General features: G+C 45.9%; 5 protein-coding genes and 1 long non-coding RNA gene across 10 annotated transcripts; 3 read left to right on the top strand and 3 right to left on the bottom strand.

The window, feature by feature from the left end:
* The first annotated feature begins 7490 nt into the window (after positions 1–7490).
* Positions 7491–13286, top strand: LOC144135416 (sulfotransferase ssu-1-like). 2 transcript variants are annotated; one of them, XM_077668079.1, is made up of 2 exons: positions 7491–7610; positions 11963–13286. In XM_077668079.1, exons 1-2 carry the CDS (start codon positions 7496–7498, stop codon positions 12919–12921), a joined length of 1074 nt encoding a protein of 357 aa, XP_077524205.1. In that variant the 5' UTR covers positions 7491–7495; the 3' UTR covers positions 12922–13286. The 2 variants fall into 2 exon arrangements, with proteins under 2 accessions (XP_077524205.1, XP_077524206.1); XM_077668080.1 differs by lacking the exon at positions 7491–7610 and adding an exon at positions 7926–7985.
* A 4368-nt stretch (positions 13287–17654) lies between these two features.
* Positions 17655–20630, bottom strand: LOC144135417 (sulfotransferase 1E1-like). 2 transcript variants are annotated; one of them, XM_077668081.1, is made up of 3 exons: positions 20476–20627; positions 19442–19907; positions 17655–18476 (listed from the first exon to the last, which is right to left on the bottom strand). In XM_077668081.1, the coding sequence occupies exons 2-3, from the start codon at positions 19892–19894 to the stop codon at positions 18000–18002; spliced, it is 930 nt and encodes a 309-aa protein (XP_077524207.1). In that variant the 5' UTR covers positions 19895–19907; positions 20476–20627; the 3' UTR covers positions 17655–17999. The 2 variants fall into 2 exon arrangements, with proteins under 2 accessions (XP_077524207.1, XP_077524208.1); XM_077668082.1 differs by having other exon boundaries at positions 17656–18476; positions 19442–19914; positions 20476–20630.
* Positions 20631–24580: 3950 nt separating this feature from the next.
* LOC144135418 (uncharacterized) lies at positions 24581–25160 on the top strand. The gene is made up of 3 exons (XR_013315494.1): positions 24581–24758; positions 24859–24962; positions 25107–25160. It is a non-coding gene; the product is annotated as an uncharacterized LOC144135418 (long non-coding RNA).
* Positions 25161–33993: 8833 nt separating this feature from the next.
* LOC144133164 (sulfotransferase ssu-1-like) lies at positions 33994–42869 on the bottom strand. 2 transcript variants are annotated; one of them, XM_077666047.1, is made up of 4 exons: positions 42522–42869; positions 42018–42094; positions 39360–39842; positions 33994–38005 (listed from the first exon to the last, which is right to left on the bottom strand). In XM_077666047.1, the coding sequence occupies exons 3-4, from the start codon at positions 39807–39809 to the stop codon at positions 37517–37519; spliced, it is 939 nt and encodes a 312-aa protein (XP_077522173.1). In that variant the 5' UTR covers positions 39810–39842; positions 42018–42094; positions 42522–42869; the 3' UTR covers positions 33994–37516. The 2 variants fall into 2 exon arrangements, with proteins under 2 accessions (XP_077522173.1, XP_077522172.1); XM_077666046.1 differs by lacking the exon at positions 42522–42869 and adding an exon at positions 42201–42441.
* Positions 42870–50525: 7656 nt separating this feature from the next.
* On the bottom strand, positions 50526–66865 carry LOC144133165 (sulfotransferase ssu-1-like). Of its 2 annotated transcripts, none has more exons than XM_077666049.1 (2): positions 66740–66865; positions 50526–51713 (listed from the first exon to the last, which is right to left on the bottom strand). In XM_077666049.1, exon 2 carries the CDS (start codon positions 51708–51710, stop codon positions 50760–50762), a length of 951 nt encoding a protein of 316 aa, XP_077522175.1. In that variant the 5' UTR covers positions 51711–51713; positions 66740–66865; the 3' UTR covers positions 50526–50759. The 2 variants fall into 2 exon arrangements, with proteins under 2 accessions (XP_077522175.1, XP_077522174.1); XM_077666048.1 differs by lacking the exon at positions 66740–66865 and adding an exon at positions 56396–56660.
* Positions 60103–63920, top strand: LOC144135419 (sulfotransferase 2A1-like). The gene is made up of 2 exons (XM_077668083.1): positions 60103–60226; positions 62841–63920. The coding sequence occupies exon 2, from the start codon at positions 62848–62850 to the stop codon at positions 63790–63792; it is 945 nt and encodes a 314-aa protein (XP_077524209.1). The 5' UTR covers positions 60103–60226; positions 62841–62847; the 3' UTR covers positions 63793–63920.
* Positions 66866–69979: the final 3114 nt, after the last annotated feature.

Consider the following 69979-nt stretch of genomic DNA (forward strand, 5'->3'; position numbering starts at 1 on the left):
GTTCCGACAGGCTTCTTCAAGTCGGTAATGATGTGTTTTTAGGATGCGCCAGATGAGAAGAGGTATCGAACCGAGCTCCTAGTTCTGACAGGCCTCTTCCAGTCGGTAATGATGTGTGTTTAGGATGCGCCAGTTGAGAGGAGGTATCCAATCCAGCTCAAAGTTGGAACAGGCCCATTCGAGTCGGTAATGATGTGTTTTTAGGATGCGTCAGGTGAGAAGAGCTATCCAACCCAGCTCATATTTCCGAAAGGCCCCTTCGAGTCGGCAATGATGTCTTTGTAGGATGCGCCAGGTGAAGGAGGTATCCAACCCAGCTCATAGTTCCGACAGGCCTCTTTAAGTCGGTAATGATGTATTTTTAGGATGCGCCAGGTGAGAGGAAGTATCGAACTGAGCTCCTACTTCCGACGGGCCTCTTCAAGTCGGTAATGATTTGTTTTTAGGATGCACCAGGCTAGAGGAAGTATCTAACCCAGCTCCTATTTCCGACAGGCCTCTGCAAGTCGGTAATGATGTGTTTTTAGAATGCGCCAGGTGAGAGGTGGTATTCGACTGTCACCACTTCGCGCACTTTTGCGTGCGCTCCCAGACACAATTAGAGCGTGTGGGGGGAGCGGTCTCGGTCACAAAGGAGATGGCCTCGACTCAGCGTGGCAAGCTCAGCCGGAGACCAGCTACCCAGTGACATGTGGGTTGGTCGTTTGGTACCCAGCTTTCGCCGGTCGCAAGCCAGAGAATGGGTCTGACTCAAAGGTTCACTAAACAGAACAAAGTTAATACAGCAAGAGACGATACAGAGATATCACTATCACTCATACGAGCACATACAAAGAGATTTACAAATACAAGGCAACTCGTGCAAAGTAACAATGGAGAGAGATTACAATTGAACAAAATACCTGCCCATAAAGTGCACTAACACATAGAGAGACAAATAAACAAAACACAATTTGTTCATCGGGCACTGCGACAGTCCGACGACCTGATGAGCTCGACGGGGCCGTCCCGCAGGTTGGCGCACGTTACCTCACTGGTCCTGGCTGGGCGAGTGGTGTTTCCCGGGAGTGGAACGGGCGCGCTTCTCGGAAGCTTAAAGGGCGGCTCGGGCTAACAGACAGTGGTTGAAGCCCCTCATTTATGGGCGCAGTCCGCGTCTGTTTGTTGCCGGCTGCAGCCGGCATCAAATTCTGAATTGAAATGTTTCCATACTGCCAGCCACAACATTGTATTTGTAAACCATTTGAGAAGAAGCTGTTCGTCTGCCCTCTGGAGACCCTTACAGGGTCTATTATGTAGCGGCGTCTTTGAACGTAATTAGAGATTTGGCTGGCTCGGAGTACACTTCCAGAGCAAGTGTGAGTGCCCTAGGAGAGAGCGCGCCGGCCGCTCGACCGGCTCTTTGCCCTGGAGTTCCTGGTGGCCGAGTGCCCAGATGAAGTATCAGTTTGGAGGGTCGATGGACCGGCAGCAATTTTATAGGATGCCCCAGTTGAGAGGAGGTATCAAACCCAGCTCATAGTTCCGAAAGGCCCCTTCGAGTCGGTTATGATGTGTTTTCAGGATGCCCCTGGTGAGAGGAGGTATCAAACCAAGCTCATAGTTCCGAAAGGCCTCTTCGAATCGGCAATGATGCGTTTTTAGGAATGCGCCAGGTGACAAGAGGTATGAAACCCAGCTCAAAGTTCTGACAGGCCCCTTCTAGTCGGTAATCATGTGTTTCTAGGATGTCCCCGGTGACTGGAGGTATACAACCCAGCTCAAAGTTCTGACAGGCACCTTCTAGTCGGTAATGGTGTGTTTCTAGGATGCCTCCGGTGAGAGGAGGTATCCAGCCCAGGTGATAGTTCTGACAGGCCTCTTCTAGTCGGTAATGGTGTGTTTCTAGGATGCCCCCGGTGAGAGGAGGTATCCAACCCAGGTCATAGTTCCGACAGGCCGCTTCTAGTCGGCAATGATGTGTTTCTAGGATGCCCCCGGTGAGGGAGGTGTCCAACCCAGGTCATAGTTCTGACAGGCCCCTTCTAGTCGGTGATGGTGTGCTTCTAGGATGCCCCCGATGAGAGGAGGTATCCAACCCAGGTCATAGTTCCGACAGGCCCCTTCGAGTCGCTAATGGTGTGTTTCTAGGATGCCTCCGGTGAGAGGAGGTATCCAGCCCAGGTGACAGTTCTGACAGGCCCCTTCTAGTCGGTAATGGTGTGTTTCTAGGATGCCCCCGGTGAGAGGAGGTATCCAACCCAGGTCATAGTTCCGACAGGCCGCTTCTAGTCGGTAATGATGTGTTTCTAGGATGCCCCCGGTGAGGGAGGTATCCAACCCAGGTCATAGTTCTGACAGGCCCCTTCTAGTCGGTAATGGTGTGTTTCTAGGATGCCCCCGGTGAGAGGAGGTATCCAACCCAGGTCATAGTTCCGACAGGCCCCTTCTAGTCGGTAATGATGTGTTTCTAGGATGCCGCCGGTGAGAGTAGGTATCACACCCAGGTCATAGTTCTGACAGGCCCCTTCTAGTCGTTAATAGTGTGTTTCTAGGATGCCCCAGGTGAGAGGAGGTATCCAACCCAGCTCATAGTTTCGACAGACCCCTTCGAATTGGTAATGATGTGTTTCACTTCAGGGAGAAAAAGGCGTGCGAAACGGTTAGAGCACGAGATTTGTTTCTGTTGTATCCCGTACCGTTGGGGAACTGCCCGGTCCGACTGCCCGGAGCAGCCGGAGCACCACCACGTCAAGCACCCGCCACGTACATACTTCGACCAACTCCCTTTTATTCCAGTTCAATGATGAATATATATACAGATGTGCGAGTCAGCTGACCAGATAGGGCGCATGCCTAGCGCCACCTAGTTTATACAAACATAACTACAGAATACAATACCACATTATTCCCCCTCAAAAGAGTTAACAACTAACACTGGAAAAACACAATAAACACTCAATGTCTTTCATAGTCTTTAAACCACACTGGTGGTCTTCTTTGTCTCGTCGAATGCCTCAGTCCTGGAACGTCCCTTTCAACTGGCGTCTGAACAGATGGCTGCTGGGGTGGGTCGTGGTTCTCCTGCTGTGGTTCGCCAAGTGGTTTTGCTGATTCAGGCGAACAACTTTTCGGAACTGTAGGTGATGGAACTGGTTGGGGGCAAGGTACCAGCAGACTCCGATTCCATGTGCGGCCATCATTGAGCTTGTAGGTATCTTGACCACATTGGTCCACAATGGTGAATGGACTCGAGTAGCTCAGAGCGCCCTTAGGCACGTGACCAGGCAACTTGACTCTCACCGGTTGACCTGTTGTTAATGGAGAGTACTTTGCAGCTCGTCGACGGTCAGTGTAAGCCTTACTTGCTTGTTGCCTTTGTGCTACTCTGCTGTGGATGGACTTCATCGCTGCCTGCGGATCTTGAAAAAACTCTTTACCTGGCGCTCCTACAAGATCAAGTTTTGTTCTGGGATGACGGCCGTGAAGAAGGACGGAAGGCTTCACTCCTGTGGTCGCATGCGGTGTGAAACGGTAGACTCCCAGGTATTCGGTGATAGCTTCCTTCAAAGGCCGATGTTCTTGTGCGCAGACTTGAACGTACTCTTTGAGTACTCGATTAAACCTCTCTACCTGCCCGTTAGCTTGCGGATGATAGACTGCCGAATACGTATGAGCGATGCCACGTTCTTTGAGGAAACTGTCAAACTCCAAGGCTGTAAACTGAGCACCATGATCACTCACAATCTCGTCTGGATATCCTTCCCTGCTGAAGATGCTTCGCAGAAAGGAGATGACTGTTGAAGTTGTAACCCTTGCTGAGAAACAAACCTCAGGCCACTTGCTGTAGTAATCGATGGCTGTAATGGCAAAACGGCAATCTGCCGGCACTTCGGAAAAAGGGCCCACAATATCGATGCCTAGCTTCTGCCATGGTGCAGATGGGAATGCAACTGGCTGCAGAGGTGGTGTCACGGGTTTTGCAGACTTGTCAACAGATTGGCATACCGCACAGGATGCAATGAATTGTTCTACTTGCTTGCACATAGCAGGCCACCAGTATTGCTCACGTAGTCGCTGCTTTGTCCTCGTTATTCCCGGATGAGACTCGTGGGCTGCGTCAAGAAGCCATGCTACGAGGGACGAAGGTACTACAAATTTGTCACCACGAAGCAGGAGGTCTCCAACGACTGAGAGCTCAGTTTGCACCCGGTAGAACGGAACTGCTTCGGCAGGCAACATCTTCACTGCGGGCCATGCCGATGTCACCCACTTTATAACCTGCTGCAGCAACGGGTCCTGCATCGTTTCAATGACAAACTCTTCATGAGTAATGCATGTTGAGACAACACAAACAGTCTCTTCTTCCTCTTCCTCCACACGACCTGGAAGGGGCATCCTTGAAAGAGCATCAGCAACAGTATTTTTGTCACCCTTGTGAAATTCAATCGTGAAGTTGTATGCCAACAGCCTGGCGTGCCACCTCGCAATCCGGAACGGTCGGCGACCTACTCCCTTTGTACTAAGGAGTGTGACCAGAGCCTGGTGATCGGTGCGTAATATGAATGAACGACCCCAAAGGTACACTCTCCAATATTCGCATGCCCACAAGCAAGCAAGGGCTTCCAATTCCCCTACAGAATACTTCTGTTCCTGTGAAGTAAGCCTGCGAGAAGCAAAAGCAATCGTCACCAGTTCATCATTCTTTGTCTGTTGCAACACTGCTCCCAAGCCAATGGATGAGGCATCCGTAGTGACAATAATGTCACCCGCAGGATCAAATAGCTGTAAACATCTTGTGGCCAGGGAACATTTCAGTTGCTCGAAACAAGCTTGTCTTGCAGGGTTCCATGTGAATGTGGCATTCTTACGTAGCAACTCTCGAAGAGGCTCGACAACCACCGCATAGTCAGGTATAAATTTGGCGTAGTAGCCTACCATGCCCAAGAATGAGCGCAGAGTACCGACATTTGTTGGGGCTGGCACAGCCTTGATGGCGTCAATGTTACTTTGTAAAGGGCGTATTCCCTTGTGACTGATCCTGTGACCAAGGAAGTCGACTTCTTGCACATTAAAAATGCATTTGTCATTCAACTTCAATCCAGCCTTTGCAATCAAGTGCAAAACTTGTTTCAAATTCTTGAAGTGCTCTTCACGTGTGCTTGCGTACACAATGACATCATCTATGTAGCACAAAGTGTTTTTTCAGTTCTGCAAAATAGTGGCCATCATTTTCTGAAACGCAGACGGTGCTGATGCAAGACCGAAACAGACGCGCTTGAATCTGTACAGTCCACTATCGGTTATGAAGGTAGTCAGTTCCCTGCTTTCAGGGCTTAGCAGAACTTGGTGATATGCAGCTGCTAAATCAATCTTTGAAAAGTAATTTGCGCCATGAAGTTTGTGCAATATTTCTTCCGTGTGCGGCAGTGGAAATTTGTCAACGACAATCGCTTTGTTTGGTTCGCGCAGATCGACACAAATTCTTATCTTGCCGTTTTTCTTTGCTACTACTACGATTGGAGACACCCATTCAGACGTGTCAATCTTTTTTATGACATCTTCTTGCTCAAGGCGCTGCAGCTCTTCGCGTACTCGGTCTCGCATTGAAAATGGCAAACGCCGCAACTTAGCAACAACAGGCGTGATTCCTTCTCTTATCTTGACCTTATGGACAAAATTTGTTGCAAGCCCTAACTTGCCATCAAACAAGTGCGGAAACTGGCAAAACAGTTCACGGTCAAGGCCTTCTGGCGCTTGCGTAATATGGGTGCATTGCAATGACGTACCGTTGATTTGCAGACGCAGCGTTTCGACAGCGTCGATGCCGAGAATGTCAGTACCGTCCTTGACGACGTAGAAGAGAATGTCGGCCTGCCGATCCTGGAAGATGACTGGCGCCGTGAAACACCCCTCGATGGTTATTCTGCGGCGAGAGAAATCGTAGAGTGACGCTGATGTTGGCTGCAAAGGGAAGCGTTTCAACCTTGAATACGTGGCGTTCGACAGAATGGAGACAGCAGAACCCGTGTCTGCGAGGAAACGTATAGGAACATCTTGTACGAAGACTTCTGTGTGTATCCCTCCTTTGCACTGCCGGTCGAGAAGCAACACGTTGAGATCGCCGGATGCACTGCAGGTGTCGACTTCTCGGACAGCAAGGGCCCTTTCGTCAGGCATGCCGCTTCTACAGACACGCTGAAAATGTCCTCGTTTGCCACATTTGCTGCAAGTTTTACCCCGCGCCTTGCATGTCTTGGAATCTGCAAGATGCCCTGAAGACCCGCAACGGAAACAGGACTTCGGCTGCTGCGAACGCGGTAACTGCGTTTCTGAGCGGCATGGCATCCGATGTTTTTCGACCTTTTGAACGCTCGCAGCCGATGACTGCAGCTCAAGTGAGTATTTCGTGGCTTCTTCGATACTGTTTGCAATAGCCAGTGCGCGTTCAAGAGTGAGCGAAGTGCCTTCAAGCAGTAAGCGTTCCCGAAGAACAGGGTTGCACGTTTTCGCTACAAGTTGGTCACGAATAAAATCGTCAGCCTGCTTACCGAAGTCGCAACTTAATGCCAGCTCACGCAACGCCGTGACGAACGCTGTTGCAGTCTCCCCGGGCAGTTGGGTGCGTTGTCCGAACCGATGCCGCTCCACGACGACGTTCGTTTTAGAAGTGAAGTAAGCGTCCAACATAGCCACCGCTGCATCGTACTCGTCGCTCGTACCGCTTCCTTCCTTTCCTTCTGTAGGCGGCGTCGACGATTTCTCCTCCGGCAACGCGTAGTACAAGCGTTGGCCTTCCACACCCAAACAGTGTAGCAGCAAAGCTTTACGGCGCGCAGGTGGGTGAGCGTCGCTCCCGGACGCCAGGAGATAGTTCTTGAAAAGGCGGTGCCACTGCGTCCAAGGAATGGCGGGCTTCCCGGGCGTCGGCAGGAACTCGGGCGGTTGATGCAGGCTCATTGCTTCCGCGTTCGGTTACTTCACCACTCGTCGCCAACTGTTGTATCCCGTACCGTTGGGGAACTGCCCGGTCCGACTGCCCGGAGCAGCCGGAGCACCACCACGTCAAGCACCCGCCACGTACATACTTCGACCAACTCCCTTTTATTCCAGTTCAATGATGAATATATATACAGATGTGCGAGTCAGCTGACCAGATAGGGCGCATGCCTAGCGCCACCTAGTTTATACAAACATAACTACAGAATACAATACCACAGTTTCCTCAAACCACTGTTCCAGCGCTGGAATCAGCGCATGAGCAGATCACGAGGTATTTTTTTTTAATATGGCGGGGGCTATCTCTGCAATCCAGAAAAAATGGTTGAATTTTGGCTCTGCTGAGCGTAGTTATGCGTGCGAAAGGCTTTGTTCGGCTCATAAAGACGAACGCATCTTTTGCGTTGTTTGGCATCGTTTATTAATTTTTTCATTCTTGACAGTTTAATCTTACACATGCGGCATCGCGTGCGCAATGTATGAAAGTATGTTCTGCATAAAACGCAGGTGCACTTTGATGCGCTCAACGAAAGGCTGGTTGTGTTCCATGCGACGCCCGAAGTGGAGCTCCGGCGGATGTGTGTTCCTTCGCCGTCGCCGCGTGGCGGAGAGGATGAAAGGAGGCATCGCAGGTGCACGGCCTACTCTATTCGTGATGTCACACACCTTCACCGAGGGTAGCGGGATAGCGTCTGCCGGCATCGCATGCGCACGGCATGAAATTGGGTTCTTAATGGGAGCAGTACTCCGGAAACGCAGTTTCCGTTGCGAAATTTTTAGTGGGTAAAGAACAAATGAGGAATTCTACTGAAAAACAACGTCCTGTTTTTATAGCAAGCACAGCCTACTTTAACACATGTCAGCTGTGCGCATGATGAAGAGGCGAACAGTTTTTTTTTGCATTTTATACGAAAAAAATGGAGTTTCCGGTGGCTATACTTGCAATATGCATGGCAAGCAGCGACATTTTGCATAGACTTATCTCGATTGCCGAACGCCACAATACGGTAAGGATGCACTGCTTTTCGTGTTTTGCATGTTAACTCTTCTTTCAATGTATATTAAATAATGCAGGACAGCACCTTAAACCAGTTAGTCGAAGGTGTATGCAAAGGTATATTTCTAATCCAGCCAAACACTATGCGGCAATGTGCGGGACGCACACGGGTCTGAGCAAGAGAATAAAGGGACAAGAAGGCGTCATAAGTCACATGCGGCTTATTGTGCTCACAGAACCGCCATATAAATATGACTGCTTCTCTTTTCTACTGACTCAAGTTTTTTTTTTCTTTTGAGGTAGCCAAACTGAACGACAACCTCCGGATACACAACTATACGGTCAAATTAAAGGAAAAAAAATATCGTTTTGCATTTTGCAGGCGAAATCATTCCCATCCCCACCCGTATTCAAACTAAAACTGGTCGGCAAAATTGAGATGGTGACGTCGGTGTCTCTGGCTTCAGTGGGAAAGCAGCATGGCAGCATCGTCAGCGCCATCAGCATGCTTTCCCCGTCTGCTCTGTTTTCTTTCTTCGGCAGCAGCTTTAAACAGTGACGTCTGTTATCGTCCGCTGATACAGAAAACGGCCGTGTCAAGCTTGCAAAAGGCGTGGTGATCTACGGCGCCTTTCTTTGAATCCGCAGGCGCTTCAAGCCTATTCGGTATGGTTGTAGGCTGATAACTGAGCATAACAGAAGTGGTTCTACGCTGGCCGCTGCTAGGAGCACGACTGATTGACATGGCTGGCTGAGTGCATCCTCATATTTTTAGGAAATATCAGAATGTAAGCTCAACAGTTCATCGCGGGAGCGTGTTTGTGGAAAAGTAATCGACTTTGATTCCTTGAGAAGGCGAACATGCAAAGAAATTTCGCATTCCCCCTTCGTCAAACACACTCGCACGTTTTATTAGTTTAAACGAAAACACTTGGCTTCACTGCAACAGTTACAAAACCTTTTAAAGCGCTATCCAACCCGTAGCTACACGCATGAGTAGGTCACGCTTAGAATTCTACCCCGTTTATCCTATCAGGCTGAATGGTGGCACAAGTGGCGGCAAAGCGCCGCTTGATGGACTTCGTGCTGGTGGGTTCCGCTTTATAAGCGCCATTTTTCATATAAACCCACAAATAAATTCACTGAGGCGAAAAGAGGCGATAACCACGGCCGCTCAGTGCGATTGGAGCGCCGCATTCACTTCCCCGAAAATTGCAGCCAAGGAAGTGAGCGTCAGGTGGCGAAGATTGGGCTGCTGCCACGTCATGAGGATGGCTTGTATCTCGCAGCACAAGAAGCAAATGGCCAGATGTAATGTCTTCCGCATATCCATGAAGTTTTGCTTCCCAATAGATCTACCATGTCAGTATTTCTTCAAAGAACTATCTTGAAACAGTCCTGTCATTTAAAATAGACTGTCTGACATGATTTGTGCTGACAGGTCCAGTGGGGGTTGGCACTGGGCCAGTAGCGGCCATTGTGCAACTTCACGGTTGAACTTCTGCAGAAGTGAGCCACCTTAGTCCGAATAGTTTCTTTCTCAAGTTCAGGTTCGCAGTGTTTTTGAATTAAGGTCCAGTTGCTGAAGAACAGGAGTCGCTCAAAATCCCTTTCTTGCATAGATGGTGCAGGATGATGTGTAAAACGTATAATCGATGCTTTATAAGAACTCGGCATAGTGATCTCTGAGTCGTGGCGGACGTCGCAATGGCACGAATGCTGACCACCGGCTTGAATGCCACGTTTAAAAGGGCACTGTTCACGACAGAGCCCTACTGTCTTTCCTTCACTGCCACGTAACAGGGAAAGCTACGCCAGTAGGCAGCTGCCTGAAATTTCGGTGCTAGCTTCTTCGCGTGTTTCGCTTGCCAAGGGCTTCCGTTGGCCAAATAACCCAAATTCAATACATTGAGCAGGAGTTTAGAGATAGATTTTTTCTTCGTTTGAAAAAATTGTTTACATTGTGCTCTCCGTGGCTACGAACTTCAATTCGCAATAGACGCTAAGCTTTGGCACAAAAAGGTAATATTTTAGTTTATAGGCTGATCAGAATTATTTTGAAAGCCACTATATCTCGCTGCTGGCTGTTTATTCATGAGAAGTCTAGCTGCATCAACCGCGTAACTTCTTGTTTTCTTATTGGCAGTGTAGGTCGCCTTTCTTTTTTATTTATGTAGTAATAAAAACCACAGTATACACTAATTATTTTTTGTTGTTACCTATGAGATACGTGGTCAGAAATTTTGTTAGCCTATTCTTCATTGCAATAGCGCCAAATGTCTATAACGTGCCACCACAGACGACCATATCAGTAATTCTCGAGCGCATGACTTGCACTGGCATTAGCGCGCGGAGCTCTGACCGCTGGGTGAAATAACATGCTTAGTTTGTGGCAGCATACGCTCCATCACCATGGTCTGCAGTCAGATCGTGAAGCATGAACCTTCCGGGGCTCCTAGCCACATGGTCGAGCATTCATTTTAAGGTATCTGGCGGGGGCACTTTTTTTAGCCGCTCCTTATACAACACCCCTCCAACGGACGCTAACATAAAAATCTTAACATAGGAATGGAGATAACTCGGTTAATTGCAAGAAATGAAATTCACGTATATTATCCACGCAGATGGCATTACGCTATAATAATGTGGGATCAACCCCCAAATTTAGTTCAATTCTTACTTTGAGAGGAGTCATTTTTCTCGGCAAGTCGAATAAGTCGTTCCCATTTGTTACAATGTTTGTTGCCCATAGTAGAGAACTATAGATAATGTGGGAAATAAACAGAGCATGGCATATATTTGTAGTTTGGCACTCACGAGGATCAAGGAGCGGCAGCGTGAAACTACACCTGTGAGATCATACAGCCTTATGTAGATATAGACTATATGAGCGTTTGATTTAAGGTGAGAGAAAATGTGTACACCGAGAATCTTAAGTTCTTTAACAGTTTGTAGGCGTTGGTCTTACATTATGTACATATGCCGCACACGAGCTACTTCATTCTTAGGATGAAAGGTAATAGCTTTGGATTAAATTACATTTACCTCGATCTGATTTAGTCTCACGCATGCTAAAGCTTAGTAAGGAAGTCATTGCAGTTTAGTACCTTGTGGCAGACATTATTTTGAGAAATAATTGGGGTGATATGGTTTGCACTGATGAATTCAATTTAGGTGTCAATACTGAAAATAACATTAATATAAGTGTTCAACAGTAGAGGACTCTAAATAATTTGTCCTGGTGCGCCACTTCTCACTGGTAAAATATATGACATCTAAACATACACTCTCTCCCTTTCTTTCAGTATTTTGTAGGTGTGCACAGTGAATTTTGTATCAAAATTCGAAATATTTTAGCGACAGTTTGGGACGACTATGACTAGCTTCTAGAAATTGCCTTCATTTCTGTAATAAATAAGGTATCAGATTCAAATGAACTTAATGTAAGCGATTCGTCGGTTTCTTCAAGTAGCCGCCGTTAATTGAGTATTGCAACTGAAATGAACTTGGAGGTGAACAAAATGATAACATCAGGCACCAACTCTTTACCCTTCTGAGCTCAACAGCATAACGAGTGTTTTCGTTTTGGCACAACTCACACCTTGGGCTGCATAAGAGGGCTTTCGTAAAGCTACCGACCTCCTCATTCGATGACACTCTACGAGCCGCCTGCGGTAGAGCAGGCTGTGTCACGTGCGGCGCCAGAGCTGAAACTTGCGGGGCGATGGAGCACTCGCTTACACTCTCAAGGTTAGGGTACACAAAGCACGAATGCACTTGAATGTCGAAGAGGCGACCGGCGCCGGCGTAACTGAGTTGGTAGATGAGGTTGCGTGACATGCAGAGGTCGTGGCCCGAACCTCCTACATGACGTGACGTGCTTTTCTTGCTTTTATTGATGATTCGCTTTTTTGTAAAGGTTGGTATGTTTAACACGTCAGCAGAACTGACATTTGTGGTTCTCACAGATGATACTCAACTTTGCAGGGCAGCAAGAGTGCAAAATGGACCTGCAGGCCTATAGAAATGTGGACGGAGTGTGGGTGAACAAGATATTCCACGAGGACATCTTGCGAAGCGCGATTTCCTACAAACCGCATCCAGGGGATATATTCGTCGCATCCTACCCCAAGTGTGGAACAACGTGGACGCAGTTCCTTGTACTGAGTATCCTAAACAGGGGCGAAACTCCCAAAACGCCCGTCGACTTCATGTTGGCTTCTCCGTTCCTGGAACTTATGGGGGCAGAGGCAGCAGAGAAGATGGTGAGGCCGGGGCCCATCAAGACGCATCTACCTTTTCACAAGGTGCCTTTCTCCAGTGAGGCTAAATACATCTATGCTACAAGAAATCCGTATGACGTGTGCGTTTCCTTCTACTATCACGTCGTAGGTTTCACACCGAAGAGTGTAGAGGACGCTTCCTTTGGACGGTTTCACGAACTTTTCATCTCGGGGAGGGTGAATTTCGGCGACTACTTCGACCACCTGTTGTCCTGGTACGAGCACCGAGATTTGCCGAACATTTTGTGCTTTACATTCGAAGATATGAAGAAGGATACCACCTCCTGGACGCTAAAAGTAGCTGACTTTCTTGGCGAACAGTACGGAATTGAACTTCGGAAGGATCCTGCATTACTGCACAAAGTTGTAAGCGCCTCCAGCAAGGAGAACGTGAATCAAGTATTCAGTGGGGAAAGGGCCTTTCTAAAAAATTTGTTGAGCCTCCCACCCGAAAAAGCCATTAAATCCTTGGAAGTGCAGCGCATGTTTGTGGCTGAAATGCCGGAGATGCACGAACACAAACAATTTGTCCGAAAAGGCGTGGTTGGTGATTGGAAGACTCATTTCACGCCCGTCCAGATCGATAAGACTAAAGCCTGGATCAATGAAAAGACCCGAGGATCGGACGTTATGCAGCTGTGGAAGAATGCTGATTTGCCTTAACACAACCAACTAATGAAACGCGAAAAGGAAGAGATAAAAATGCCTTCAGCAGGTTTCGTTTGGAAATATGTTGAACGACTTGAGAGCTAGAATATAGTTTAGCGTTGCTACTGTTTTCTTTTACGAGTCCACTAATACGTGTTAGTGCTGAAAGCAGATATCGGCACGATATCCGAAATGTGCAAAAACAACAACACAGGAAATTTCTTCACTCCTTTTTGTGGGAAAACAGAACGCCTCTTCAGGTGTGGCACCGAAGAATTCGCCAGCATTTGCAGCACTATTCTGTAGAATGAGCAAAAATGCACTTTGTAGAGAACTTAGTCTCGTGTTTCTTTCGGTCTAAATAAAAGATTTGGCGACTGTAGCCCTTTAAAAAACACGTGTCTGTTAGAGTAAAGTAGAGTTACTTTAGAGTAAAGCGCAGGCATTCCTTTATTTTGATGCAGGGAGTGTTCCTTAATACTGAGCGAGAAAGAAGGCAATATAATAAAGATAACGAAGCAACTTCGGAATTTAGCGCTTGCTAATGAATACGGATACGGAATCAATACATATTTGCACTAAGCGAAATCTTCTTTTTGCCCGAATAAAACAGGAATGCATGTTAGGACATGAAGCTTGCTCAGTATTTAAAACATTGCAAAGCCGGTATGGTACATGGGTTACCACAGTCTTTCGCACACTCAGAACACAGTGAAAAAGCTATTCTATGAAATGTTTTATAAAGACGTATGTGCAAACGTTCAGGGACATCAACTGGACTCGTGTAACATTGCTGTTAGCACAATTTCCATAAGCACAACATATGCAATGGTTTCTGCTCTGTCATGTTATGGTTTAGCATGACAGAAGGTGTACTTACGCACTTGTCTACAGCGTCTTCCGATATCTGAAACGTTGCTAACAGATGAGGAAATAAAGCTAATAAAGAAACGAAGAAAGGTAGGGATGTGGCGAAGCTTCAAGTAATGAGTTGCTTTAAATATGTATGCGCATGTATTGGGATAACGGAACCCCCTTTTCTGAAAAAAAAAAACAGTTGTCGGAGCGCGCTTGTCATATGCACCCCGTTTGTCCCATCCAAATCCTAGTGTATCGCGTCATTTCCACATAAAATGAACAACCAACTGGCCTCCATTGCTGCCTTGTTGGTTCACGTGTTCAGCTTTCCCGGGTTTTAGATTTGTTTGGTCCGTGACTATGAACTTTTCTTTGGCAATGAACACTAAACTGTGGTTAAAAAGCTAACGTTGGGTGTGCGTAGTTACGCCAAACGCGAATTAATAGCGCTAGCCTTTCCGTTTTTGCTTCGGTTCTGGTGTGCAGATTTTCTGCTCCCGGGTGGATGTTGTTCGGATAGCGATAGTAGGTTAATGACCATATATACGGAATTGGTCATGCTCAACTTTGCATTCATAGATCCTTGGGAGTCCTTGTACTACTTCTGGCGTAAAGGTGCAGCGCTTAGGCGATACGCCTCTGCCCTGATATGGCACGTGCTGCCATCGGTGGAACTTCTGAGACCCAGCTTGCTATTCACCAGCAAACTGCCGCGGTGAAATCAACTGCCACCGGCCACGGTGGGTTGGTTGCCCACAGCCAGGAGGGCGGGTGGCAGGTTGACCACAGCCTGTCGGGCAGGCGGGAAACCTGCCAGAAAAGCGGCCTCTGACAAACAAGCACACAATGGCTAAATGAACGAATGCCCACTATAAGTGCTAACGCGTTGAAAACCACCTCGCGCCTTGCACTTTATTCCTGAAAAGTGTTTCTACTTAAATCACCTTACAAAGAGAAATTTTACTCAGTGAAACGCCATGTACGCTTTCGGCGTAACTTCTTGTTCCCTTAATGGTAATATGGTTCTCGTTTGTTGTTTTTTATACGTCTTTATTTCTGCATAAAATAGGCCTAGCCTTGCGGCAGAAATGAGGGGCTTCATGGGGGTGGAGGTGGTGGAGGGGGAGGAGGGCCGGGCTCCACTTCTTCGAAGTGGGGTGGTCCTGTGGTCGGCTCTGCGAAGAAACGGCCAGGCCCGTCTTGTTCCTTGAAGTATAGGAGAAAAGCCCGCCAGAGCCGGAGTGCGTCCGATGATCCGATGTGTAATGGTGGATCGACCCATTCCTGCAAGGTGCCAGGTCGGTGCCCGCCCAGGGACTGAAGTGCTCGCTCCCGCACCACGTCAAAAGCAGGGAAGCGCCACAAAAGGTGTTCGGTCGTGTCTCTGGTCGGGCATGCCGGGCATTGAGGGGTCGGGTATGAGTGCGGGTTGATGAGGTTGAGCTTTGCTTGCGACAGAAGCTGGCTTCACCAGCTTCTGTCGTTTCTTGTTTATTTCTGTGATTATATAAATAACCACACTATAGACTAACGTTTCTTGCCCGTTTCTTATCAGATATTTGATCGTAAATGTTGTCCTTATCGCAAATTTTAGAGTACAAGAAATGGACTGGCATTAGCACCCAGGTGCGCTGTCCACTGGGTGCAATGGCATGCTCGTGTTGCAGCAGGGTGCCCTATATCACCACACTCGGCGAAGACACCACGCAGCATAGACTTTCCTGGGCGCTTATATCAGTCAAGGGCACACTTCTGAGCAGTCGTGTTATGTTTGAGGACGTGGGTACTGTTTTTTTGCTGCCCCCTGGCGTAAAACCTCAAAAAGAGACGTTGACATAGGAAGGTCGTAAAAGTGGTTATCAGCTGCAGTAAATGCCGCAGAAACTGCAAAGGGTCTTGTTGTAAGTGTAGCCCTAGTGAATTTTTTTTATGTTACGTTTACTTGCCCACAAGTGCTTGTTTGACTGCAACCCATGCCAAGACAGGGGCGTTAACCACGCCTAGTTACTAAGATAAGAGTTTTTTGTTCCGGTCCTAGTATTTTTTTCTTGCTCTTGTAAAGAAAAAAAAACGCTGGATAAAGGATTTTATTCGGTTTTAAAAAAGGAGGCGCCCTAAACTTAATAAATGTTGATGACGAAGACTAGAAGTTGATATCAAAAGCTGTGGGCGTGTTCATCCTATCTTCTACCTCGTTGAAAGAAGCAAGACAACTGATGGAATAATTCTCCATCACTATATTTTACGTCTTCAAAGCAATGTTGAAAAAAAAAGAAATGAACAGGAAGATAGCTGATGTCGAAAGGGTAAGAATTATATATTTCGCGTTTTCTTCTGACCTCTGACCTTAATGAGCATAAGAATTTAGTTGCTGCGAAGCAACCTATTGATCAGTTCGAGGCGCTGAGAGCTGTGTGGATTCGCAGTGCAATATTATTTGAATGGTTTGAACGCACGCATGAACGGTCATCAATTAGAGCAACCGGCTGTTGTCGCGCCGTGCTTATTAAATTAACCAAAATTGGGCCTCTGAGTGCTAGTTCATCTCTCATTCTTTCCGAAGGAAATATGGCAAGAAACATTCGGGGAAGACTTAAGAGACGATGGGGCTATGAAATCTAAGAAAATTGCCAAAAATTGCGAAAAGTTTTAAATATCCTTGCATTGCTTGTGTGCTCTCATTTTTATGCAGTTCCAAAATTCCATGGCTTAAATAGACCGGGCAGTACTCTAAACATATGTTTAATGAATCGTGGTGGCTGTCTATTGCAGGGAAACGCTCGAAGAATGGGCGGTTTTCTCCGTTAGTTTTCTGCATAGATCGGTAACTTGCGGAGCACGTTTCTTCACTGCTTTTTATTCTACTTCGATCCCTTTTGTTGCACTTCTAGGATCACAGTGCAGGTTAGGATACCCTTCGTTTTGAAATTTTAAAACTTTAAATTTCTTTGACGAAGTTTCTTTTCAATGACCAAGGCATAGCAGAAAAATTTAAACCAAGGTTTGCTTCGCGAAAAAATCCTCTAATATCTGGACTTGTGGTGCTCCACTAGCAACTAAAGGAATGCTGAACCAGCTTTCTGCCAGATTTCTTAACTGTGCAGTCAATCTGCAATTTGCAGGGAAAAAATGTGTACCAGGAGACAATTTTCTGGAAATGTAAAAGTAAGAATTTCTGAAAAAGTCGCAAAAATATTCTAATATTCTCAAACATTTCATCTAAATAACTCTAAAAATAATAAAAAAAGATTTTGCTGAAAGCCGCATTCTTCAAAAGCTCCGCCTTAAGAGTATGAAGCCTTAACGTTAGTGGGTTTCTTCAGCGGCCTGGGGTCCTCATTGCATAGCACTTCACAGGCATAGACACTGTTCGTTTTGAATATTAAAATTTCTTCTATTATTATTTGTGAGTTTTTAGTTTGAGGAGGGGTGGAGTTTCGAGTTCAGACCTATTAGAAATTGTGCAATGACGTTATCACTGTTGTAATGCGTGTTGTTTGTGGAGTGTTTTAGTCACCTATGTGAGGTCATGTAATACTGACGTCATGGCACTCTCGACCAGTCCGAATGTCCTTGTTTTCTGCTGAATGGCGCGCTTAACGCTGTCTTTTAAAAAAGGGGAAGCAGATGTGCTTCAGACACTGACTTCAACATTGGAAGCGAGATTCAATTATTTTGCCTTCTACCTCGAATTATCTAATCACCTAACATTTTACTTCACCTCTCGTTTATGGTTTAGGCAGCTTAATGTCCAAAAGAGATTCAGGCTATGCGGGACGCCGTAGTGGAGGGCTCCGGATGATTTCGACCACCTGGGGTTCTTCAACGTGCACTGACATCACACAGTGCACGGGCTTCTAGCATTTCGCCTCCATCCCAATGTCAGCGCCATGGCCACGATCGAACCCGCGTCTTTCGGGTCTGCAGCCGAGCATCATAACCCCTGAGCCATCACAGCAGCCCTTAGTTCACCTCTATGGAACACCATATCCTCATAGAAAGTATTAGGAAGCACAGATGCCTTTCGTGAAGCCGAATGGAAACCGTATGCAAAAGCGTATCTCCAACGCATTCTGGGGAAAACGACGTCAAAGGTACAGCGTTCTGCCGTATGACTGACCCCGCATTGGTCACAAGATACGATAATGAGTTAAACTTTTGAATGCTTACTTAGTGATTTATTGTGCTGCTTTTGTATGCTATTGTACTGGCCGAGGTGGTTCCTGAGGCGCTTATCACGGGAGGCCGCAGTTGGCCCAGAGGCTCATGACGTCGCTGCCTTTGGTCTTTTCAGCGATCCAAGCCTTGGTCTCCTTGATCAGCTGAGGTGTAAAATGGTTCTTCCAGTCACCGACAACTCCTTTTCGGACGAAGCCTGCCCCTTCGTGCATCTCGGGAATCTCTGGCGGGGCGCTCGCTGGCTGGGCGGTTGTTCCAATAGCCATTTGCTGGACGCTTTTCAGCCTTTCCAGACCGTTCCCTTTGACGATGCTTCGAATGCTCTCTAAACTGCAGGCGTCGAGAATCTTCCCTAATAGCTCATCATCTTTTCGTAAAGCCGCACCATGTTCTTCGCCAAGAAAATCGGCAATCTTAAGGACCTGCTCTTTGAAGTTGGCCTTGAGATCTTCGTAAGTGATGAGCAGAACGTTCGAGTCATTTCTCCACTGGTACCAAGGAAGCAGATGATCCAAGTAGTCACCGTACAGGAGCTGAAAATAAATATTGATAAAAGCAAAGTTATAAAGAAGAGCTAAAAAGTGCACTCATGTGGGCATAAGTAAAATACTGCGTTTACAAACACGATGTCGAAAATCGCACACGTGTTTAATTCATTGCAACAGGCGGTTCGCAGAGAGGTCATTTCCTGTCCACTTATTTCCCGCTTTATGTGTGGCCAGTTTTAAACAGGCAAAGACTGCAACGAAACAATGGTGACCGAAAACAGTCGGCAAGGGCTGCGAAGGTCTAAAAATCGAAAGCAGTGACCTCAGAGACCTCATATAGTGGCTTACTAGCAACCCACCGGCCGATTCGAAGGCAGCGCGGCCAGTCAGGACACTTCAAAGTTACTGGCCACCGGTATTGGGGGTGCTGAAGGCTGCCGTACTGTGGCGTGGCATGACCATTGCAGTTTCCTATTTTAAGTATTGGAAAAACGAGGACAGCAGCCAGAGACGTGATACGACATCGTGTTCGAAATATTTTCGCTGTCGTCTTCGTTTTTCATGCTGCTAAAATCACAATGAAAACCAGTTCACCCAATATCTTGTTCGTTGCAGGTTACCCATACGTATTTCATTAAACACGTGGATTCAACGAGTGCATCGAAGGCCCGCCGCGGTGGCTCAGTGGTCACGGCGCTCGGCTACTGATACGGAGTACCCGGGATTGAACCCGACCGCGGCGGCAGCGTTTCGATGGAGGCAAAACACAAAGGCGCCCGTGTGCTGTGCGATGTCAGTGCACATTAAAGATCCCCAGGTGGTCGAAATTATTCCTGGGCCCTCCATTACGGCACCTGTTCCTTTCTTCTCTCAGTTCCTCCTTTATCCGTTCCCTTACGGCGTGGTTCGGGTGTCAAGCGAAATATGTGAGACAGTTACTACGCCATTTAGTTTTCCCCAAAACGAATTTCGATGAGATATGCACGATAGTTTCCGAACTTAGTGCTTACCTTACCCGAGATGAACAACCTGATGTACCTCTCGAAGGACACGTCAATGGTCTTAGGAGTCAACCCCTTGAGAAAGTGGTAATAGGAGACAGCGACATCGTATGGATTCCTGGCCACATAAATGTACTTCGCATGAGCCACAGGCCGCAGGGCGACTGGAGGCAAGTGGCTGACGGCAGGCCCATTCCTGGCCACCGCTTCTTTGGATGTGCCTCCCGTTAAGTCGAGAAACTGCGTCATCAAATCGAAGCCGCCGTCCTCTGAGGGCGGCTGGGCCCGCGTGAGGATGTTGCAGACAATGTGCTGCGTCCAAGTCGTGCCACATTTGGGGAAGCTCACGAGTAGTATTTCCCCCGGTCGGGGCTTGTACCTCATGCCCATACGCAATATCTTTTCGTCGAAAACATTGTGCATCCATACGCCGTCAACGTCTCGATAGGACTCAATGTCCATACTTGTAATAGCCCTGTATACTGAAACGAAATATGAAAAAAAGCAAAACGTCACATCGTTTAAAAGGTCAACTTGCTCCAGAAAAGAAAACGAAAGGAGGCACTTCAAGGTAATCTTTCTGTTGAGGAGAAATCCAATTCCGAGGTTAGGTGAGTGCACGGCAATGAACGTAAGCATGTGAACTTTGGAAGCACTTGATTAGACACGAAGCCCTGGCAGAGAAAACTCTTAAATTAAAAAAAAATTGCTAATATATTGAACAAAGGGCAACACCAACTCCCAGAAGGTTAGTCAGCAGTGAGGACATGGTGCCACGTGTAAAGCTCAATCTTTGCAAGGATGTATTGATGGAAGTGCCAGCATCTAGGTGCAGAGAGCATCAGCCTCCAATCCCATGGCCCCAGATACCGTTCCCCATGCAGAGTAGCATGCTAGTGAATTTTAGACGGCGGCAAAATTGTCTGTTTTTCATTAAAGGGTTTCTCTCTCTAGCTCTCTAAAAACCTTCAGCACATTGGTGTAGGTGATTCTCTAACGGCAAGTGCAAACACGAAAAAAAAGGACATACAATCGATTCTCACCGTCGCAAAGAAGATGATCTTTTGAGATAGTTGCTCAGCAGCTTCGCAAGCAAGCTTCTGGCTGTTTTAGAAGCAATCCGGCAGACTGAAAAGCAGCCTCCTCTGTAAGTACTTCTAGCGGATGTGGTGGTCGCTGACTGCTGCTCTAAAACCTCACGGGACATACGTACTCGTTTCGCCGGATGTCCCCTTTGAAAAACATCTGCAATCTGCTACAATGTTTGATATCGCGCGTGTGTGTTCGCCGCTGCAGAAAACAAGAAAGTGACATCATATTTTTCTTACGTTGTGTTTGAATATCTGTGTATGCATCATACGATTCTGTATTGGTAATTTTTATTTCGGTACTCTTGACAACAACGTGCCCTTCATCGATCCCGTAGTTTAACTTAACGAAAGGTTTAAATGTACGGTAGCGAGTGAACATGATTTAGAAAACGTACAGCGTGGCATACCAACAAAACATTGCTGCAACCGTAGCAACACTGTTGGGGCAATTGAAGGAAAAAAAATTAGGTCCAATATCTAGCATCTTCAAAAACAAAAACAAAATGAAATAAGCAGCTATCCACTTCATTTGAAAGCACACCCATGAAGAGTTTTAGAGCAATGTATCGATAGATTGCGGTGCTTTTATAAAAAAAAACCCGACTTTCATCGAAAGCAGACCTTTTAATAACCTCAAAAAGCAACAAAAGAAAATAAATTTGTCGTCACGACAACATTATTTTAATGCAAAGAGCAGTGCTGGGGGTACCTATGGCATGGCAGTACCACGACTCACCTCAAAATGGCGATTGCTGTTTACTTTACGTTCTTGATATCCCGAGCTTACCACGTTTACTGTGGCAACTATCTTCGGGGCACTAATCCCTCTACGCCATTTCCCACCGTGGCTCCCCCTTACATTTTCATGGGTGCCAAGTAACACACCAGTGACCCTCCCGCGAAGTCAACTTATCAGAACCGCCAACAGATGGCAACACCGCTGACCCACGACGAAGTAAACACGTTAAATGAAAATATTTTGAAATCCAGTTTTCTCAGCAATAAATTCGTCTTTTGCTTCCAAACAAACATCCTCATAGCCATTTGGAGACATAATCGATTTTTACTAAGAGCAAGAAATTAGACAAGCTTGTCTTCAGTGACACCTTAAAACATGCACAGATAAAATCGTAAAAACGTATTCCTATTAAATAATACAGGAGGGTCCGCAAATGTTTCATGGGCAACTGATGAGGTTTTAGAATCCGACGAGTTTAAAGGCGTAGAAAGCTATGGGCGTAGTAAGGTCGTATTAAGGCAACTGATTGCACATGAAAATAAAGAAAGGCTCACTTTAAGAGCACAGTAAGAGGAATAAGCTTTGTGACTTTCGTATGCTGTTGATAAAAAGCCTTACTGTTAGAATGTTGTATTCAGATGTCCTAACATTTATGACCTAGGATATGAAAAGGTCATATTACTCATTTGGGTGCAAAAGTTGCAAATTAATTGTCTTTATTTCAGATAAACAACCAGGGAATTTTCTTCGAGTGAGCGGTCTGCCTCTGATTCGTGCAGGCGCCACCTTGGTCGGGAAAAAAACTTTCTGTCGTTACGAAATTGAGACACTTTAATATGAAACGATATTGTTTCTCGACCTAGCAACCAAATTTGCACAGTTCAAACAGTTAAATAGGTAACAATGGTCGGAAAGTGTACTGTTAAGGTAGCCACAGTATTCAATTGTTTTTTTTTCACATGTCGCGCATTCATTGTAACTTCGATGTGGAGCATTGCATGATATCGTCTAGAATCCGATATAGATATCAAAAATAATATCATTTATTAGCTGCTTTTGTCAAGTCAGCGCAGACGATGAAACTGAAACTGAATTCAGACCGGCCTCGGGTCGATTTCGCATTCATTTGGGCCATTGTAATTGGTCACTCAGTTACACCCGCGGCTTTCCATCGTCTGTGGGAAGCGACCCGACCATTGGGCGGTTGGCGACCAGACCTCACCGTTGGTTGCGATATGCAGTCAGTTGTGAGGTGCATCGCAGCACTCTTTCGACAGCAGGCGACCAGTCCTGACCGCTGGCTGCCATGTGCTGCGACGTCCAGCCAATGGTAGGGTCCGGAAGCCAACCACCCAATGGCCGGGTCGCTTCCCACAGACACTTGAATGTCGCGGGTATATCTCAGTGAGCCAATACAGCAGGCCAAATGGACGCGAAATGGAGAACGGAAGATGGACAGCTTATAGAATACAGCCCCTGATTTCTTGTCTTTTCATATGCAATCCCCTCTGCGCTGTCCTGTTATTTGCTAACCTATTCTATACGAGTGCTATAGATAAACTACAATAATTTGTGAAGAGATGTGTGGCAGACATTTCCTGCACAGCGAACGTTAACAGCCCATGGGACAGCAACTGCGCTGTAGTAGAGTTGCCTGAAAGTGCTGTGAACTCCTAGCTTCCTGTTGCACAGTGCGGATGCGAGACACTTGCTCTCGACTGACAGTCCTCTTACAAGTGGGCTGTGGGATTCAGAACCTAATGCAATGACATGAGTCGAGTGAAAATGATTCATTCATTCCGAGTAAGTCACAGACAATTCCTTGTTGATTTATCACCTTCCAGCTCTAGCTCTTTTCATGGCAGGAGGGGACCGGATGGAAAAAATCAGGTGAAAGAAAAAAGTGGCAGTGGCTTAGCTCGGCTATGCCAGGATATATGTAGCGAAAGCAAGTGTGAAACTCCTCGGTTGGCTTTGTTCACATATTCCACACCGTATGAAGCACAGGCATAAACGTCCAGTGTGACCTGTAGGTCCATGTTTGATTTCAGCACCGAGGCTATCCAATGAGTGGAGGGGTCGCGTCAGTCTTACGCCAATTCTCTGGGATAATGGCACGTTGTTCTTCGGCTTCTTGAGCCCGCCGCTGAAGTCTCTTGTCGCATTCCATCGTTCATCACGGGCCGTCTTCAGTGAAGCAGCTGACTCAGGTCTCTCCTCCGGCTGCTGTCGCTGCTGCTAGCGGTAGAGACACCGGACGTTAAACGTGCCTGTCTCGCGGCGGCATATTCACGGCGGCGTTTAGCCAGTCGTTCGGCGCGCTGTTCGTCTGTTTCCTGGGCGATTTGTTTCCTCTTCATCTCGTTCCGCTGTCGTTTCCAGGCCTCCTCCAGCTTATCAGAATTTAGCCGTCCATACTGTCACCTCAACTGTGGTTGCGGGGCACGCCAGCTCTCCTTTTTAATCCTGTGACATCTTACCACGCATGCGACGCAGCTGTAGAAGCGAGCGATGGCGAGCGCAACGACGAGGAACGCGGTGTCACGTCCTACCAAACGGCGGCGGCGGCGAGAGCGGCGCGGTGTGGCGTCATGCCAGATAGCGCGGCGAGCGCGCGAAGCACAGCAACCTTCCGCGGCGAGGTGCGCGTTGTGACGTCACGTGCCTCAATGGAGTACCGCCACGGCGAAGTCGCGAGTTTGCGGCCAATAAAGCTTTCGCTTTAAAACGAACGCGTCATACTGAGTCCCAGCAGCGTAAGGACAGCATAGATGCTGAGTTTGCTAGCCATGTCAGGCGTCACCTTTTCACTCAACCAGTTGCAAACATTAAATATCCACACTCTGATGGAAATGCGCTTGCATAAACCGAATGCGAGCTAGTTCGCTCAGATACACACATAAATAACACAAATATTTTGTGGTTGTGAATAGTGCAAAAATACCACAAGACAAAGAGTTAAATTGTTCGAAAAACGTGTCGTTGCTGCTACCTCATCTTTGCAGAAGACGGGAATGACACCGATACTTCATTCCCAATGCGTGAAATCAACGAGGACATAATAATCAAGCACATTCTGCATGCTTGTGCGTGCGCTATGTGTTTCGTTACTTTGTACTCGACCTTTACGGGCTAGAGAAGCAAGGCCATGTAGGGAATGAATAATAAGGTCGACAACTGTTAGTGAAGCAAGTGTCAGCGTGGTTAAATGAACTTGGATGTGCTTGGTTTCCGACACCTGTAACGCCATGAAACAATATATCACGTAAAATGAAGTGCAGAATCAGAAGTGGCAGTGGCAGTGGTGAGCGACAGACACGTCTTACAAGTTTTGCGCACTTTTTCCAGGACACAGCGGCCACCGTCAACGCCTTCCAGCAACCGTGTGCTATTCCCTCCGTCAGCAGTAACCGGCCACGCCCCCCGCTCTCGACAGTTTGGCAGTGGCAGTGGTGAGCGACAGACACGTCTTACAAGTTTTGCGCACTTTTTCCAGGTCCGTTCCTGTTTTGATGAGGCTGTCGCCTCGCTTCGGCCCTGGCCCTACCGGAGCTGAACAAGATGGTTTAAATCGTCGTCTTTTCTTCGACATCCAGGACACAGCGGCCACCGTCAACGCCTTCCAGCAACCGTGTGCTATTCCCTCCGTCAGCAGTAACCGGCCACGCCCCCCGCTCTCGACAGTTTGGCAGTGGCAGTGGTGAGCGACAGACACGTCTTACAAGTTTTGCGGACTTTTTTCACGTCCGTTCTTGTTTTGATGAGGCTGTCGCCTCGCTTCGGCCCTGGCCCTACCGGAGCTGAACAAGATGGTTTAAATCGTCGTCTTTTCTTCGACATCCAGGACACAGCGGCCACCGTCAACGCCTTCCAGCAACCGTGTGCTATTCCCTCCGTCAGTAGTAACCAGCCACGCCCCCCTCTCTCGACAGTTTGGCAGTGGCAGTGGTGAGCGACAGACACGTCTTACAAGTTTTGCGCACTTTTTCTAGGTTGGTGCACTTTTTCCCCTCATTTTAACGTCAGTGTAACTGTCTTACCGCCACTGCTGCTGCCAAAACTGTTGATACGCGAGTTCAGTACTTTGAAAAATGGCCAAAGAACTTCAGAAATTGTTTGAGGACCTTAAGCGTGAGATGAAACAAGAGTTTCGCGAGCTAAAAGAAAGTTTCGAGCGAGAACTCAGGAAGGATGTCAGAGATATTAAGGCCAGCATGACTTTCATAAACCAGTGCTATGAGGAAATGAAAGCTTCCGTGAAAAAAGTTGAAGCAGAGAACGAGGCTCTGAAAGAAAGTATAAGCACGTTGAAGGAAGAACGCGAAGCTCTCTATGCGCAAGTAAAAGAGCAGGAATCCCGACTTATGCAGAACGAGCAACACTCGCGGTGCCTGAACGTCGAAATTAAAGGAGTGCCACGGGTAGACGGTGAAAACCTGCACGAACTGACAAAACAGTTGGGTGAAGTAATCGGGACGCCTCTGAAGGACACTGACATTGAAGTCTGCCATCGGGTCCAGACCGCCGGAAATTCTACCTCCCCTAACATAATTGTGCAGTTTACTCACAGAGCTCCGCGTAACTATTTCTTAGAAAAAGCAAGAAAGCACAGGCTAACGGCTCGTGACCTCGCGATAGAACAAGATGATAAAATTTTTGTCAATGAGCACCTGTGTCCGGGAATGAAACGCCTCTTCGGTGCTGTAAATGCCGCGAAAAAGGAACGAGGATGGGAATACGCCTGGGTCAAGAATGGAAAAATCTACATTCGCCAAACTGAAACATCAACAGTTATTCCTATCACTAGCAAGGATCAGCTCTCTAGGATTGCTTAAAATGTTCCAGTTTATCTGTACAACTTGTATGCTCTAAACATGGATTTTCTACCACAGCAAATTCATAAATTGGTCAAAAAGAAAAAACCTGCCCTATCTTTTTTTTCATCAGAACGTCCGATCTTTAAGAAACAAAGATAATGAAATGCATGCTTTGCTAGAAGTATTTGAAATGTCTTTCACTGTGCTCATGCTCACTGAAACATGGTATGAACGCGAAACGGCTATATTCTGCCCATCTGGTTATCAATGCTTCTATCGAAATCGTCACGACAAAAGAGGCGGTGGTGTTTCTATCCTGGTAAAAGATAACCTGCTGTGTGATACCGAAGAGAAATTCTGTGCTGTCACTCCTGATTTTGAAGTGCTTACCTTACGACACCTTGACAATATGTTTTGCGTGGTCTACAGACCGCCATCTGGTACCTTTAGCCGTTTTTTGGCCTTCCTTGAAGAACTTTTAGAATATGTGACGGAGCAAAAAGCACAGATCTTCTTAGGTGGAGACATGAATGTGAACATGATTGTACCTACTCCTTACCAGAAAGACTTGAGCCTTACCCTTTCTACTTATGGCCTATCTAATGTAATCACCAACCCAACGCGTATCACAGAACAAAGTTCTACATTACTAGACGTATTTATTACCAACGTTAACACATACACTACATTTGCTGGCACTCTTTGTACAGGTATAAGTGATCATCTGGGAACCTTTTTATTCGTAGACAAGCAATTTCCCATCAAGTGGAATGAACCAAAGCCCACATATCGTCAAGTTATTACATCTTCAGTCTTGAATCATTCCGCCAGTATGTTGAAAAACAAACATGGGATGCAGTATATGAATGCCGTGAGAGCAACACAGCGTACCTTATCTTTATAAGTATACTTAAGAAAATATACCACCAGCATTTTCCAGTAACACAAGTAAAAAAGCCAAAGAGAGCGCGAAAACCTTGGTTAACGAGAGAACACCTGAGAATGGTCAAGCATAAAAATGCGTTGTATGCCAAATTTGTAAAAACTCAAGATCTAAATATACTTGCAGAATTTAAGAGCTGCCGGAATAAACTTACGTCTACGCTGAGGAAAGCTAAGGATTCATACCTAATAGATATGTTCGATGCTGAAACTACACTGCGTCCAGATGCAGCCTGGCGCAAGTTGAACTCTTTGGTGCGTCCCGGTACTCCTACGCTTACACTTGGCACATTTAGGCATGGGGAAAAAGAGCTCTCCGGTGTTCCATTGGCAGATGCTTTCAATCACTTTTTTATTCAGCAAACGAAAGATAATGAACTCGATGGGAGTTCCATTAGAAACTACGCTCAGTACGTGCGAGGAAACGATAGGATAAGTTCGCTGTTCTTGGCCCCGACTGAAACAGCTGAGGTTTTCTCTTCCATCAATAACTTGAAGAATAGTAAAACGCTGGACGTAAATGACTTCCAGATATTGCCCGTAAAATATGTACTTGACATACTGTGCCCGATTATTACCTATATTTATAATTTGATTCTCTCTACTGGGGTTTTCCCTATAGGAATGCAAATTGCTCGAGTGATACCCATTTTTAAAAAAGGTCATAAGAACCTTTAAAAAAGGTCATAAGAACCTATTCACAAACTACCGACCGATTTCTATACTGCCTGTGTTTTCCAAAGGCATCGAGAAAATAATACATCACCGAGTGGCTGCTTATTTTGACGAAAATCACTTATTTCTAGATTTTCAACATGGATTCAGGAAGAAAAGATCTACAGAGACAGCACTTCTAACTCGAAAAGAAATTATAATTAAGGCATTCAGTGAAAACAAGCTCACCATGGGTATTTACATCGATTTTACTAAGGCCTTTGACCTCATAAATCATGATATTTTTCTTTTTAAATTGGAAAGGTATGGTGTGCGGGGCCTAGCGCTAACCCTATTACAATCTTACTTATCTCACAGAACCCAATATGTAGATATAAACACAGCATCCTCTCCTACCCTCCATATAACATGCGGAGTGCCCCAAGGAAGCATTCTTGGGCCTTTGCTAATTTTAGTTTATATAAATGACATCGTCTACAGCGCTAGTAATGTTCAGGTTGTGTCATTTGCAGATGACACAACTTTTTTTGTCACAGGTATTTCCGAGGCCGAGGTTGAAAGCAAAACAAGCGAAGCCCTTAATAAACTGCACTCATGGGCAGATGCAAACTCCTTGCGCATAAATCCGTCAAAAACACAAATTCTGTTATACCTCCCTAAGGGAAAGAAAATATCTAGGCCTCTCAAAACAGCCTTAAACAGCCAAACAATAGAGCTTGTGACTTCTGTAAAAACACTGGGCGTTATCTTTTCTCACAACCTAACTTGGGATGCGCACATAGAACACATTTGTTCGAAAGTTTCCTCAGCTCTAGGTATACTTGGTCGCTTTAGACATATTTTTCCAGTAAGGGTAAAGATGTTGCTCTACAACGCGTTAGTACTAAGTCATATCCAATACTGCAGCTTGGTTTGGGGAACAACAGGGGTAACAAATCTTCATAATTGCATTTGCTGCATAAAAAAGCCGTCCGGTCCATAGCAAATGTGCCATTCCTTTTCCCCACAAGAAATATCTTTATAAAGTATGATATCGTTCCAATCTTCGCGTTATACTTTTACAGGCTTCTATTATGCTATAAATACTCTTCACAACAACGTGACAATCCCTTTATTGTACTTGGACAACTGAGAGAAAATAACAGCTGCCGTAACACTAGATACAAAGAAACTTGGATCACTCCAACACCAAGAACTTGCTCTATGAACCAGTCCTTAAGTTACAACCTTCCCCTCTTGCTAAACAAACTTATCCATGACAATTTTGATATTACCAGAAATTCAAAACACAATATCCGTGACTACTGCCGAGACAATTTCAATCTGTGAAAGAAGCAGACATGATATATTTTAGTATATTTTAGTGATGTAAAACATTTGCTTTGAGTACATGTGTGTATTGCGACTTTCGTTTTGCATGTGTGTTCGCGCTTCGCGTAAATGTGGATTTGCATCAGATACCCATGACATTACTAATTGATGTAAATGATGTGACCCTCGCCTTCCTTCTGTACTGCCACTGTCTCAAGGAGTCGGGACCTCCAGTCAAGCTGTTACCACAGCTTTTAGTCCCGGCTCCCCCTTTGTAAGAAAGGAAAATAAACTTGAACTTGAAACTTGACTTGAAAGCTTTCGGTTTGTGCCATCAATATGATGGCACTTCATGATGGCACACATGCAGTGCTCCGACAAGGAAATAATTTTCTTTGGCGGAACGAAAGCGTGCAGTAACTGCCTCACTTCTCGGTGGGCACCGCGTCGAGAGGGTAGAGAATTTAGATTGAAAACGAAAGAGAGAAAGAGCGCTGAAGCATAGTTTGGAATGTTTTAATACGATAGCGGCGGGCTTTTCGCCTCACCATAGTTTCACCAATTTTCAGTGTCAAGAACTTTTCTGATGGGTCTAGACGGTGGTGTCGTCACAGGTGTCACGTGACCACAAAGAACTGACTACAGAACACCATTCACTACAGACAAATTCAAACCCCTAAGTGCAAAGAGGATAACGAAAAATATGCGTAAGCATTGGGGGTTCCGTTATGGACAAAAAGGCGGCGTCAGTCGTGTCCCAAAAAGGCGCAGTTGGTCGGGAGAGTGGTGACAGAAATAAAGAGAGTTTCGCCTAAAAGAAAAAAATAAATGGTCGAGTTGAATCACATGACAGTCATTTGTGTCGCGAGCCGCACATATACTATTGCCATCAAATGAAATGCGAACAGCGGAGCAAGTGGCCAAATGTCCATTTGATGCCATTTGCCTGTCATCAGACACAAGCGCGCTCTTTCGACTTGCGATTGTTGTAGCGAGAGCTACACTACGCTACCAAGTCGAGCATTTCGCCGCGAGCCTGGGAGGCCGATAGTGCGCATGCGCGAAACCAGAGAGGAGCAGCAGGTGCACGGCGCATGACGTCAGAGTTCGTCGCCGCCGCCGCCGCGCAAGGAGCCGCGCCGGCCCGACAACGCCCGCCGGTGCCGCGCGTGAATGCGCATGCGCGGCAACCGGAGAAGGGCAGCAGGTGCGCGGCGCATGACGTCAGAGCTCGGCCACCGCCGCGGTTCCGTGTGGGGTCGTGTGGATAAACTGTGTATGTGCGGCTGTGTGTATAGCTGAGCTAAGCCACTGCCATTTTTTTTTGCTTCCGTTTTCTCCGAGAGTCGTTTTCGCGCCTTGCCACTGCAGTCCTATAATTTTGGGGGCGTTAAGACGATAAAGTTCTTGCCACCAGAAACAAGGATCCAGCGACGGACACGTTGGACACCGACCGGAACCCGACCTGCGTTTTTCTGTGATCGCATCGCGAACAGCCGCTGATAACAAGTTGATAACATATAGTAAAAGGTCAAAGCGCTACAAGCCAGGGATCTCAGAGCGCTCACTCCATCCACGCGGCCTACAGCCTCTGCGCCAGCGAAGCCGGGCTGCGCTAGCTGCGATCAGTGGAATGTGTATTTGTGGCGCTCCAGTGGCAAAGCGAGAAAACGAACGTCAAAGAAAACAGATGCAAAAGTATCGCAAACTGGATGAGCGCGTTTATCTGATGATGAAATCGACAAGGTGTAAGCTGGACCTCAGACCACGCACATGCTGTTCGCATTTCATTTGACGCCGATCGTACCTCTACACCACTGAGGAGCGTTCAACAATGTTGCTAACGTGTTGTACTCTTAGAAAAAGTTTCAGCATCGTCCAAGTCATTAGCCCACGTGGGGATCTTTAACGGGCCACATGCGCCACGCAGCAGAGGGTGCAATTTGCGTTTCTCCTCCATCAGAATTGTATGACGTCATAAACAGCAGTCTGTGGAACAGACAGGAGCACGATACTAAGCGCAGTTGTACGATCGGTTTATTTACACTCTAAACACGAATACGCCTATATGGGGACTAAAAAAGGAGTAAGCTGTCCTCTAGTGCACACCTTTTATAGAAAGCAGTGCGCTACAGGACAACTTCCTCCTTTTTTACTCCTTTCTGTTTAGATGCACCGTCCATATTGCGCATTGCATGCGGGCGACCGGAACGCACAAGCGGAAGAATTTCCGGATGGCAGGAACCGGCATTCTGAACAATGTTGATGAAATTCAACTTCTGCACTGCCGTGCGGGTCAGACCAATGGACGGTTTGCAGTTTCCGGCTGTTTTTCGGTGATGTTCAGGAACCTCCTCCTCGTTTCTGCTAGTGCAAAGATAGCCGTCTGCAAAGCGAAATGAGAGGGAAGGCATAGATGCTCGTGTGCCTCTGCAGTGAAAAAAAATCGTTGGAGGCACTGAGATATCTCGTAACTGCGGGAAGGCGAAAGCCGTTTGCGACTCATTGCACTGATTTGAATTTTCCGCGCTTGAATTCATTTCACGGCAGGGAAGAGCAGCTGGCGCGAGCTTGGGGCCACGTGACCTCACGTGACTTAGGTGGTGATGTAACGGACGAACGGTCACCGCTAGGTGGCGATGTAACGGACGGACGGTCACCGCGAGTGCGACCCATTAAAGGCTATCGCCTTAATATATTCTTCACTGCATGGTTCTATACTACGATGATTCAGATCGACTACGCCAGCCACTTCGCGAGGTCAGCGTGGCTGCGCGCTGCGCCATGGCACCACCGCTCCGCCAGCTGTGCGCATGCATGAGTGACGTCATAACCCGCAGCTAGTGAGAACGCCGTGCGCCTCACCGCTGTGCCGACGGCGGAGCAGACGGCGTCCGCCTCGTCAGTTGTGCGCATGCGCGGAGTGATGTCAGAGCAAGCAGCTGGTGTGCGTGCCACACGCCTACAATACGCCCGCGTTTCGAGCCTTCAGCGTGGCGGCGCCGTGGCCACCGTGGCAGCTGCCGGCGAAACCGAGTGGGGGAGGAATGGAGAGGGGGAGACAGTGAATCCACGTCCAGGGACGAAGATGGAGAGGAACGACTAGCGAAACGCAGCGGCGAAAGACTGACTTTGCAATTCGACTGATCGAGTTCCACTAGGTCAGCTATAGCTATCGCGTTACTCCAGGTTTAACCAGAGCTAAACCACAGACATTTTATTTGATCCGTTTGTAACTCTTAGGAGCCGTTTGTGACTCTTAGGAACACCGGCCACGGTGGGGACCTGTTGCCTGACATTGCTGGTCGCAGTATATGTTTAGGAGCACTTTTAGGATTTATAAATTGTTTTATGAGGACACATTTTCCAACTTAATGCCCAAAGTGAAACACATGTTTTCACCAGCAGACCATTCGATAGGCATGAGCACGCAGCTGCAGGTGTGGAGAAATTATAAGCAAGCTGTTACATTAAAGTCACCCGTTTGTGTGGGCCCGCATGATGCAGTTATGTTTCTCCGTTTCCTGTGTGCGGAGAGGGAGAGTGACGAACAAGCTGATCACATCAGAAAATGATAAGAATTATTCACCCTCATTATTTTCATACTCTGAGGCAGTAAGTTATGAGAAGCTTCACTTTGGGATAACCCAACTTAAAAAAAATATGTAGAGCAGTCAACATAGTCCAGCTGTTTTTCACCTTTCATTGTACAGCCCGTAGGAGAATTGACATCTGAAACAAATGTTGTAATGATGAACTGTCGCTGCACAGCAAAGCATCATTTGGAAACTGTCTAGGTGCTGAACATGCATGTGAAGTAGACAAATGTCTGCGTCTCTAACTTACATGTGATGGATTGCATGCTTGCATATAGAAATATTGCACTGAATGGCTGACTTATTAATTGAGAGGGACGTCGGTGGTTTCAAGAAGTCCAAAATGCTGCAAGGACAGCAGAGGCCGTTCTTGTGGTCGTTGGGTTCAATATCCGCAAGGATGAAGAGTAATAAACATGCTATAAAATTACTAGTTTTAAAAGGCCAAGGAACACATTGTGTTCACAGACATCCCAGATTTTTTGGTATCACCAGTGTCTTTGGGACGGTTTACCAAAGTCAGTTAACGTACAAACTATTCCGCAGTGTTCACACCAAATCTAAAACTGGATGCGAATGCCTTTCGTTCAAAATCGCACAAGACTTAGTGAAAAGAACTTCTAGGAAATGCTGAAAACTCGGATCAAGCCTTTATGTGTGCTGGAAAAGCCGAAGCATGATTTTTACGCTCTATCATGCTATTTATTATAATTTTATAATTCACTATTTGTCACTCGGATCTCCTGCATTAAAATCATTTATTACATGCTATGCTTTATAATTTGTGCCTGCAAGAGTTTTTGCAAGACAAAGGTTATATCACAAGTTATTACCGACACGACAAGAAGAATTTCCGATTAACCGCCGATGAACTTTCTCATTTTGCAGTTAAACAGTGTGCAGTGCAGTTAAACAGCCTATGTGAAGAGTTAGTTCTGCTTTTGGCTGCGGTCTGCTTTCTGTTTTGTATTTGTGCCTGACTTTGTGTTGCGGTGCCTGAAGCAAAGTTGTGCAGCAGGTTTTGATACTGTGTTTGAGCTTGAGGTTTTCATTAAGAAAAACAAGTGGTAAGCTAATCTTCTGCCTAGCTGCTTGTGTTACGACTTACCTACCTTACCTTCAACACTTTGCATACAATGCATATGTTTTATATTTCCACAACTCTGTACATATGCATCAGCAGCTGCGGTGCCAGACATTGGGGACATCTGTCCGTTCATTGGCTGGTGGTTCTTCTTCGACTAGGCTCTGGGCACAATGCTCACGACAGCAAAATGGCTACAGGCTCTCCTCTGCCTTGATGGGAAGTCACATTGATTTATATTCTGAAGCTAGTGAGCATTAAAGAGATGAAATAAAACAAAGTATTTATTTTAGTACTTCTTTTTCATTACATATAGCAGCAACCAGCATTGGGAAATCAAGCACAGGATTTCTTAACATTCAGGGCGGCAAGTTACATATAAATGGCATGTAATATGCCACACCACCAGGCAGGCTGTGAAATGCATTGCGTGGTTAATTTTGTGAGTGAGTGAGGTTTTTGTGCACGTACCGAAGCCTCAGTAAATGGGCGCACCCTCTCTGATTGCTGGAATAGCTGCTATGTCACTTGCCTATCCATGCCCTTGACGCACTTTAGTAGAGATTTTCAGCCACAAAGTCTAGGCGCGCATGCTCGTTGCAATTCGTACTGGCAGAAACGTGCCGCATGTGCCAATTTTAGCGCAACTAAAACGCGGTCCACCTTGCTTGCAGGCAACGGCAGCTTGAGCGGTGCTGCCGCGGGCCAAGAAACCCTTGCAGCTCCGATGCAGTGCACATGAAAGCTTTGAAAAGACTAGAAAATCACAAAATATTGCAGATTGTATGGTGTCACGTCTAGAAACGATACATGGGCAATGAGGGACACCGTAGTGAAGGGCTCCGGGTTAGTTTAGACGGGTTCTATCGCACAGCACACGGGAGCCTTTCGCGTTCCGCCGTCATCGAAACGCGGCCGTCGCGTCCCGGATTGAACCCGGGTCCTCCGACTCGGTAGCCGAGTGCCCTAACCACTAGGCCACCGCGGATGGTGTAGAAAAAGTACCTCAAGTCCTCCGAGGATTTGCATGATGCAAGCTCTTCGCCGTCGCAGCAACTCAACTACAATGTGCGCAGGAGTGCGCTCGTATACGTAATGCTAGACTACGGTTGCTGGTAGTCCATACATTCAGCGCCTGGTAGCGCGAAACCTCTCGGAAATATGTGCCCTAACATACATTAGAGATCAATGTAGCAGCCGAGTAACAACAGGTGAAGATTTTAGCGAGTGAATGAAGCGTCATAAACTTCTTCGCGAACAGATGATGTACTCCGAAACGTTCGCACTTTCAACGCTTTTTCGCCATTATTTCAAATACGAAACGTCGAGCGCGGACATAATAATGCACGTACAGCATGCTCACCTTTTTTTACGACTTTATTCGCGCGTATTAACGCATGAAGAGCCGAATTTAAGCTTGTCAATTCCGCATTTCAAACAAAGCGCTGTACACACGCATCTCGCCGAATGACCCGGAAGTCGGAGTACCCAGCATGCCTTGCGGCTAATTCAGATTGGACACCACCTATTGTTGCGATGGTTGCAGTGATCGCGACCGAAGAGAGCACACGACGTTGTTTTCGCGATGTATACATTGATGATTTTGATTGTGGTTACTGCATGTACTGTACTAGAAACCCGCCGTATTTGCGGCGTGCTTTTTTCCGGAAGCGGCGTTTTGCGCGCGTGAAATGATCTTCGCTGCAAGCCCGTCGGACTGTCTTGCCCCGCTGCAATAAAAGCGCCGCCACCATTGCGCATTTTGATGCGCCATAGAGTGCATTTGGTAACGAAGGTTGCTCAGATTACGAGTGTGCCGGCGGGACTGTGTAACATCTTTGATGACATCGGTGTGCATTACAGATATCACTTCAAGACTTCTTTCTTTTTTGTTCTTTCATGTTTTGTTGCCAACTTGCTGCACAGTGCGAGACCGCATGTATGGAGAGCACAGCGACAATTACTGTGCTTCTCTTACGTCCTGAGGTACGTCTACAGACGGCAATCTGTCTGAAAATTTTCCAGAGATGCCAGCGTTGGGCTGATATAACCGCTAGACTTGACATTTATACTGGGTGTGAATTCTTTGTTCCATGCGATTGCTACTTTTCGTGATTCCGAATTAGAGGCACGCAGGTGTGATTCACCTTTTATTCAAATATGTGGGACATCTAAAGCAATCTGCATTCCTCGTAGCTCGCCGTACCCGTCTTGACCTATGATCATGTATTGGTTTTAGAGCTGAATTTCTATATTTACCATGTTTGGGGACGCCAATACACGCATGCGAGTTTCTTTACGTGGTTTTTATTAGTGTTGTGGTGTTACGTTTTAAAAACATGGAACATATTTTCATTAAAAAAATTGTAGGTCGCTCCTTTCATCGGATGAGCTAATCGCATGGTGTAAAATAATGCCTACGTCGAAGACAGTGAGCAGCAATCAGTTGCACCATTTTATCTGAACTTTCCCAGCTGCATATAATGGGGCTAATTAAGGCTGTGAATTTTAATTAAGGTACTTTTTGCGGCGAACGACAAGACGTCGTACTTAAATGACTAATTAGAATTTTGGTGTCGCCCGTTGAGACACTTGTTTTCAAGCTCTGGCTAAGGTAGTTACGGGAAAGTAGGCTTTATGTCCTGAACAAGTGATTTCGGCAATTTGTCCAGCACAAGAGTCTCGTTCATCCTTTGGCTCTTGTAACCCTACCAAGAGTAAAGGGCTTTTGAAAGTAACTTGAGAAAATGGGGTGTTGTCGTCATCCGACTTGCTTGTTTATTGTGGCCCCGTAAAACCTGTGGGGACCTGCCCTGCAGCCCCCTGTGTTTGCTTCCCCGCGAGGCACCGTGCAGCAGCAGTCTCACCCCGAGGATGAACGCATTCCCTTGTCAGTTGCATTAACTGGCAAGAGAGGGGGCCAGCGTCGCTGCGCGGGAGATGGGGCTTCGGCTGGGATCGTCGGCGCGAGCGGAAGTGTCGTTCACGGCTCCGCTCTTCGCCGGAGGGGCGAGGAAGCGACGGGGAGACAGGCTCCCGTACTCGTCCCGTCCGGCCTTCGGAGTATATAACCTTGCCCTAGCGCGGGCGAACATTCGCTCGGAACCTTGCTGGTGAGTCGGATGACCTTGATTCATTAGCGTACCTTGTTGCTAGCTGACGTTATTTTTGCTGTAGCAATAAATGCCTGTTTGTGTCAGCCAATGTGTCATTCCTTTCTTCCCTCAGAGCAAGGCCCGCCGTGGTCAGCGAGCGCTCGGTAGCGTACGCGATGACGGGGTGGGATCCGGGCGGCTTTGAACAGTGTCAGCCGCGATTAAGTGGGGAGAACGTATTTATCTCCCCATGTCAAACCTCACAAACCTTACGTGTTGTTTTTCTAATTTCTTGCCCAAGACAATAAATACTTACGAAATAATCAGGCGTCATAAAATCACACCCTTCATTTGTGGTAACAAAGGCATACACTAAAACACCCCACCAATGAATACAACGTGTCATGAACATTTCATTTGCTTTACCCCTGCTACAAAATCAACTGAGCTACTACAATATCGACGTTACTTTTTAAAGTTTAAATATGAGTCACTGCAAGCTCAAAAGAACTGGAGTTTGTCCGCTCACTACTTGTTTTAGAAATTTTAATTCTGAATGCTTGCGGGTGAAAAACTTTAGTCATTCAGAACTGCAAAGAAAGTTGTCGGCGCCTAAGTTCGTTGGAGCGCCAAGAATTATTTTTATATATAGTAACCTACTCTTTGAAATAATTGCGGTCAAAACACGTTATAGATAAATTTTCTGTTCTTTATATCAGCCTATGTATCGAACGTCAAGGAAGCCCAAAGTCCCGCCACAAATTCATAACATCACTGCCCTGTGTTTTTTCTTCAATCCAAGCCTTGGTCTTCTCCATTTGCTCCCGTGTGAAATAACCCTTCCAATCACCGACCACTCCTTTTCGAAGAAAATCGGATGTATTGCGGATCTCCCCGCCGACTTCTTCATGATTCTTTAACGCTTCATTCGATTCCCCAGACGCCGCGCACAAAACATGGGTGGCCCTTTGAAACCGGTCCACCGGGTTTTCCTTAATAAATGTCCTCATATTGTCCAGTCTGCATGCCTCTAGAACTTTACGAATTAAAGTTTCATCTTGGCGTAGCGCTGTGCCGTGTTCCGCACCGAGAAAGTCGGCCATCTTGAGTACTTCTTCTCTGGTGTCTTGTTTCAGTTGTTCGTAGGTAACGAAGTGAATGTTGGAGTCTTCTCGACGTCCATACCAAAAGAGCAAGTGGTCAAAATAGTCGCCGTAAGGAACCTGCGGGAAGGATACATTTAACACGTGAAAAACAAAAACGCCGTGCATTTAGTAAGGTGACAAATAAGATGCGAATAATAATTTCAGGTACATTTGTCCGCACGGGGGTACAACTGCACCGGTAGACGATCCCTGATAAACAATTTAGACATTCAAAACCATTTAAGACATCAATAATGATTTCTTACTTGAAGGCTGGTCTACCGGCCGAAACGCTGCTATAAATCATGTTTCATTGCAGTATTCTTTTTAACACACGCATTTGAGCGTGTGAGCAGGTGTGTTCGCAGAAAGTAGACGGTGACATGCCGAACACATAACGTATTTGTACTCGCGTTAAGACTGGCGTCGAAACGTCAGTGAACACTTGTTATAATTTTCAGCGTGTCAACCTACATTGTAAGCATATACCGTTTTATTCATTTAAGGCACTTTATATATATATATATATATATATATATATATATATATATATATATATATATATATATATATATATATATATATATATAAAGTGATTTTTGGCAGCTGATTTGGTCAATATAATATAAAATCACCAAAAATTGAAGAAACATAACAGGATTTAATTCACGACGTTTCGGCTGGAGGCTGGGCCTCCAGCCGAAACGTCGTGAATTAAATCCTGTTATGTTTCTTCAATTTTTGGTGATGTTATATATATATATATATATATATATATATATATATATATATATATACGACTACTTATCAAATGAAACGCTCTCCACTGCTGCCAAAACTTTGCAGAGGGAACCATTTAATATTATTTTCTTTATTTTTCGCAAGCTGCACGCCTGTGAAAGATAAGTTGGGAGGGAGGAAAATATGATGGAGGAAAACCTTGATATGTAAAGCGGTGGCTTAGTTTACTTGGATAGAGTGGCTACAGCTAGCTCACGGAAGTGCTAGATGAAAGGGTTTTAAGAGATTTTGTAACAAAAAAGTTAAAGTACCAAACAGAACAACCTAGGCGCACTCCAGAGCTTCGCGACGTCTTACTTTGTTCCTTATTTTTGAAAAGAAATCGTGTTTCCCAGGCACAAAATGACCTTACCATTCTTTCTAGTGGAGATCAAAACGTAGCAGGCATCACTTACTTCGCCAAAAGAGTTCTATACTCTTGCAAAAATGTTTGAAATGTCGCGTGCGCAATCCTAGACGCTGTCCCCGAAACGGATAAGCAAGGACCTTGCATTGTTTTGAAAAGTTCTCCTGTACTGGAGAAAATATTTAGCGCCCCTCAAATTTCTTGAATGAGTCTGGAAATCATTCAGTGTGCATACCTGTTTAGTGCAAGCTCCCCAAGGCATACTAAGAGTGAACATCAACTTACCTTTCCTGACAAGAACAGTGTTAGGAACTCGTCGAAGTCGACGAAGTCTTTCTGTTGGAAACCATTGAGAAAGTGGTAGAAGGATACGGCGCAGTCGTTAGGGTTCCTTGCTACGTAAATGTACTTCGACCCCTTCACAGGTTGAAAAACGCAAGGTGGCAGGTGGGTCAAAAGGGGCCCGTTTCTCAACGGGTGTTTAGCACCCTCGGCTCCCCTTGCATCCAGGAACGGGCTCATGAGGTCAAAATTCCCAATATCCGAAGGCGGTTCTCCTCTGGTCAGTATGTTGCACACGATGTACTGCGTCCAGGTTGTGCCGCACTTTGGATAGGTCACGATGAAAACGTCTCCGTCCCGTGGTCGGTACCCAATAGCTGAACGGACGTTTTCATCTCGAAATGCCTTTGGTGTACAGATGCCGTTGACGTATTTGTAGAGCTTGGAATCCATCACAATTCTCCGCCGTCTTCGGAGGAGTTACAACTGAGAAAAGGAAAAATGTGAAGGCATGTACCTGCCAGCACTTTGCTAAAGAATCACTCTACCATCGCACTACCATTGCACCAAAAATGTTTTGTCTACTGCGAAGAAAACAGGCAACGGAAATGTATTTTTGAAGAGGCAGTGTTTGCGCTAGTTGCTTGTGCATTATGAGATCGTAAAAACGCTCAAAAGACGAAGACACTGAAAGACGGACTGTCTGCTTCTAGGTTACTTATACTGCCATTATTCGGGATGTGATTTCACAGCCAGTTAAACAGGTTTCTTGGCGTCTTTAAGCCTAGTTTTATGGCTGCCCTTGGAAGCACAACTACGAACAACACAGACATGTTCACTTTGCTTATACCTCACGGCGGATTTTGATAGGGGAAGTGCTGAATTTTCGCTCAACTAAAGCAAACGATGTTTAATTCGATAGAACTGCTTGATGGCCGACCTGAGCGATAATTATCTCGCCTGCTTCTCTGACCGGAGAACAAAGGAAAAAGCCAGTTATGGCCAATGTCGACTTTACTTTCACACCACGAGGTAGAGGACTGTACTTGTCGTCTAAATTCGTGCAATAAGCGGAAGTGCGGACCAGTTTTCGAACTTAACAACACCGAATGGGTCGGGCGCGGCTGAATCTGTAAAATTAATTGGTTTTATGGGGGAAAGGAAATGGCGCAGTATCTGTCTCATATATCGTTGGACACCTGAACCGCGCCGTAAGGGAAGGGATAATGGAGGGAGTGAAAGAAGAAAGGAAGAGGTAGGTGCCGTAGTGGAGGGCTTCGGAATAATTTCGACCACCTGGGGATCTTTAACGTGCACTGACATCGCACAGCAAACGGGCGCCTTAGCGTTTTTCCTCCATAAAAACGCAGCCGCCGCGGTCGGGTTCGAACCCGGGAACTCCGGATCAGTAGTCGAGCGCCCTAACCACTGAGTCACCGCGGCGGGTGGATTAATCTGTAAAAACAGGTTTCGCGGTAAACCGCTTTTTCTATTACTTGTCTCACCGGGTCAAACCGCCAGACAAAGCCGCCTGCATATAATAACGCGCTTAACGAAAGCAGCGGGAGCGATTCGGCCTTGAATTCCAGTCGGCTTTGCGCGCTCCGGCGTCCACATTGTGACGTCACGTGACGAGCACTACAGCCTTGAAAGTCTAGTCAGTGTTCGTTATGGATCGGGTTACAATATGGAGAAAGAAAAGATACGAACATACGCGATAAAGTGATGAGCACGCTTTAAAAACACGACTGAGGCAAACCCGCGCTGTAACCAGAACGAAGCGCCTGCATTGCAAGGAGAACATTATAAGTTTCCGGCTAAGCGGCCGGTACGGAGCCCGTCGAGGGTACCCGCAGAAGGCATCCAACTCATAAAGCACTCCTACGAAGAGGTCGACGCCAGCATTTCGCGCGTAAGGAGAGCCTATCGCAGTTACGTGGTCCACACTCTCAGTGGCGTAACAAGAATCCAAGTTTTAATAGTCAGCACTTCGGACAAAGGATACGTTTACACATGCCCTAAAATTTTTTGGTTGCTAGCCTAATAAAGAATCTTCTACTATTAGAAATATTAAACCTGGCGACATTTTAGCCGATGCAATTATCAGGTTAGCCGACAGACGGCTGAGCATAATTAGGCAAGCAACCAATCGAATGCGGCTTCCTCACTAAAGTGACAAAACTCCGTCTTCAACCACAGAGAACTGCGCGCACCAATCTGAAGAGCCTGCTTTTTGCTGTTTCTTGCTCTCATTGTGCAACCTTATATTTCTGCCATTGTCATAGCCGTCATTGTAGTGTTGTAACCCTTTACTTCCTTTCGGAAACAACCTCAAGCTGTGATTTTCTTCATAAAAGCTTGTCGCAATATCGCACTTGTTGTAAAGTCCGTTAATTCAATGCCATAAAACTACAACGTGGTGTGTCATAGCGACCGTATCCTGCGCAAGCACAGAAGTGAAAAAACAGTGAAAAGCTGACAAGTCTGCAGCAAAAGCACATATACAGATACCAACTCCTGCTGACCGTCTCATAGCGGTCGACTTGTGCTCTGCTCCTGTAGTATGATTTGTCAAGACGCGCCAGTTTTATATTTATAAGCCACGTTCGTACGGGTCGCAGAACACCAGACCAAAGTTTGCATCACATCGTATTGACTTACCTGTGCAGAGCGATCCCAAGAGAATAAAAGTTCTGGTGAGCACACGTTGCCGAAGATACCGGGCTTTTATGGTCCTCCTGTTTACATAAGCGGTGAATAAAAAGCGCTCATCTGAGCCACCGCTCCTGTTTCATACGTGCGCAGTGAATCGAACGGTAACTGCGAAACAGATTCATTCCGCACCTGTCTGAGCTTCCGGCTTGTCGCAAGCCAGCGGATGCGACGCGCCTGAGTCGGTAGACAGGATATTAACGCAGGTAGCGTTCATTTTAACTTCCTCTCACCCCGCGCAGTAGAAAATAGGTCGGAATAGGCGCAAACATTGCATGAGTGTTTTCCATTGCCCGTTGAACAAAAGAACGTTCTGCAGTACCGCACGGCTGCAGCTCACACGGCCGAGATAGCTTGTACAATGGTTGCGCATTGGCACGAACTTAAGAGCAGACGAAACTTTCAACGCATGCAGACGAGGACGAACATGAAGAAGACAGCACATGCGCTAACCTTCAGCCGTTTGCGATAAAGTTGTGCTTGTCGGTAAAACTCAGGCTTCAGGATTTCGAACATCCTTCTTCCATGACCTTGAGAAGGGTCTTCCGGGAGTATCTGCGAACGTAGGCAGAAGGACACATACCCTGCTCTACAGACAACTGCTGTTATGTGCGACACGGTGACAGCCAAACTGGCGGAAACACACAAGGACGGGCCCCATGAGCTAGAAATGAGCTTGATCAGAGTGGCTGAAACAATGAAATACCCCCTTTCAGGTATTCGTCTGGATTCGGCTGCTTTTCACCGTGCAAGGCAGCTATATCCCCTGCGTGAATTTCAAAGCAAAGCTTTACTGAGCAGGAAACTTTGCCATAAGCATTGCCAGGCTGTTTATTTCTACACCATCGCTTCATTTTAACGGCTCACTGTAAAGGCATATGCGTGAGAAGCTTCAACTGCTAGGCACTCCGAGCGCATGGTGCTGACATCGTGACTACGCGTCACACCTCTGACAGCAGCTATAACTTCAGTTTATGGCGGCCATCTTGCAGACCGGAAGTCGACGACTAGCTCGTGTCAGGTGGCCTTAATAAAAATGAGCCGCAGCCGTTTGCAATCCCGCTGCATTATCCTGGATGGAGAGCTGCGATTCATGAAGGGGTCGCAAAAAACAAGGTCTTTACTCTTTGGATGCGGCTTGTTCAAATGCGTGCAGGTTTTCCTGGTATAATGACGACTAAACCCAGGGCGTGCTTTCATAGTCACTATGAAATAGCAGTGTGGTCAATGGGCGACTAAAGTAGATGGAAGGACTGTTCGTCACATTGTAAAGAAAGCAGATATCTTCCCAATCCTATAGAGCCCCGCCGTGGTGGCTCAGTGGTTAGGGCGCTCGACTACTGATCCGGAGTTCCCGGGTTCGAACCCGACCGCGGCGGCTGCGTTTTTATCGAGGAAAAACGCTAAGGCGCCCGTGTGCTGTGCGATGTCAGTGCACGTTAAAGATCCCCAGGTGGTCGAAATTATTCCGGAGCCCTCCACTACGGCACCTCTTCTTCCTTTCTTCTTTCACTCCCTCCTTTATCCCTTCCCTTACGGCGCGGTTCAGGTGTCCAATGATATATGAGACAGATACTGCGCCATTTCCTTTCCCCCAAAAACCAATTATTATTATTATTTCCCAATCCTATAGCCAGCACACGATTTCGCTAGAAAGTGCACAAACCGCTCTCGGAGGCGTTGCGTACGTGAGCCGGGTACAGTTTTGAACGCCGCACATCACTCAAGAAAGATGGTCACCTTTCCTAATTTGAAAGCCCGCAAGGTTGAGGAAGTTTTAGCGCTAATTTTAGTAATCGAAATTAAAATCTGTGCAGGCGCTATTCGCACGAAACTAATTCCATCAATGTTGACTTTGTGTGCCACTTATGTACTGATTCGATCGCTCCTGTCGTCCTCTTTGTCTCTTTTGGCCACTAGTGGCTAAACATACACAATAGGCCCTGGAAATAAACATAAAAGAAGAGCTGTACAGGACAATTCAGTGGTTAGACCCATGATGAAAATTCAGTAATTCAGAAGCTGTACGCAGTCGTCGAAGTTCATTTATTAACGAAGCATTTCATCGGCGGAACTGTTACATTTCCAACCGAAATATTCTGCTTCAGCTGTGTCAGTAGTGTTAGTAGTTTACACACTAGAACAACACCGGGCGCGCTTGAAGAGAAATGCGACTGTGAATCTGTTCGTTAGTAAAAAAAATCCCATTTATTTATGGGCAACCGCCTCACACTTGTGTCCCTGCTTTCTGAATTAAATTGCTGAATTTTTCTTTTTTCTCCGTCTTTCTGGCACCCCGTATGTTTCAGTAGCCACAAACCTTCTTTCGAGGTTCGCTTGGGCAATCAGATGCTTGAATCAGGTGCGTGAATGAGTTCCAGCTTCTTAAAAAAAATTACTGAAGTTTCCTTATTCTCTCGGGAATGCGCGCATTGCTGTCGGCAAGCAGGGTGTGCAGACTTTGTCGGAGCTAAGGCGAGGAAGAACCAGCTCCGACAGCGTTGAGGTTGTTGTTGTTCTTGGTGTTGCCTTGGTGACATGGCGTTGAGGTTTCTTTATTGCGCTCCTCGCGCAGCGGCGGCCTAGCCCAACTTCCTCTTTCTTGTCCCGCCCTGCGTGCCATGGCCTGCGAGCCGAGTGCGGCGTGAGGGGCGCTACAACTTGAAGTCGACTGAAGGTTGCAGGCACACCCTACATATTAATACCATTTAACCTGCGTTTTAACTCTATTTTTTCATCGGGATAGCATAGTATTCTAAACTAAGGACGTAAAAGTCGAGGTTTTTAAGGCCTTTGCTGTGTTTCACTGTCAATGCTAGGTACGACCAATCAACTAACGAAACGCGCATGAATTTGCCCAAGATTTCGAAAAGACAACAAAAATGTCACAAATGTTACTTTTTGGCGGCCAAAGCGACGAGCCATACCATATTCGGAGTGATCTCTTTCTAGGTATTACGTTAGTACGACTTTGGAAAACACGAAGGCCTTGCACAAGTGTCCTGGAGGGTGATCACAAATACGCTGTTTGTCTCGTCCCGCTTAATTCGTGCTCTGCTCTTGCACTATGATTACTCAACAAGTGCGTATATTTATTTTAGCAAGCCACACTTGCACGGAACGCAGAACAGCAGAGCAAAGCGTGCGTGACAGCTGCCCGGCTTTCCTTTGCAGAGTGATCCCAAGAAAATGTCAGCTTCAGTGGGAACAGGCTGTAAAGTTACGAGGCGCTTCCCGTCCTCCTGGTTCCGGAAGCGGTAAATAAAAGCGTCCCACGTAGCCAGTTTGCAGGGCCCACACGTGTTCAGCGCATCGAAAAGCTATCGCGAAACTATTTTTATTAGGCACATGCCTTAACTCTCGGCTGGTCGAAGCCAGCTGACGCGACGGGCCGGATTTGGTAGAGAGGACAAAAAACACCAGAAAAAGTTGCAGGATTGCACCTAAGTCTGCTTAATAGCGGAAATGTGGAAGCCTTTCCTAGTCCTCTCTTTGTTCCTGCATTTTTTGTTGATTTCGTTACCTTTCGCTTATTTATTTTTCTTTCATTTTTCTTTGTTTTATTTATATTTGTATATTTTTATTTTCTATTTTCTGTTTTTATGTTCCTTGTGAATTGGTGTTCAATCGACTTTTACATTTTTGTTTTACTTACCATGCAACTTGTGACTGACAGTGCGTGCAGACAACTTCCGCCTACAACTTCCGTCTGCAACTTCTGTTCTCGCCACTCATGAGCCAAGAAAGGCTTACGCCTTAAAAGAGATCTGCAAAAAAATTGGGGTACACTTAAGTCGCATCTTTAAGGGTATGAGGCGACAGTGGTCCCTCTTGGCCACGCAGACATCCGCTGCCGTATCCTGGCTGGATAGCTGCTGTCCATTGAGGGTGTAAAGAAAGAGTTGGAGGTTTTTTTACATAATTAAACCGAGCAGACGTGCAAAAGCATGTGTCTAGCTTGGTTGTCTGGGTATTTCTGCAAGGACTGATGCTATGCAAGGTTTGCCCAAGGCCGTCCTACCATTGGTTACAGTTACAGCTGGCGCGATGATCCTCCGAACATGTCCGAGATTCTTCCCATTAACTACAGCTTGCACGACGCGCCTCAGAAGCTGAGGTGGACAAATACCCTCGTTTTTGCTTTTCCTCCCTCACCCTCACTTTTGAATAGATGGCCCTCCCTCACCCTCGCCCTCACATCGTCGGCCCTCTTCGTTTTTCAAGACGCTTTCAAGACGCACTTGGCATTCCACAAGAATCCGTACTCACCAGACGCGAAGTACGTCTACATCACGAGGAATCCTTACAACTGCTGCGTGTCGTTTTAAAACTCGAGTTGTTTTCTGTTGTCGGCGATTTCTGGTAGTATTGCTGAGTAACAAACATAAGACAAGCCCTCAAGGCACTATTGGACAGGTGCTAGATGCTTGTGTTGTTGTGAGTGTGCGTCTACGTGTTTTGATTGAGCTAATACGTGAGACAAAACCGAGGCAGTTACGTGTTCAGCCCCAAAATATCACTCTGCCTTTACTTCGGCCATGCAATGCATGCATACATGTGCCTTGCACTTATAACATTTCATTGTTATCTAATGCACTGCTAAAATGAGTAAGCGCGTGTAGTGTCTGTGTACAAAAACTCAAGTGCGCCAAGAATGTCTAGAAAACAATGCAGTAGCGTTTACCCCGACAATTACAATAAGTGCTAAGCGTCTGATGACGCTTCCACGCGCACGGATGGAAGATGATGAAGACTACGCTTTGAAAATACGGTGGTACTGAGATGAAGAAGAAGAAGAAACTACGGCGTGGAAGGCTGGAAGTTTAACAGGCATGAACGCGAGTACGTGGCGAAGACGACGGCATTGCAAGCACAGCTCGAGAGTTTGTCAGTTCTTACAGGCAGGATGTTAAGATTTCTCCCAACTGATTGTTCATCTTAGGAAAGTGTATGAACCAACGGAATTTAAACTGGAGTGGCACTCTCTCTTGGTGACGTGCTCAGCCTTACCTGGAGTCTATAGGGCTTTGTTGCTCTTGTCTTTTTGCGATGTGTTTCGTGGCGTTTCCTAAAAATGCTATTAAATAACTTAGTTCATATAAATATATTGTAGTTTCAATGTAATAAATACTACGCTTAAAAGAAGCTGTGGTGTGAAGCAGCGGCCAGCGGAACTGAATTTTTAGCGCTGCCACGGGTTCGGATCCTGCTCCCCAAGCTATGAAGTTTTTATTTCTATAGTGTCTTCCCCCCGTGAAATGCCAGCTTTCCTCTGCAGTGAGGCTCTTATGCTACAGATTAAAATAAAACATTGTTCAGGCCACTTGAGAATCAAACGGGTAACTAAAATGCAGCATTTAGGCTGAATAATGGTAATCACTAACTCCCCAAGTCTGGTGCGAATGATTCCTGGGGCTGCCATTTTTGTGCTTTAGTGCATCCTCTCTACCGAAACGCGAGGGTCTGTCTGTCTCAAGCCTGCTTCCAGCACGTTGGCCACCTTGGTCTTGCGAAGTTGTGACGTCTTCACAAGCTGCCCACCGGATTGTGAGCAAACTGCCCACCATGGCAGTTCAATTAATGATTAGTCACGAGAGATGCCCCAAGAAAGACATGGGTCTCACAAGCCCCACCGATAGCAGCACCTGCCATCACAGCTAGGCAGTGGCGCGTAGCTTAACCGCTGCACCTCTGCACCAGGAGCGGAATCAGGACTCCCAGGGATCTGTGAATGTGGAGAATGACCAATTCTACCGCAGTACCAGTCTAAAATGATGCAGTATCACGCAAACTAACATAATTAGATATATCAACCAAAGTAAGCCAGTTCAGGTCAAGCAAAAGCATAGAAAGTGAAGATAAACCATGCAAAACCAATGATTATGGTGCTATAGCACACGATAATTAGGGTTTAACCGCAAGCTAAACCATCCGTGATTTTTTTGCTTGCATGTATACGCATTACCCAAACACTGAGTGTCAATTCCCTACAACGCCTGCAAGAAATTCGGTTCATAAAATCAGGCGCGCGAGTACGTGGTCACACATATCACCAGGGACAGAAATAAACCGTATTTGGTCCGCAGTATGTGATAAATAAAAAATAAAAAATAAGAAATGTTTGTGCTATTTGAAGTACAGTAGAACTTCGTTTTTTAGCACCTCGTACAGTGCAAGGTGGAGCGAGCGATGATTTTCACACCAAGGTGTTTAAGCTCCTGCTTTATTTCCATGGTAAGACTATTCCCAAATCTCAGCTTTACTCAAGACTGCAGTGCTTGGCTTTGGCCACCACATTGCGGCACCGTTTTCATATACTGCAAGTCCTGCGAAAATAGAAAATATAATGAAGATACGACTGTACTGAAGTACTTGCAGTGTGAATGAAAAAATTCTAGACCAGCGCCGCCAACAGGCTTTGATCTGACAGCGGAATTTCGCAGAAGCATTTCTTGTGCGCCGCCAGTTTTTTGAAACCTCACTGAGCTAAAATCGGACTTCGTTCCGGGAAATAAGGCTTATAACTTGGGAATACTTCAGCCTTATTAGGTACATGCTTTACATTGATCATATGACAGACTTGGGGCTGATAATGAAAATATTGACCGCGGTACCATGGTTCCCGTTGGACCGGCGGCCAACAGCACGGCCCGGCCAGTGTTCCCTTGCTAGCGCACTATACAGAGTGCTTCACCCAAGACTTTAAACAATTTGAAGAAATAGGCTTTTTGAATTAGAAGAGCGCTTTTCTAGCACAGCGTTGTCAGTGGTGTAGTACACCGTGGCGACGGAGAAAGCGTGCGGCTTCCCGCCTTTCGTGTTCGCCTTGTGTACTTCTAAACTGCAGAAACTACGTCTTCCCCGGGAACCTTCACACTAAGAAGCAGCGTATTAAAACGTCAATTCATAATGGGCTGCACAGACAAAAACGTTAGCCCAGAGTAAGGTTTGGTCCACCGTCCTCGCCCTCAGACAGTGCATCTTGCCCTTCCTCACCCTCATGTCATCATATCTTCCCTCTCTCGCCGTCACATCATCATGTCTTCCCTCCTTCGCCCTCAACTCATCATGTCTTCCCTCCCTCGCCCTCACCTCACCATCTCTTTCCTCCCTCACCCTCGTCCTCATGTATTTTCATACGCTCATTCTCCCTCACCTCACTGAGTGAAATCTTCATGAGGTGAGGGTGAGGACACCCTCATGAGGGCTCGCCCTCGTGAGGATGCCCATCTCTGCTCGGAACTAAAGCGAGCTTACTCGAGTTACTCCGAGACGTCACACAAGACTTTTGGAGTGACGGTGTTATGTAGTGCTCTTGCTCTAAAAAAATGCTCAGGTCATTTCTCTTTGGATACGCCGTGTTTTGCGTAAAGGCTTTCCTGGTACACGGCCGACTAAACGCAGTGCGAACCGCTGTGTTCGTGCGGTGTTCGTGCTAGGTTTCATTGTTACACAGAACAACGGGATGGTCAAAGAATATGCATCGTTTTTTTGACGTTGCTCTGACTGCCCCCCTTCTACTTTGATTTAGGAAGTTGGAGACACTCCAGTATGGAACGTTTGCCCCCTTGGCCGAAGTCCAGGATGTCGACTCTCAAGTGGGCTTCAACGACACGTAACGGGAAACTGCTGCAGTTTCAGAACTGTTATCAAGGTCTTTCTTTGTCCGTCGGTAGAGGGTATCACCAGTTCAAAGAGCTTTGGATATCTTTTTTGTCAAGGTGAGGCAGAAATTTAAGCACATAATTGTTCATTGGCGCGGTGGTGTAATATAATAATTCCTGTGGTCACAAACGGAAAGAGTTGTTTAAGAGCAGCGGTTAATTTGCAGCGCCTACCAACGAACTGTAGAAGCCAAAAACTTTAACTTTTTCAAGGACAAATGGAAAGTTTGGGTTTGTTACGCACTGTTGAGTCGAGCAGTCAATTTTCTAATAAGTCACATTCTATCATTGCGGTAATCGTCAGGGAATTTCTGATCAAATGCTACTCCGCTGTGGTTTTGAAATAAGTGACATCGTCCTACAGTAGCATTGAGACGCCTTCGTGGTTTTGGCGTCCTTGGACACATCTAAGGCAGCCTCGCGTGTGGAACAAAGGCAGTCCAAAATTTCCTCGACATCCACGTTTTGAAAAAAAATCCCCTTCGTTTTCTTGAACTCACCTGAAATCAAAGCGCTTGTTTTGAAAATTTTCTTATATCTCTCATGAAATGCTTACAAAGGAAATGACTCAAACTTCATTTACTTCTTGAAACTCAAGCCAAATTTCAGTCCCATTACCAGATACAACAGCTCTTTGAAGAGAAGGAACAAAGCCATTCTCAATTGCGAGAATAATCACAACAGTCTGTCTTTCGAGCTTGTAAATCAGTAGTTAGCAAGTGCTTTTTTTGCGCGTAGCGTCAAGAGACCAGTGTGGAGTGTCCGACGAATAATTTCTAACCAAATTAAAATGTTTTAAGGGGCACCACAGTTATGTGCCAAGCGAAAACATTCGCTTCATTTAATGTTTACATGTCACCATAAAAATGATGGAAACTGGAGACATTATTAAACTAAAATTAAAATACATTTCAGCCAACAAAACGGGGAAATCACACAGCATTGGTATTATTACATTTAAAGTCAGAACCTTGTATATAAGTTCAAGTCTGTGCTAAACTCTGAATGTTTACTACACTGTTTCCGTTCAAGGAATGTTGACGTCTTTCCACAAGCTCATGAGGTCGGACCCCGCCGTGGCCTCTGCTATCCGTTCCTTCATTCGCCGTATCTGATCTTGCGAGAAGTGATTCCTCCAGTCTCCCACCTGTCCCTTGCGGATGAATTCGCCAGTCATAGGTTTCCGTGTGAAATCGATGATGGTGCGGACCCCTTTCAGTAGCTCTGGCCTGAGTATCTTCTCCAGCTCCCCTTCACTCAAGTCTTCCAATTTCGGCGGTTGTGGACTAACCGCAACCTTCTTCTTCATGTGTTCGACGCTAGTATACTCTACAATGCGTTTTAGAAGCCCTGGGTTTTCCTTGAGCTTCTTCCCGTGTTCTTCGCCCATGAATTCGGCGATCTTGAGAATTCCTTTCGCAGTGTCCCTCTTGAGCTCTTCGTAAGTAAGGAACAGCACGTTGGGGTCATTGCGGTGCTCGTACCACGAGAGAACGTTCTCGAAGTAGTCTCCGAAGTCGACCCGACCTTTAAGAAACAGTTCGAAGAACTCGTCGAACGGGCCGTTCTCGAATCGGTATGGTGGAATGTTCCTTGTGTGGTAGTAGAAGGACACACAGCAATCGTAAGGATTCCTCGTGATGTAGATGTACTTCGCGTCGGGCGAGTACGGGTTCTTGTGGAATGCCAAGTGAGTCTTGAAAGCGGCTGGTCTAGGGCCGTACAGAGCCGCCTCTCCTCCCTGCATCTCCAAGAAAGGAAGCCTGAGAACAAGGTCAAGAGGGTCGCTGGATTCTTGGGCGTCCGTCAGGATGTTGTACACAATGAATTTCGTCCAAGTGGTGCCGCATTTTGGGTAGCTCACAATAAACAAGTCCCCGGGCCGTGGCTTGTACGCCAAGGTGGAGCGAACGGCGTCGTCCGGGAAATGCTTGCCCAAGAAAATGCCTTCAATCGTCCGGAAGACTTCCGCCGCCATTTTCTGAAAATAAAGAATACAGTTGTTAGTATAATTGCTGGCGTGTGTGACAAGGGCTGTTCCGTAACCGGGATTAGTTTCAAAGATTTGGAGGGTGGCGTTTAACCTCATCCCATAATCTGCGGGACCGTCACACTGGTATTCTACGGCATGACGAATTTTCTCCAGCTTCTCGAGCGGCCGAAAATAAAAAAAAAGTATCAGCAAAGGAACTGCAAGCCCATATCTCCAACCTATTAAAGACACTAAGGCTTTTGATATTGCTCACATCGAATTGCTATCGCTGAGGCCGCCTGTACCGATCAGCATCTGCATTGTCTCAATAAGTTTTTATTGTCTATCAGAGTTTCTACCCTAGATATTTCAGGCTAAGAAAATAGATGACCTATCTTTCTTGTGCTGGCTACCAAGTACCTGTGAGCTTCACATCACCTAGCGGCTGCTCTCAAAGAAGAGTAACTCTCGTTCACCTGATACCAACGACTACGAAGTATTTAGGGGTAGCTGCAGACGTCCTACTCTCTCTTCTGCACCGGAAACGCAAGGGCTTTTTTAGACTACCGAACCTGAAGCGCCTTCTTGTCCATTAATTTTGACTCAAATGCCCTCGACATGTGCAAAGAAACCTTAAAAATGGTCTATAGACAGTTTTTATATTCTTATAGACTCTATTGCCTTCCTATAGATATTTCTTTTGTCTGTTCACAGTCTATAGACAGAAGTCTGCTAAAAGTGCATGGCCATAAATCTATAGATTGTCTATAGACTGTCTATAGAATTTGTATTGACTATAAACTGTTCTCTAGGGTATGTCTATAGAGAGTCTATAAACTTTATAGGCAGAAGTCTGTGGACCGTCTATATACTCTCTAGAAAATGTTTGTAAGGGAACGCGAAGAGGAAGTTTTAGGACATTTATCCTACGTCGCAGTATTTCCTTCATTGAGCCGGTTACGCAGAGCTTTGGCGCAAAAAGCATGCTTTCCTGAAAATAAAAATAAATAACGGGTTATCTGGAACGTAAATGCGCAATGTCACTCTCCCTGTCGGTGGAAATGCCTCGCTCTGTAGGCGGGCGATGCATTAAAGAAATGAGCTGATTAAATAACACACCAAGAGGCAGCTTCTAGGGGACGTCTCCGCGATAAACTCTACTAGCTGTTGTTATTTAAAGTCCCCTGACATCACACAGCACATGGATGTATTTTGCGTTTCGCCTTCACCGAAACGCTACCACCTTGGTTGGGTCTGGACCCAAGAGGTGCAGATTACAGAAGTGATGGGGAATTTTACGATAGAAGGGTGGAAAGAGAGATGCTGTCGCTACACCGCATCATCAAAGCTCATCTACGTAAATTAATACCCCACGGAATTCAGTATGAGTATGCATTTGGTATATCTTCGGTCTAATTTTTACTAGCTGTAGTTCATTGAAAGAACTTGTAAACTGGCGCATTCGAAGCTAACCAGCTTGCAAACGATTGCATTTACTGCTGTGCCTTACATCCGTTTCATGGTCCCGAAAGGGAGCAACTAAAATACAAGTTTACAGTGCCCACAATACCTGCAAAAGCTTGCGGACCCTTGCTTCATGCGGAAAGTACTATTACGCGAGTCGAAGTGCAGATAATTACCTTGTCAGAGGTACAAGTTCACGTTAAAGCAATGTAATTGTATATGTGGTCAACGCGCCGCTTGGCCAAGCGCTACAGCACACCGCATAGGTGACCGCATCATTTACCGCACAGCAAGCTTTCTTTTTAAATAAAGAGAACGTCTGGCTTCTATTTCTGTCGGCAAAGACACTCTCCAGCAGCCCCTTCTATGAATATTGTCGCCGACAAACGGTTGCAGCACACAGAACAGGTTTTAATTAGACGAGCTGGGCGTGCAAGACAGCAGAGAACTCGAGAGAGGAAGATGACGAAACCTCTAGTACCTAGAATGCCCAAGGCATGGCAAGTCCCAGCTAAAACAGTTCGGCCGTGGTACGGCGCCACCGATGGGGTCGGACTGTGGCAATATGTCTACCTCAATTTCACACGCGTCGCTTTATGTGGCTAGTTTTTGCTGTATGCTGCCTCAGTGCCCCAAAGTCCGGACATCCTTTTTTTTTGTTTCCTTGGCTCAGGTCTCGATGTTTTGCCATGCTTTCATTTTCGTTATTCACACATGAAGTCTAACCACATTTCGGACAGGTATGTAAGATGTTAGCTGCTTTTACAAGTGTATTTTATTTTGAGGTAGCTTTAAGTAGGTCCCTTGTAGTTATAATTAAAACCTCCGTAAATTGATCCCCGGGGATTTAGATACTGTAGAAAAAATGCAGAATTTTTTGTGGTGCTATGTTTAGAAAGCCCCATTCTCTTCATAAAGCAATTAGCTCTCTTTAAATGCTTGCTGATTGCGGAAAAAAAGTTACTCTCCATTATGCATTTTAGCGTAAAATCCAGTTAGCAAAGAAAAGCTTTCAAAACCTATTGCACGTGCAATATAGCTTTACACGATATATATTGCAATATATATTGCACAAGTAAGGATAGCTTTTTTGCTCTCCTAAATGCTTCATAATTCCTGCGCAAGATACAGAATCGTGCTACTATGACTCCTTACGAAATTCTTAAGGGATGAGTGACGGCAATCTCTGAAACGGTGAACGCTGAGTGAGTCAACATTGATTATTAATCCAAGGTTTTATCTCGTTTATTGCCTGGTACGCTTATTTTCTTTTGATCTGAGAAATGTGGAATTGTAACATGCAAAATTCTGAGCTTTCTTCTTGACGATGTTACTATCGCAGTTACTATCACGTCGGAAACCCGCCCAATCCGAGATGGGACGGCACCGTCAGAAGTGCGATTGACTCAAGATTTCTGACGACCGCACATAAAAAAAAACGTCATTTTCTAAGTTTCTACAAAAGATTTCACAATAGCTTTTCGCTCTGAGACCGATAAAGGCTCGAGGATAACGAAAACAAGAAAGTTAAAATATCTAAAACTTTGCACAGATCGGACAAAATATTTTTCCTTCCCCTCCTTAAAGCAGCCCGATACACATGGACCCCATGCTTCTCCAGTGGTTTCTACGCTAAATCATTCGGCATTGTTTGTTAGGGTTTAGAAAGAGAGTTTTTTCCCCACATTTATAAAACGGAACAGTTATTGCACCTTTTCACGGCGCACCAATTCCACACAATAAAATAATCGTCGGCACACTAACAGTAGTCGATTCCGTAACATTATAAGAAACCAAGACGCGTCAAAAAGCTTTTGAATAATAGCCCAAGTTCTTCTGTCGAATACACTCCTTGATGTTGAAACAAAACGGCAAAGTACCTCAAACTGTCGCATTTCTTTCTGCATGCTTTCGTAAGACAATATGTATAACTTTACTCGTTATCCCCGGATTTTCTCGTCAATAGTTCCGTTCATAACGGCCATAAATGATGCTTTGCATATTATCTGATATCATTCTTTTGTTAAATCCTAAAAACGACTTCGTGTGGTTTAGCACGGTATGCGCTGCAGATGCACGTATGGTATGCACTACAGATGCTGGATTTCTTGAATCAAGTGCTTGCAGCTGTCCAATAGCTGGCACAACGCATCGCCCAGCCCCATAGTTCCAAGAAGAAGTCCGATGCATACGTTGTCATCAACATTATCAGCCGCACCGGAAAGCAGCTTTTCTTGACATGCACTGCCTTGTGATGGAGGGCCCTCGATCTGTTCTACTAAGGTCACAGCATTCGGCAGCCCTCAACGTGTGCAGGCTACAGCTGCGGCGGCGTGTGACTTACATAGCGTGTGTCATTGCCTGTCGTGCTTGCTACGGACCGCATTGCTCTATTCCTTCTTATTCTTTTACGCCCCCCTCATCCCTCTCCCCCAGTGCAGGGTAGCCAACGGAACATTTTAGTGGTTAACCTCCCTGCCTTTCCTCTACTACATTTCTCTCTCTCTCTCTTTCCCGCTTATGACAAGGCACGAAAAAATCTTTATTCTCGCTATCCAATTTGTGTTTCAATGAAAGAATATGAACAAGCGAAAATACTTCGGAGTAATCGTAAAATTTTTTTGAGCAGAAAAGAAGCAGCGATATGCAGGACACAGGACTAGAAGCAGCCGCACGCCACGCACACTCGCAGGTCTTCTTCTAGGGCGCGTCTCGCTTTTCCCTGTTATTTTTTTTCGGCTAGAAAATGAACCAACTCCGTCATTAATTCATGCTTCTGAATCGTAACTTTCTTCGGCTTGCCTGAATTCTAATGAGCTGAACCCTGTTCGACTTCCCTGCAATGCGCAAGCCCCCGTGCAGCTCTTAACATAGCTTCTCTGGTATGCTAGACATCTGTCGGCACAAGCATTGAGTGCTAATTTGCAACAAGTCCTCTTCATATTCATTCCGTGCATAGTAAAGCATGTTGCCCGGCTAGTTGGTTTAGCATCTTGAATCTTGGAAAACACCTCGGCGCAAAAAAAAAAAATTCACATACACAAAAGAGACGAGGAGACGACGGACAGGCGTCTGTCCGTCGTCTCCTCGTCTCTTTAGTGTATGTGAATTTTTTTTGTGTCTCGAGGTGCTTTTCCAAGCTTCAAGATTCCGTGCATAATCGCTTAAAATAAACAGTTCTGCTAAAGCGGCTGAAGTAAACCTAAGAGCTCACGAAGGATACGCACCCGGTCGCCGTGGCTACCTCTCCGGTCGCTTTCTAAGAAACTAACTCGACCAAGGCGCTTCCGCCGACTTCTCTTGTAGGCAAAACCTGGTCTGCACGAACGACCTTGAAGGAGTAAGTGCCAACGACTAGCGCGTCGACTGCTCCGTCCCAGTCATGAGGCGATGAGGCAATGCGCACTCCCGTTGCGCGGGATTTCTTCCGCCTTCGCAACGCGCAATCTGCCTAAGTGGCGGCTGCAGCGGCTAGACCTGCAGTAGTGACGCGCGTTGGGCTCAAAACGCACCCAGGGAGAGCGCATTATCGACGCCTTATCGGGGCTTTTTGTCTGGGCGAATGAACAGCAGAGATAAGCTGCTCTGTCGCAGCATTCAGGTGCTAACAGCTGAGATGCGTTCACTGAAAATCTGTGCCTGCTTTCGCATAAGGCTTGTCGCGGGCAGCATTTTAGTCGCAAGCCATTCAGGAACCCAGAGGGAAATGTACAGGGTTGATCAAAAGTTCCCAGCTCGCGCGGTCTGCTTTTCATCGGTATATCTTGGCACTTATGACGCCGATATAGCTATCAAGATTCTCAGAAGAGAGAACGGTACTTCTTGTACCCACTACAGGTATTTTCAGCTTCTAGAGTGTCGTAGCTGCACTACTGTACTTCTCAAAAGCAGACCATGTGGCCTGGTAACTTTTGACTGACCTTGTACCTCGAAGGATGCTCTTGGGCAAACGGTGCGACATAACCGTTACGACATCGTTGTCAATCATTTTGCACCTGCTAATTACCTAAGGTGCCACCGTGCCAGGTGCAATGCTGTCCCCCTGCGATGTTAATAGGTCAACGCCATCAGTTTCTTGTGGTGCATTTGACGCTTTGTTTTTAGGTTGTACCCGACATAAGCCGGTACGCTGTTGTAACTACACTTACTCCGTATCGATGCACGCATATGCTTTTAGAAGTTTCCGAGCAATGATGGTTATTAATGGTTGAGGGACATTTGCCTGTCAGATCATCACTATAATATGCGATAGAGATTTATTGCGGGCTCAGATTTCATTTCAAACCTCAAATTTTTTCAGCGCGGTACCAATGGCCACTGCAAATACTTTTTACATATCGTCACCGTCCAAGAGAACCTCAGCGTCCAAAATTGAAACCATGAAATCTTGCTAAGCACACAGACACAGCAGGTAATCGGACTCCCAGACAAGCTCAGTGCAGGTCGGCTGAGCTCCGTAGTTAGAAATAGGAAAGCAAGAGGCAGAATGAATATGTATGTTTGCAGTGGCTGCCTCAATGAAGATCTAGAAAAAAAACATGAGTTACGCCTTTCAAAATCGTTTGTTCACGTTAGGATTTCGTTTATCCGTAAATAACCATAAAATCTAAATAATGAAAGGGAAGAGGAAGGCATTATGACTTACTTTCTGTGAAAACGTTTTAGGTTATCAGCAAACAACAACCATAAGGAGCTTTTTCCACTTTCTCTTATTATTTGAGATACGTTTTTTTTTTATTTTGAGCGTGAGCTACATGATGCATTATCTAATAATGAGGATTCGGGGTGATTGATGCTGTCCGAAGCAAAGTGGTGCCGTTACCCGCTTATGCTTCGCCCTTGTGAAAAAAAGACGAAATCGAGTAACAAAATAAAATTAATATGAACTTAAACTCTAAGAGGCGCTGTTGTGGATTGGTCAAGATTATTTAATCTGCAAAGATATCTGATGAACGGGCGCTTACGGGCGAGGCTCTGATCACAAATGCGATCCCCGCATTGTTGCCTCATGTGCCGCCTCTTCTTAGGCAACGAAAATTACATAACCGCGCCGCTGTTCGAAAAAAAAAAAAACACGCTCTGCCCTGCTGAAGGACATCACAGTCCTTTTATGTTTTGATGCAGAGATCTGACAATAAAGGAAATCAGAGGAATTGACAGGAAACACTCAAACCGTCAGATTGGTTGCTTTCGTATGCTGACGTGACAGGGATCTCGTAGCCACTGTCCGATTTGAATACAATGTCAACACAGGACAAAGGAACGCGAACATGCGGGCGCTTATCGGAGTTCAGGCGATAACAGAGATCTTCCACTTAAGCTGGCGTCGGCCTCCGGAGATCGACTGAACAACTGCCAATGGGGCGGCTCATGATAACGTGGCAAAGATGTCATCGGCTGTCTTTTCTAAACAGTGCTAGTAATTGAGTATTTTATCTGGAAACTCAGCCCAGTAAGCTGGTTCCAACAGAGCAGGAACATTGTGATCGACAAAGAAGTTGCTTACAAAATTTTGATGCAAGAAATATGCTGGACTAGGAAAACTCTCTCACAAAAAAAGGAACATGAACATTGATCCGCATACGACAGACGTATACGTCCTTCAAAAGAAACATTCCACGGTGCGCTTTCAAGGAACGTTTTTGCATGAAATGCAAACACACATGCCTAAAAAAATGTCAGGCATGCGGAAAACCAATGTAATAACTAATGCTGAACTAAAAAAAAATCATGACAACAGTTTTAAAGCGGTATTGTAAAAAAAGCATAAAAGTTTTTATTAAAGACGAAATGAGAAACTTTTTTGGGTATGTGATTAGACGCAATTTTTGAATACCGGAGGCACTATTCTCACATAAGATTAGCGCTGGTAACAAATACTGGACGCTTTTTATCCGAAGCAATTCAAAAATATTGTCTAGTTTAAGAACCGTTGTGGAATGATTAGTGCGAAGAAACGGGGTATAGCATCCTAGTACAGCGCCGCTGCTAGTGCTACGCGTTTTTCGCTCGCATCCCTCAAGTATTGAATATTCGGACAAGTAGAGATTATTCTTGCAAATACTCAATTAGAAATCGAATCGGTTTCGAATACGTGCATTATACCCTAAAATTATTTTGCAGCCTAAACAGTGCATCCGCTAATGGTTTCTTCTCTTCAATAACAATCGCATCTGTTAAATACATATGCGATGTGCTTTCGGAGCTATGTCCCTTGGACATAGCAGCGACGAGTGTAAACTAATTGCCATTGAAAATCCTTTTCGAATCTCCCAATGGCTATAAACAAATACTACGGGGTTGTATCCGGCCTTCAGAGTGGAGAAAATAAAGGTCAACGTTTTTTTTTTTCAATAAAACGCGCTAATGAAGCTCTTCATCAAAAATGCCTAACACGTTAACAATTATTTGGTGGGCGAGGCAGGGCATACCAGCCACTTGAGACAGGCGCCTGGGCTGCCGTTCGGCGAAAGCGAAATGCAAAACAGAGCAGTGATAGCTCTGGAATGTCAGTGTAGGACTAAGGAACGTAGGCTGTAGATATCATGCCGAAGCCTTTCACCAGGCTGTGCCTTATATGCCACCGAAGCTTCAGAGCGCCTAACTCCACAGACTGCACCATATCGAAGTGGTATCTACTGACCAGTGAACCCAACCGCACAGTTAAAACTATATTCCCGCTTATTTCGTATGCATACTCATGGCTCTATCGACCCAATGCCCAATCTCTTAGTTCGTTTCATATAGTTAACCGCAGATACACACACAAAAATTGCGACTGATAGCATCCTCTCCCTCTGTAAGGTCCACTCCACGCAAGTGGCATGAACTCCAGGAGCTCTGCACTCAACAGCGCTACAAAAATACCGCTTCGACTAAAGGTCGTCGGGGGGAGCACTCCACGCACACCCCAGGCGCGGCAATAGATTACACGGTTATCTCTAGGCTATATACGGTAAGATTAGCAGAGAGGTTCTTGCTGCTGCGCAGCAGCTTGACTCTGTGTGCTCTTTCAGCGAGTCTTCCCTTCACCTCAGCTGAACATTGCTCCTCATACCGTGAGTTTTTCGATTTCCGCTAAGTATGGCGGAATTCTGTAAGTTCCTTATTTCTTTCCAGGCAGCATTAGTTTTATACCGAAATATTTCCGAGGTCGCCACAAATGTTGCCCGAGGTGTTGTATATTTTAACCGAAAGCGCCAGGGTTCACGTAGTCCCTGATGAGAAAGTCATCCCGAGGCCGCATCATGCCTAGCTTTCCTGGGCATCATCAACCAGCGTCATCTGTTGGCTGCAACTAGCGAACAGCACGTAACTCAAAAGTGATACTCTAAACTTACTATTTTGAGGTAACTGCAGAGAGAGTGGTGAGAGATTCTGCGCGCACACGGGTGATTGTCATGGCCAATTCTTCCTCCTTGTTACAAAATGTGAGACATAAAGTGTTTCTCTGCTCACACAAACTATTTCCGACCGCCATAGAGAACCAATGGGAAGGACCGATGTTCGAAATTCCAGGGACGATTTTGAGTGCGGATCGTCACGCGACGCATGGTGGCAGCCGTGATAGCTAAAAAAAGTTTGTTCAGATTTTCGGTGCTTGTCACGTATGGTTGGCTTCTTCCAAAGGGTTACACTGGCATAGATCTCCGGTTGGAGCTTTTGGTGCGCGTTTTCGCGAGCTAACAGCTCGTATCAAAGACACGTGAAGGCAATCGACTCGAAAAGCATATCGCCCCATGGTACGATCTCAGCTGTTCTAGAGATCGGTTGGTTCCAAACTTGCTCCCATGAGATGTAGCGTGTGTCTATGAGTTGGACTTGTCCTGTGTCAGGTACGGGAGAATTGTAGAATGAATGTAGCTATTTCTTCACTAGGGTTGAAAGAGAGATTTATGTGAGTAGGATTTCATATATATTTTTAGAACACTGCTTTCATGTAAAGAGACTTTTCAAGGAAATCAACGAAAACAACGGTGCGTCGTGGCCAGATAACATATGAGCTATAGTGACTCTGAAAGATAGCGTCCTGCATTCCAGTGGTTTCGAATCTGCAATGAGCAACCGCTTACTTGATCTAAGACTGCTAGCTTTTGAGACAGCGCGAAGTTATGTTTGCAAGTTCTTTTCTTTCTGAAAATAATAAACACAGCATTATTTCCGGCCACGTACTATCACCGCGATATTTAAGTCGTATGATCTATTTCCTTCTTCATATTGCTCGAGGGGATGCTTGTAGCGCGACAAAAAAAACACAAGAGACAGAGACGAACGGGACAAGGCGCTTGTCCCGTTCGTCTCTGTCTCTTGTGTTTTTTTTTTGTCGCGCTACAAGCATCCCCTCGAGCAATATGAACCAACTCGCCCAGCAAAATGTTTTATTGAACTTCCTTCTTCATATTTTTATTGTATATGAGTTGCGATAAGAATGAGTGCCTCCCTGTTCATTATTGAATGAAATGTAGGCACCAAGAATGTCGCACGCAAGAGCGATTTTAAAGTTTATACTATTGGCGACTGAGAGGCCAATCGACCAACCACTTAATTTTAATCCATAAACTATAGAGATCTATGAAGCGCGATGAAATAGTGGAACTATGAATAAACTGCATTATGGTTCCGGATTTAAAAATCTATCTTCGTGCAAGATTTTTCCGTTCAATAATACGCCAGGTGATTTCATCTTATTAACGGCTTTATTCGCCGCTATGTGACCTCCGCGAACGGCATGTCGCTTATTTTCCTCCAAGGCTTCTTTAGATTCGTTGCGAAGAAATACACCTCGCCTAAAAAATTGCATAATAAGAAAAACGCTTTTCATACCAGGCAACGGGCATTTGAAGCAGCGATCGCCTGCACTCGCGTACCAGTCCACGGCCGCCTAGATGAACCACGTGGCATGTTTTCTCAGGGGGTTTCACACAAGGCACACGGGTGCGTTTCACACAAGGCACACGGGTGCTAACTGAGGTCGTGCAACCACGATGCATTTGAGTTGGTAGAAAGTGCAACAAGATATAAGCCTTTGGCTTAATAAGCTTGGTGACGTGAAGCACGGTTCCATTTGTCCTGTTCGTCAAACTTTATTATGGTAAATGTTTCTTTTGGTCGGCTTGTCTTTGAAATTCATCGCTTACACACACAAGAAGAATGCAAATTGACGTCTGCTGTGGCTACCATTCAAGTATCAGGGAGGTTGAGTGAGGACAATGCAGGAACAAAACACCCAACGTATGCACGGGTACCACATTTTTAAAACCCGTTTAAGAAAAACATCCACCTGCAAATTTTATTGGGGCAAATGGCTTTCTATGAGAGCTACTTATGAGTACGTGTTACCTATTGCATAGCAGGAAGGTAAATCCTTTGATTTCACTGCTGCTTCAAGTCGTGTTGCACTATTTTGAGGGTCTCCTTCCTTTAATTATTCATGTCGCTTTCGCAGAAATACATGCATGTAAAGAACCATAACTCACAAATTAAAATGTGTGCACCGCAAAATCAAAAACCAGGAAAGTCAACGCTATCTAAGGTGCCCTGGAACACATCTTGATATTCCGCTAGGGAGCAATTTTTCGCGATCGCGATTGATGTTATGGCAGGCCCTCCCCCCCCCCCCCCCCCAAAAAAAAGTACAATAGAAAACTGTCGCTTTTCTTTTTGTACACGCAGGGCTAATATGGACACTGAAGCCTACAGAGAGGTCGAAGGAGTGTGGATTCACAAGTTCTTTCATGACGAGAACATCCGAGCTTCGATGAATTTCAAACCACGCTGCGACGATGTAATTATAGCCACGTTTCCCAAGTGCGGAACAAAGTGGATGCAATACATCGTGTGTAGCATATTGACCCGGGGTCAACCACCTGCTAAGGCTTCTGAGTTCATGCTGGCTTCACCTTATCTCGAAATGATGGGCGTGGACGCCGCTTTAAGAAGTCCGAGACCCCTTTGCCTCATGACCCACCTACCTTTCGACAAACTGTCATTTTCCAGAGAAGCTAAATACATCTACGTTGCAAGAAATCCTTATGACTGTTGCGTGTCCTTCTACTACTTCGCCAGAGGACTCACGCCAATGACCTGCGCCGACGTGTCCTTCGGAAAGTTTGTGGACATGTTTTTGTCGGGAAGGACATTCTACGGAGACTACTTCGATCACCTCCTCTCCTGGTACAACCAACGAGACAACGCAAACATTCTTTTTATCACCTACGAAAACATTAAAAAGGACACGAAGTCTGCAGTCCTCAGGATTGCAGAGTTTTTGGATGAAAAGTACGGTAATCTGCTCAAGACAGACGAAGATGTTTTGCAGAAAATACTGACCACTTGCAGCCTAGAAAGCATGAAAGCAGTATTCGGAAGTAAACCCCGCTCAGGAATCAAAGAAATCCTGGACTTGCCACCCGAAAAGCGGATACCCTCCATGGAAGTCTACCGGGATTCGCTGAACAAACGTGAAGAGACTCATCAAGGTGCAGGACTCGTCAGAAAAGGCATCATTGGCGACTGGAAGAACCACTTCTCAATGGAGCAGATAGAGAGAATGAAGACGAGAATAGTGGAAAAGACAATCGGCAGTGACGTCATGTCTCTCTGGAAAGACTTGGATCTCCCTTGACTTTCGTCACTGGAAACGGATGATGTTGTTTTTAGCTCTTACGGTAATTAAAGCTTGCTATCGTGAAAAAATGCCTTCCACTCGGAGCGCGTGGTTGGCTGACTGATCGCCATGCAAGCTTGATATCAGCGGTGATCTTTAGCATTGTCGTTTTGCAACAATAGTGGTTGCTATCATCCTCAGAAATTAGCCACGGTGCAGCAATATATTTAACTCGCAGCAGACTCGAGCTTTATTCTCCTTGTTATGCCGAAGCCACGAAGAGGGTTGGCTTATAAGGTACTGTAAATAAAAATTACAGGATTGCACTTCAGTCTGCTTAAGAGTGAAAATGCGGAACCCTTTCTCTTTCCTCTCGTTCCCTCTCTTTTTCATTTCACTCAACCTTCACGGGACTAGAACCCACGACCTTTTGCGCTATCACTATCATCATAATCACTATCATAGCCGCTATCATCATCGTCACTATCATCAACTAGTATCACTATCAGAACTGGTGAACGAGGTCCCCGATGACGTCAAGGGGACCAACTTCCGGCGACACGTTTTGCGGACACTTCCGCGACAACATAGCCATCTAATGCTTTGTCAGCAAAAAAAAAAAAAGGCCGGCACCATCTGGTAGACGTTGAAGGAACGAGCGTTAGCTGTTTGGTTTACTAGATGAAGGAAGCGAAGAAGAACACATCGCTCGTCTCGAGAAACGGAATGTGATACCCTTTGAAACTGGGTGGATTGCCACCATGCCCTAGCACCATCTATCAGAGAAATCACGATGCCCGTCTACCCATTATCGAGCTGCACCCCCTCAAGATAATTCCCAAACGAAATTTGCTTCGTTCAGGGGGTAAACTTGGGCCTACAATTCGGCTTGCGGTGCGATCGGGTAACGCTTCAATTAGTAATTGCATGTATACTATGTTTAGCTATTGTTTAATTGTGGTTTTATTTCTATACCATAACCCATTGGGTTTTATCTGCCTACCAAATTCGGTATAAAATTATCACCGGATGGGTGCCCGTTGTTGTCGTAGTATATATAGCAGAACAAATGCATACAAGTATGGCGGTCCCATAACAGAAGGCAGAACGAATGTCCGCCATCTTGAGTTCGATAAACCGAAATTATGCCGCCATTTCGTCCCCTGACGTCATACTCACATAGTTCCACCTCTATCGACCATATTTGACCGTGATGTTATCTTTGGCACACGGCAGGTGGTTTCTAAAATGCTATTGTCGATGGCGCTGCAACTCACAATGAGAGATGCGCTGTTTTCTAGTTGCAGGCACGGATGGCTCTTTGATCTCAGGGTTGTAGGAGACCTCACGAAATCTCGAAACGTGATGAGTAATAGCTAACGCTCTTAAAGAAATGCCCCAGTAAAATCCTTAGAGTGGGTGGGCACCTGAGGTTTGCTGCAGAGAAATGTATTACGGAAGGTAAGATAAGGGCAGGGATTTAGAAATGGACAACTGTAAACCACCCACGCTATCGAGTGTGTGATATGGGAGCCGCGCTTCAGCGTGGTTTGGGCAGACCACGATGTGGAACGGCGCTTCTGTCATCGCGAAAATTATGTTCTTTCTGCCATTCATTCCTTGCATTGCTCCATCCACGAGAACCCTCGCTGTGTAGAAGCCTGAGTGAGCGGTTCTGCATAGGGACTTGTAAGTAGCTACATGGAAAGGCAAGGCCCAGTGCCAGTCTCACAGTTGGTAGAGACCTTGTTTGTGGCCTCAAGGAAGTAAGGAAAGGGTAAAAGGAACTGAGACATTTAAAACGGTGATAACGTGCACAGTAAAATATCACTGAATACCGAGGTGTATGCAAGGCTGTGAACGTTGTTCCTTTTTGAACCATGCCTTGCAGCACCGCAGTTTTCCATTGCAGCCGCCAGGAGCGCCACACGTCGACGAAGCTCCGTGTAGGCGGGTGCGGCGAGTGGTTTGGTAGCTTTGGCCGTGCGTGCAATATCCTTTGCGCTTGTTTACAGTTTTTTTTCAAACCTCACTGTGCCATGTATACACCTCGAAAGCAAGGAAAGCGCCGACGGTAATCGCACTTTCGAAGTTCTACAAACTGATCTGAATATTTCTTACGGGGGGTTACATGCTTGTCAATAGCTAAGGAGACTAACAGTCATAGTTAAAAAGTTAACTATTCGGTACTAGTTAACTAAACTGCTAGTTAGCCCCTCTTAGCTGTGTTCAGATCTACTACATTGCTGACAAAGCTATGCCGAAAAAAACGCTAGTCTAATTCAAAAAGCCTATTTCTAAACTCAGAGGTGAAACACCCTGTATCCTGCCTGTTGTTGAAAAGGGTGCAGCAAAGCAACCTCTCCAGTGCACGGAATTAGCCAAAAAAAGCGAAATTTTTTCTAGCCACAGCTCCAAGGGTAATCGCGCTTTCGAAATTCTAAAAACTGATTTGGTTATCCCTTCCCTTACGGCGCGGTTCAGGTGTCCAAAGATATATGAGACAGATACTGCGCCATTTCCTTTCCCCCAAAACCAATTAATAATAATTAATAATAATAATATTACTAACGACCGGCTGCAAATATCTAATTGCAGCGAGTTGCCTAGTTGTGAATGAAAGATAATTAACATAAATTAATTAACAAGCAAGGCAATTCTCAGGCTTTCGGGTGTCCGCCAACATTGGTAATACTATGGCGCAAAAGCCATATTTTTAACCCCAAAAGGCTGTTTTGAAACTTTTTTCAATTCTTCCCTGAAACGCCAAGTATACACACAACACCCAAAGGTCAAGGCCCCACAAGGTGGATCCTAGATCCTCCTGACCGTCTCATAGCGGTCGATTTGTGCTCTGCTCCTGTAGTATGATTTGTCAAGACGCGCCAGTTTTATATTTATAAGCCACGTTCGTACGGGTCGCAGAACACCAGACCAAAGTTTGCATCACATCGTATTGACTTACCTTTGCAGAGCGATCCCAAGAGAATAAAAGTTCTGGTGAGCACAAGTTGCCGAAGCTACCAGACTTTTATGGTCCTCCTATTTACATAAGCGGTGAATAAAAAGCGGTCATCTGAGCCACCGCTCCTGTTCCACATGTGCGCAGTGAATCGAACAGTAACTGCGAAACAGATTTATTTCGCACCTGTCTGAGCTTTCGGCTTGTCGCAAGCCAGCGGATGCGACGCGCCTGAGTCGGCAGACAGGATATTAACGCAGGTAGCGTTCACTTTAACTTCCCCTGACCCCGCGCAGTAGAAAATAGGTCGGAATAGGCGCGAAAATTGCATGAGTGTTTTCCATTGCCCGTTGAACAACAGGACGTTCTGCAGTACTGCACGGCTGCAGCTCACACGGCCGAGATAGCTTGTACAAAGGTTGCGCATTGGCACGAACTTAGGAGCAGACTAAACTTTTAGCGCATGCAGACGAGGACGAACCCGAAAAAGACAGCACATGCGCTAACCTTCAGCCGTTTGCGATAAAGTTGTGCTTGTCGGTAAAACTCAGGCTTCAGGATTTCGAACATACTTCTTCCATGACCTTGATAAGGGTCTTCCGGAAGTATCTGCGAACGTAAGCAGAAGGACACAGACCCTGGTCTGCAGACAGCTGCTGCTTTGTGCGACACGGTGACAGCCTGACTGGCGGAAACACACAAGAACGGGCCGCATGAACTAGAAATGAACCTGATCAGAATGGCTGAAACACTGAAATACCCCCTTTCAAGTATTCGTCTGGATTCGGCTGCTTTTCACCGTGCAAGGCAGCTATATCCCCTGCGTGAATTTCAAAGCAAAGCTTCGCTGAGCAGGAAACTTTGCCATAAGCATTGCCAGGCTGTTTAGGTCTACACCATCGCTTCATTATAACGGCTCACTGTAAAGGCTTATGCATGAGATGCTTCAACTGCTAGGCACTCTGAGCGCATGGTGCTGACGTCATGACTACGCGTCACGCCTCTGACAACAGCTAACTTCAATTCCTGGTGGCCATCTTACAGACCGGATGTCGACGACTAGTTCGAGTCAGGCGACCTTAATAAAAATGTGCCGCCGCTGCTTGCAATCCCGCTGCAATATCCTGGATGTAGAGCTGCGATTCGGGAAGGGGTCGCTGAAAACAAGGTCATTACTCTTTGCATGCGGCTTGTTCAAACGCGTGCCGGTTTTATTTATTTATTTATTTATTTATTTATTTATTTATTTATTTATTTATTTATTTATTTATTACATACCGCGGACCCTTGGGTCCAAGCAGAAGGGCATAGAATATATGCAAATAATAATGAACCAAACAGGAACAAATAAGTACACGTTTATACAATTATTAGTCACACTGAGGCAGTAAACCATGGTTACAGACCGATATTGTCCGAGAAAAAAAGGAAAATTTAAACTCATCGGTTCGAGTATAATAGGGTGCGAGTGAGACAGGATGATGATGTCTTTTGTGGCGCCTTAATGCAGGCGTAATATAAGGTGATTTATTCATTTGAAGTTTGTAGCTGAGAAGGAGGGAAAGGAATTCAAGTCTCAACTGCTTCCGTCGTGATTCAAGGGTAGGAATACAATTGCCTGCCATAGTTTTAGAGGGAGAGTGAAGCCGTGCGAATTTATTAATTAAAATACTAACGGCCTTCCTTTGCATTCTTTCAAGGTGACTGATATTTGACATAGTGTGAGGCTCACTTCAACTACTTCGCCAGAGGACTCACGCCAATGACCTGCACTGACGTGTCCTTCGGAAAGGTTGTTGACACGTTTTTGTCGGGAAGGACATTCTACGGAGACTACTTCGATCACCTCCTGACCTGGTATAACCAAAGAGGCAACGCGAACATTCTTTTTCTCACCTACGAACACGTTAAAAAGGACACGGTGTCGGCATTCCTCAGGATTGCAGAGATTTTGGATGAAAAGTACGGTAATCTGCTCAAGACAGACAAAGATGTTTTGCAGAAAATACTGACCGCTTGCAGTCCAGAAAGCAATCTTCGGAAGTAGATCCCGGTCAGAATCAAAGAAATTCTGGACTTGCCACCAGAAAAGCGGATGCTCTCCATGGAAGTCTACCGGGATTCGCTGAACAAACGTGAAGAGACTCATCGAGGTGCAGAACCCGTCAGAAAAGGCATCATTGGCGACAGAAAAAACCACTTCTCGGTGGAGCAGATAGGGAGAATGTTGTTTTTAGCTCTTACGGGAATTAAAGCATGCCAGCGTGAAAAAATGCCTTCAACTCGGAGCGCGTGGTTGGCTGACTGATCGGTACGCAAGCTTGATATGAGTGGTGATCTTTAGCATTGTCATCTTACAACTATAGTCGCCGCTATTATCCTCGGAAAAAAGCCACGGTGCAGCAATATATGTAATTCGCAGCACAGCTCGAGCTTTATTCTCCTCGTTCTGCCATGCGGGGGGTTACATGCTTCTCATTAACTAATGAGCCTAACAGTCATAGTTAAAAAGTTAAGTATTGAGTATTAGTTAACAATCTTGCCAGTTAGCACCTCTTAGCTGTGTTAAGATCTACTACATCGCTGACAAAGCTACACCGAAAAAAGCGCTAGTCTAATTCAAACAGCCTATTTATAAATTCAGAGGTGAAACACCCTGTATACTGCCTGAGTTGTTTAACGTGCGCTCACCGCGCAGAACACTAGGACATTTTTGCATTTCCTGTACATTCCTTTGCGGCTGCCACGGCTGAGATTCAATCCGATGACCTCGGGATAAAGAGCAGAGCATCAAAGCAACTTGGCCATTACAGTGGTTGCGTCGTAAATAGTAACTACAATATTTCTCTCAAGTCATTTCATTTCAGCTTGGAGATTGAATCTGCTCATGACTTCATTATATTATAATTGGTTTCTGGGGAAAGGAAATGGCGCAGAATCTGTCTCATATATCGTTGGACACCTGAACCGCGCCGTAAGGGATGGAATAAAGGAGGGAGTGAAAGAATCAAGGAAGAAAGGTGCCGTAGTGGAGGGCTCCGGAACATTTTCGACCACCTGAGGATCTTTAACATGCCCTGACATCGCACAGCACACGGGCGCCTTAGAGTTTTTCCTCTATAAAAACGCAGCCGCCGCGGTCGGGTTCGAACCCGGGAACTCCGGATCAGTAGCCGAGCGCCCTAACCACTGAGCCAAAGCGGCGGGTAATCATGACTTTAAAGTGAGTGTTTCGCCTACATG

The sequence above is a fragment of the Amblyomma americanum genome, chromosome 5, assembly GCF_052857255.1.
Source record: "Amblyomma americanum isolate KBUSLIRL-KWMA chromosome 5, ASM5285725v1, whole genome shotgun sequence".
Lineage (NCBI taxonomy): Eukaryota > Metazoa > Arthropoda > Arachnida > Ixodida > Ixodidae > Amblyomma > Amblyomma americanum.

Excerpts from the sequence above, each read along its gene's own strand:
- LOC144135419 (XM_077668083.1), top strand. The coding sequence starts at position 62,848 with ATGGACACTGAAGCCTACAGAGAGGTCGAAGGAGTGTGGATTCACAAG.
- LOC144135416 (XM_077668079.1), top strand. The coding sequence starts at position 7,496 with ATGCGCTCAACGAAAGGCTGGTTGTGTTCCATGCGACGCCCGAAGTGG. Across the intron at positions 7,611-11,962 it reads GATGAAAGGAGGCATCGCAG|GGCAGCAAGAGTGCAAAATG; the intron begins GTGCACGGCCTA and ends TCAACTTTGCAG.
- LOC144133164 (XM_077666047.1), bottom strand. The coding sequence starts at position 39,809 with ATGGATTCCAAGCTCTACAAATACGTCAACGGCATCTGTACACCAAAG. Across the intron at positions 38,006-39,359 it reads CACTGTTCTTGTCAGGAAAG|GTTCCTTACGGCGACTATTT; the intron begins GTAAGTTGATGT and ends TCCTTCCCGCAG.
- LOC144133165 (XM_077666049.1), bottom strand. The coding sequence starts at position 51,710 with ATGGCGGCGGAAGTCTTCCGGACGATTGAAGGCATTTTCTTGGGCAAG.
- LOC144135417 (XM_077668081.1), bottom strand. The coding sequence starts at position 19,894 with ATGGACATTGAGTCCTATCGAGACGTTGACGGCGTATGGATGCACAAT. Across the intron at positions 18,477-19,441 it reads GGTTGTTCATCTCGGGTAAG|CTCCTGTACGGTGACTACTT; the intron begins GTAAGCACTAAG and ends ATTTATTTTCAG.